This window comes from Perognathus longimembris, chromosome 18 (assembly GCF_023159225.1).
Source record: "Perognathus longimembris pacificus isolate PPM17 chromosome 18, ASM2315922v1, whole genome shotgun sequence".
Taxonomy (NCBI): Eukaryota; Metazoa; Chordata; class Mammalia; order Rodentia; family Heteromyidae; genus Perognathus; species Perognathus longimembris.
The window spans coordinates 5,754,460-5,826,548 of record NC_063178.1 but is presented as its reverse complement, the minus strand read 5'-3'; positions in this window follow the sequence as shown (position 1 = coordinate 5,826,548).

Genomic DNA, 72,089 nt, shown 5'->3' with positions numbered 1-72,089 from the left:
ACTTATGATATAAAGCTGTACTCTGAGATCAGGATGCTACAGCAGGCTATGTTAGCTTAGTAGAATACATACTATTTAAGATAACAAACCTATGCTCTCCATTTGAATAAAAAGTGTCCCCCCCAAAAAGTAGTTGGCAACAGACTTTTAAGTAGCCAGCATTATAACTACGCTAAGTCCACGCGTATTCTGTATTTGTTGGAGACATAAATCCTCAGGAATTTCATAGTCTGGGTGGCTACAGTCTGACAACATTGGCTTGAGGTGTGTTCACATTCTTTTAGTGGTCAATTAGTTTGAGGCTTGGTCTCCATTGATCCAAGCAAGGTTGCGACGCACAAAATTTCCTCATCAACAGAAATGAATCTTGTGACATGACCCAGATGTAAAAAGATGACACCAAGTATATTCTCAGCTCAGTCCAGGGAAAAGTATGTGCTACTTTCACTTCATGATTGCTCTGTTCCTTTTATCTGTCCCATCGACAAATATACATTTCAAAGATGGCTCAATGTTTGCCTTAATAAGCTCTGCCAATTAAGCTCTAAATGGGAAAGAGTTTTGTTATATATCAAGACTGCGAGGATTGCACATGAATTCATACCAGAACAAACAAGAAAGGGGAGAGAGATCAGAAAGAAATCTTCCTGAAGGCTTGCTGTCACTTTCATTTCATATTTTCTTTAGTACTCCAGTAGTGATGTTAGAAATAGAAATGATATATGAATTCCATGAGATGAATTGTTGAAGTAATAACACTTACCACCATAAAGTTCTAGGATTTCTTTTTCCATAAAGGAGCAACTTTGAGTGCAGGGGGGATTTTTGCACCCTCTCAGTCAGGTGATTCATTTGTGTGTCCACCAGCAGGACCTAACGAGAAGTTCAGCTTTCAGGTGTGCTTTAGAATCTCGTGACAGGTTGATTATGGCCTTAACCTTTTCTGCTACTGTTGGAATTCGTGTTGCACGCTGACTTAATGAGCAGAAAGCAAGAAAGAGCTCCAAGTCTGCTTAGAGTGTCTTCACTTCTTTACATTCTATTTTCAGTCGTCTATTTCATTTCTGTATGTTGGCCCAAATTTCATTTGTATAGGTAATTATGTATATGTATCACAATAATAATTGCGACTTACAAAACTGACGGAAATAATATAGACGTAGAAAAAAAATAACAGAGATTTACAAAACACAGGGTTGTCATTTACCCCTGGTAATCCATCCATGGACTTTCAAGGTACATTTTTCAGAAACCGTTTACAATCATATTCCCCTCTTTTTATCTTGTCATTAATTCTCACCATGACTTTTTCTTGTTCCCTACTTATCTTACACCTCTCAATAAATACAAAAAAATGCTTTCTATTTCTTACCACAAGTTAATGCTATTTATATTTTAAAATGCCAGATTCCTTCACAAGTCACTTGAGAGCCTGTGGCAAGAATGAATTACCCTGAACTGTCTGTCTCTTTGCTGACAGGTCTGCCTGAAAAGCAGCTTGCCTGGAGTGGAATTCATTGTTATTTCACTATCAGCAAGCCAACAAGAGACAGTTTTACAAATTTTGAACATAAGGCATAAAATGAAATTCAACAGAAACCGATAGTTTCTTTAAAAAAAATTCTGGCTTTGACCAAATTAGTAGAAACTGACATATTTTGAATTGCTTGGTGCATGTATGGTATATTTCTCTGAAATTTAATCTTATAATCATTGCTCTAGGGAGAAATATATTACAGTTTATTGGCAAACACATTTCCTCTGATTTCCTTTCATCCTAAAATAAAACAATGAATTAAGATTAAGCATATATATTAGCATTTAGTATTTGGTGTAATTTTAACCTTGGTGTCTCAACAGTGATTTATATATTCTAATAACAAATGATAATACATTTGATGACACTGAAGTTTATAAAACTCATCTAACGATTTATTTCTTATGTACACACATGCACACATATTTCATCTGTATTTATTTTTAGATACTATTTGCTGATACTTTATATTTTTCTATATTATATTTTACATCGCAATCCTATTTACTCTTTCACCCCTTAACATCATAGTTATAACTGCTTTAAAAGCCTACTCTTCAGTTCTGTCTATAGGTCATTACTATTGATTTCATCTTTTCTTTGTGTGGGTCACATTTTCGTGTTTCTATGTAAGACTGTATTTCTTTTTTGTTGGATATTTTCAGGAACATATTGTTATGTGCCTCTAAAGATTTCTTTTTTTTCTTTTGGAAGACAGTTAACTTGACTGAAGTTGAATTAAACACTGTATTCCCTGAGATAGACAACAGCTGGAATAGCTCCTTAATCTTTCAGCTTTGCTTGGATGCTTTGAGTTTTATGAACATCTCACAAATCACTGAGAAACTGATGAAGAATCAAAACTAGAACTTGAACCAAATTTCCATTGGTATGGAGTCTTTAATTCCCCTAAACACAGACTAGCTGTTAGAATGGCCCACGTTCTATTCTGACTGGATAGTCCATGTTCACAGAAAGGAAGAAATGATATGGATGAAGTGAAGTCCAGCTAGGCAGTACCTCTATTGTTGCTTATTTGGCTTTCCTTATGTTTACTGCTTTATTCTGGATTTTTAAAATAATTTCAAGTTGTAATTTCAGTTGTACATATTTCTTACTCTAAGTTTTCCAGGTACTTTTAAAGTACATTAATCCTTGAGAAAATAAATAAACGACTTTAATCCTACATTCAATGATTAAGTTAGGAAGATGACCTTCAGGTACAAAGAAAAACGCTGCCATTTTCTTAACATGAATTATAACTTACAATTTTTACCACTGGGGAAAAGTTATCTAGAATATTATTTAAATATTTAGAAATATTTAGAATATTATTTAGAATATTATTTAAATGTTGCTACTTTGGAAGACCAACTTTCTGTAAAGGAAACCCTTTAGTCCTTTCCTCAGAGTAAAATATGAAAAATTCTTGGGATGAACTCTCATCACAAAACCAAGAAGTTTTGTACACTAGATATCCTTTCCAACACAAATGTTTTGATGGACTATTCCATGTTAACCCATCAAGAAGCCCGTGGGCCAAGTTTCCCTCCAAATGCAGGGAGTATATAGAACTCAATAAGATATATTTATTACATTTTGTTGCTTAATACAGTATTTAATATATGTATTAGACTCAGGACTCAAGTTTTATTAAAGTATATTTTTACATGTAATAATAAATATATAATGTACACATTGTTATAAACTAATTATTAATATCTAAGTATCTACCTAAGATACATACATCCAAGCTATGCATATGGTTTATATTGAATGTCTATGTAATGGAGAGCCTATTTAAAAATGTTTTCAAGCACTATTACTATCATGGATTCATTTTATTGTATTTATTATGAAATCTTTGGTTTCCTCTTATTAATTCAGTACGTATGAGTTTATTGCCTAATACTACGTGCTGAAATCAATTCAAAAGAATTGAACAATGAAATGAAACTCAAATATTTTGATTCCTATTATTTCCTTAAATAACCGAGTTAGTCATAAATTAAAAGTGATAGAAAATTATTTTTGACCTGTACATCTTTGTGGAGTTGTGTGACTGTTGTTTTCTAATTAATTTAGGAATTTTACTTTTGATATATCTAGTAATTTTAGCATTGTAATTCAATTTTAGTCTGGAGATTGAAAGTCACCTAAAAGAAAATGTCATTCTTTTGGAATTCTTGTATTTATGGTAATCCTGACAAGTGATAACAAAGTGAGTTTATGTTTCCCTCTGACTACCTAGCATGTCCTTAACATTCTCTTGTTGGTTTAGAAACAAGATAATGTAAGGCTTAAAAGTTTAGGGAAAGAGGGCTGGGAATATGGCCTAGTGGTAAAGTGCTCGCTTCATATACATGAAGCCCTGGGTTCAATTCCTCAGCATCGCATATATAAGAAAAGCCGGAAGTGGTGCTGTGGCTCAAGTGGTAGAGTGCTAGCCTTGAGCAAAAAGAAGCCAGGGGCAGTGCTCAGGCCCTGAGTTCAAGCCCCAACACTGGCAAGAAGAAAAGAAAAAAAAGTTTAGGAAAAGATATAAAGTAAAACATTATCAAAAGGTTCTATAATAATAGACTATATTCCATTAGGCGCAACCTCTGAACATACATGCACAAAACACACAAAAACACGTACAATTATACACATAAGTACACTTTCTAAACAGGTAAGGCTGGGAAATATTTTTATCTTCACACTTGAGAGAGATCTTAAAGTTTCCAAGAAGTATGTACAGTAAAAAAATAAAAAGCCAGTGTGTGGGGAGGAGTAGTAAGTAGGGAGATGATGTTCAACTCCATTTAATTCACAGTTTCCCAGCTAACTACATAGCAGAGACTTTTGTTCTCGTAAACCTGTGCTTTGAATTAGTTTTCTGACCTGGTGTGATATATGGAATCAGGGAATCTTGTGGAGTGGACTAATTAATTAGCTTTATACTTTGCAGTCACCAACATAAAAGGAAGATCTGCTTGATTAAATGATTTTGATGTCAGTAACATAAAAAGGAAACTGTAAGACAGAAGGCTGTTACAAAGGAGTAGCTGCATGTGGCACTATAATTCTTGTAGCTCCTAAAAGAGCTGGGACTCACTGAAACCAAACCCTCTGGAATTATTTAGTACTGAATGAATAGTGTGGATTAAAACACATAGTTAGGTTATTACAGTCAATTAGATAACAGATAACAGTCCATTTAACTTGCAGAAATTAATTGCTCGTGAGCCTATTTTCCTGTTTCTTTGCCTTAATGAAAGGCTAGCACTTGTTCTTTCATGATCTGCAAAGATGTGCTGAAGTAGAAGAAATGAAGTGGAAACAGCTTGGTTGACTTTTCTGCCCTTTGGCTCAGGTCAAGTGACAACCACCCGAAATGTTCCCCAAAGAGATGCACGTTTTGAAGAGCAACCACTGAGAGCAGTGCTGCAGCAGTGCCTACCTGAATACAAATATAGGAGCAGCTCTTTCCATGAAAACACCCAGACATTTTCATGTCCTAGTTACACAGAAAGAGATGCAGATATTCTCCATCTGGGCAATTCCAGCATACCAATACCCACGATGTTACACTGTGGGTTTGTAGTGTTTGTAAAGGCAATTCACCTGGACCCAAAGCACTTTTGCTTTTGCGCCCTTGTCAAATGTTTGCCCTACCTCCAAAATGACCTGTGAGCACCGCTGCATAGTTTACCCAACTATTTCTTAACCCAAACATAACCTTGACATATGTGCTCATGGACAATTTTACCTAAAAGGGGAAAAGAAATAAGCATACCTTCTATGACACTTTATGGCTTTCTATGAAGTCCATCCAATGGATAGCTAGGTGTCTCCATTCCTCTGACTGGAGCAGGTAATGGTGCATCCTGCCACATCTACCCTATCTCATCTCCTACCATCCATTGTGAACTCCATCTCCTTGAATTTTTTCAAGGCGATCCTGCTAATCAACACACCCTAAGGAGAAGTTCTATTTATTATTTGTTTGTTTCAAGTTCTCCTTAGCCTATAGCGTCTTTACTTAGTGTTTTCTACCAACAACCCTACCCAGGATCAAATGCCTTGGAAACGTTGTGAATTCTCTCATTCTATTCCCCCTCTTGCTAGTTGCTTCTTAAAATCATTATCCTTTCTTTTACGAATTCTGTGTGAGAAAAGAAAAAGGGGGAAAAAGACTTTTGTTAACATCCTTTCCCAGTAGTATTCAAAATAGTAGGTCCCAGGTCAAACTGATGTGATGAACATGACATCAGCCCCGGGCATCTGGTTTTCTCGCCACTCAGATACTCCAGGTCTTCTACCAGTCATCCAACAGGATTGAAAACAATCAGGCTGGGGTGTTTTCGTTCACATGGGACCTGATGTCATATTAAACATGATCAGAACGCTATCGAGAGACAGTAGGAACTGCAAAGTAAACCCATTTCTATTTGATTTTTATTTGGTAACACATGCAGCACCTAAATGAATGACAAATAAGTCTAAATAATATGTACCACTTCCAAAATGGTGACTGTTGGATTCTGAAAAGAATTTACTCACTAGATGAGTTAAGTGCCAAGATTGTAACCTCTCAGTACTTTTCTGGAATTGAACAAAATGATGTCAGTTGGATATTTTGGTTTAGATTAAGCTGTGAAAAACGATAAATTGACATTTGAAAATAAAGAGTTAGAACATCCAGTATAGATAAGGTAAGGCAGGCTCTACCCCAAACCCCTTTCCCTGTCCCTCAACAGTGACTAGTGCTAAAATTCCTGAAAATCATGTGAGGGGCAACTGAAAGAAAACATTTTTAATGGTTTAAAGGAAAATAAACAAATGTGGGACCCCAGGATGGAAAGAGCAATACAGGAGGAAGAGATCTGATGTCTCACCCATACCAAACTCAAAGAACCATATGTAAACACCAGAATGTTCCTCACTTCAAAGAGCAGAAGATGGGAACCAAGGTGGACTCATTCTTTCATAAGTCAAATGAAAACCACCTGACATTTTACCACCTAGGTGAATGACCCCATTGACTAGCTCTCTACATCAAAATTCTCGACACTATCCTGTGGGTGGAATTACCTGGGAAGTCCTGCTAATATCTGTGGACATGAGATTCACCTTATTCATCCAGGAATCCTCGGGCAGCCAGAGGATCAACTTAAAGGACACTGTTACAACAAATCACCAGATTTAGAAGCCTCTCCTCATGCCAGAGGCCTGGGCTCACTCACCACAAGTTTCTGGCCATGAAACATCTCATTTCCCTTTCTCATCAGGAACCTCTGGGATAAACAGTATCACCGGAGAGAGGACACAAGTCCCTGCTTCAGGAAGGCTCTTGTGCCCTCATGAACCAAGATTTCTTTCCTCCAATGAGAGTAGAGGTGTGGGCTGTTGGGAAGAATTGGAGTAGAATAAGCAACTGTAGGGGACTCTTAACATGCCTGTATGTAGGAACTTTATCTCCATAAATAGAAACCCCCTCCTTTACTGAAAAGCCTCCAAAACCAAGGACCTGAATAAACTCTAAATTGAATATCGTCAGAGCCCATGTCAACATACATTACAATTAAAGTTCTGAAAACTAAAGGCGAAGAAATTCTTAAAAATCAAATGATGATGAGTTTCTCGTTAACTATCATGAACGAAAGAAATGACATATTTTCTAAGGGCTGAAGTAAATGCTCCAGATCAAAAGGCACGGGAAGAGAAAACCCAGACGGAACTCCTCACACGTAAGTCCAACTGGTTTTTGATAAAGGGGCAAAAAATGCTTCCGTGGAAGAATGATGAGTTTTCAACTTGTGGTATAAAAATTGCTAAACTGCATGGGTCAAGAAGAAATCAAGTTTGACCTAAGCTTCCCTCAAAAGAATTAACCCAAAGTGTCTCACATATTGAAATGTAAAGCTATAAAATATTTAGAAAAATGTATAAAATTTCAGTATCAAAGACCAAGTAAAGAGTTTATAAATTGAATGGCAAAACCTTGATTCAGAGAGGAATGGAAGGTAAACTTGATTTCATCCGAATTAAAAAACAAATAATCTCTTTCTTTAGGAAAGCCCAGGAAAAGATCACTTGTAGCTTGGGAGAGAAAAATTTTAAATTAACCTATCTGGTGATGGACCAACGTGTAGTAACCAGGGTATATAAAGAATTAAAAAATCAGCAGTAAAGAAATAACCCACTTGAAACAAAAAAGCACAAAAGAACATGAAGAGCTTTCTAACTGATGACACAGAAGTGCATAGAAGATTGGCAGTCTCACTAGACATTAGGAAAATGTCATTTAAAATAACCCGAGGAATCAACCTTGTTCCCACATTGGTGAGAAGAGTTAAATGAAGAAAATAACCATGATAATCCCTGCTGGGAGGAAGGACGGAACGCAGATGGCTCACCTTTCTTGTGGCACTGCTGCCAAATGGCCTAGTCACTCCACAACTGGTAACTTCCTGTTAAATAAAACATGCACTGATCATAAAATCCAGTAAGTCCACTTTGGAGAATCTATGCCAGGGAAAGGGACATTCATTCTCATTTTATAGATAAAATAGTATCTAACTGGGGAGACAGCAATTTTATTTGCAATAACCAAAAAACTGGAAATAACTCAAAGGGACTTAGGAGTCTGAAAGTTAAACAGACTCTAACAATGATCTGAGGGGAAATGTGTCTGTAATATAAAGCAATGAATTTGGATTAAATTTTAAGGGAATTCTGCTGTATAAATGGAATAAAAAAAAAAAACACCTCCCCAAATGTTACACTGACTACATATAAAGTTCCTGTAGTATTTCACATGCAAAATACTTCTAGAGTAACAAAACTGAGAAAGAAAGAAATGAATGTTTGCTAAAGTTGAAGAATTCATGCAGAAATAAAAGAGGATATTAGAAATAATGACCACATAGCTAACCTTGTGGTGATTGAACTCGTTTGTACCTGGACGATGTAGTGGATAGAAAATTTCACATAGGTAAAATTCTATGAACACACACATACACACACACACACACACACACACACACACAATTTGGATACTCTGAACAAGACAGATGAGTAGTATCATTGTCCGTACCTCCTTCTAATATGTTTGGTTTATTTTGCAAAATGTTAATGGAAGATATCTCTGCCAACTATAGGTGAATCGACCATTCTCTCATCAAAATATCCCATTGAAAATACAAACAATATGACAGGATGAGCCCAAATTATTATTGTTTCTTCAGAAGGCATGTGTGAAATGGGAAATCGATTGTTTTGAACCCAAGGAACACACAGTTGGTGGAAACAGATGTGGGGTAACTATTGTCTGGTAAACAAAATTTAACCCGAAAGGCTGAGCTTGGTTCCAGCACGGGGCAATCGCTCACTCAGCTTCTCTTGGTATGCTGGACACATTGTTCTCATTAGAGAGCCATTTCCTCTGTAAAGATGTTTTCAGTTTCAGCAGACCACAGTGACGTACCGACTGACTAAACAGCCCTCTCATCTTCACTCCTGCCTCTCTCTCCCATAAACCAAAAGACTTACATCTTTGGAAATGTTTCATGGATGTTTTCCAAAATATAAAAGCACACTGATAAAGACAAAAAGTGAACATAGCCTAGTCAGAAATAATTGGTTTGATTGTGTAGACTAAATAGCAACCCATTTGTTATAAATATGATTTGTCCATAAAATAAAAGGCAGAAACAGTAAGCACAAAGTGAATTTTGAACTGAAGCCATCTTCTTGCATTTTTGGCGCTAGTGCTCAAACCCAGGGCCCCATACACGCTGAGTTGTCTCTCTGGCCCAGTTTGGATCAGTTTTACAAAACATACAAAGATGTATGTCTTATCCTTATTTGTATTACAGCTTCAGGGCTATAGAAGTATTGATTGCTTATACTTTCAGTTTAGACATTTACAAAGTCTACCGAAAAAGAAGATTCAGAGAAAGAAAGAAATCTTATATGAGGCAAGTAACACATATAACACATTTAACCTGTATATCACATTTCAACCAAACACACCAACTGACTGCTGAGATTGTTTATATTGTCGTTTCTTGCTGCATTGATTTTATTCATGTCTATCTGTTAACTGATTACCATGTAGGGCAGGAATCCTAAAGCTGCCTTGATGAAAAATTCACAAGTATTTGCATTCCTGACCTGCATCCAGATCCAAGATACTTTCTTCCCCAACACCTTTCCAATCCAGTATGTAACTCTAGCTCCAAACGACTCCAGTTATGACTTTCAGACCACAAAAATAAACTAAGTCCAAATGGAAATGTCATACAAATGGATGTGATCCTTGGGTTCTGGCTACATCATCCCAATGTTCAAATGCAACTGGGCTGTACAAGAATGACTGTGCTTTTGTGTGCTGTGGTCTATGCTCCGTTATGTTATGGTACAGAGTTGAATATCTTTATACTGATGACCGATAAATGAGTTCTTTTCCACTCGGGGGCTATTCTAAAAAGAGAAGCCTTAACTTCATGTCTTTAGGAAGACACGGGCACTCACATGGTGATGTAGTAAGAGGAATTAAGAAGTGGGTATCCATCTGTGTTCCTGAATAGGGTGTGTCCTTTTCATGTCTGTCAGTTTGGTAAACAATGTATAATTTTAAGCCCAAATAAGAACTTAGTGAGTGGAACATTTTATGCTTTGTTTCAGAGCTCACATTATATGGTGGCCTTCTACCTGGGTTTATTCCTCAACCTCATACAATCCTTAGTTTTTGACCTTATATTTACTGCTAGCTTGATTAGCTACAGGAACAAAAAAAAAAAAACTTCTAGAATGAGCTTCAAAAATTTCCAGCACCGTCAGATATCATAAAATCTTTAAGATAGTATATTTTTTAATTCTGTAGTGTGTTTGTACATTTAAAATAACTTACACATTTGGGAAAATTCGTGGATTTTAACAAGTATGATGATGTGAGGAATCTTAACTTACTAAATAATTTTAACTTACATTTAATAATGATAGTAGTATATTTATTGGCCTTGAAATACTATAATTAATCATTTAAATTGAATAATGTTATGAGTTGTAAGAAAATTATTTAACGTCTCTAGATGAAAAAAAATGTTTTAACTTATTTATTGCTTGGTTTTGATTTGTTTTTATTTGGTTCTTAACTTTACCTCTCTGTGAAGAGTAGAAATTGAGATTAGAATTTGCCTTCTAGTAAGCAGCTCTTAAAGTCTCTTTTCATGCAAAACTTTCCCAAGCTAAATTTTAATCAATATACTCCAACTAGAATTCTATTTATATCTTCTTTTATTATGCATACAATATGATCTTGTTTTTGCCTTACTTCCTTTCTAGACACTTTTTAGCTTAGAAATTTCTTTGTTTCCTCCAAGTAAATTTAATTTTGAACACATATAACACATTTTCTATACCACTCAGTACCTCTAACATATTAAAGAGAATACAAAGAAGGCATACAAGAAGAAACAAACATGGGCTAGAATGTGCAAGGCTGTATTTCTTCAAATCTTTCTCTGGTGGGAAAGGTGTAGGTATAAATACACGTTTTATTAACTTGCAAACTTCAGAACTGTCTGACTCAATTATGTAATCTAGGCAGGAGAGTGACTCTGAGTAATAAATACTGAAGTTTACTAGCTTATGCTGGGGTTCTGCTCATCATAAAAGGTGCTGGTAATTATCTTTAAAGCCTTCAGTGGCCTGGGACCAGGTTGCCTGGAGTTGTATATCATTTCTTACCCTCTCTGTAGTTAGTTATGACTGAATGAAGCCAATCTAGATTTTGCTCCCAGCATGGGCCTTGCAGTATTGGTTACAGATGCCTGTCTCCTTGTGGTTTTCACTCCACTTAAAGGCTAGAACAAATCTTCTTTCTCACTTATCGGGGGTTACTGCAAAAGCCATGGCTATATTTTGTTACACATGAATCCTAATATTCAACGTCTTATAAATCCATTTAGTCAATATACTCACTGTCTATGATTTTTATGAAAACACTCTCGAGTTGTTTTAACTTAACCACTTTTCCACTTTGCTTTTGGATGACTGAAGATAGACTCGGAAAAAAAAAAGAAAGTACAGATTTTAAGATTTATAATACAATCAGTGATTGCACATTCTATAGATATGACATCAGTAAGTTTTTAAATTTGAAAGTTTGATATCCATTAAAGCACTCGATACAACATTTTTTTCCTCAGGATTCAAAGAAAACTTTTATTGTGTCGTCTAGATAGTTTGTCTACAGGATACCCAAAGCGAAACTTACAATAATATTTTAAGGTGAGGGAAGCATATTCTCTTTCTTCTCACAAGTACACCCTCCTAAGAAAGTGACAGAAGAAAAATAAACAGAATGAGATTGAGTTTCTCCCAGGCAGAGGGTGCTGTCCTGTAACGAGATCTCATGGCTCGTAGGCCTTGGCCCAGAGTATATTTTCATAGGTGCTAAGATGAATATTCATAATATATCAGACTCACACTGACTACTACTGAATGAGACATCACCCCTGATGTGGTTTCCCTTGTGTTCTTCTCATTCCTGCCCACTGACCTGCGGTCTCTGGGATCACCACTGCAGAATTCCTGGGACATGACTCCCCCAGCAGCTGAAAGGACGCTGGGGCCCAGGGAAGACCTTGGCCTGTAAGAATGGCTTCCAGTTTAGAGCCCGAGGAAGGATGAGCATAAATTCCGTGACAGATAGTCTGGGGAGACAAATGTTGATCTTGGTGACTGTAGAGCCGGGGTCAACAGAACTGGATTGGAAGTGTCTTTCCACGAGTTCCACTATTGTTGGGTACCAACAACATGTACAATGTGTCTTTCGAAACTGAAGACTGAAATAGTAGATCCAACATGCTTCAGTGTTATTATATCCTCTAGGGAATGCCAAATTTGATGAAGACAAAGGCAGTAGAAGTGGGGAAGAAGGGTGGGATAAAGAAATGTGCATCTAGGGCACAATGGCTGATACCTGTAATCCCTGCTCCTGTGGAGGTAGAAATAGGGAGGACTATAGTCTGAGCCTCATTGTGCAAAACCACGAGACTCCCTGTGACAAAATACTGAAGCAAAAATCACTGGGAAGGTGTAGCCTATCGTAGAATATGATTGCCTAGCAAATGCCAAGTCTTGAGTTCAAACTACAAACCCAGAAAAAAAGTCTATTTAATAAAAGAACAATGGAATTCTATGCTTCCACGAGAAAGCATGGCTTCCCCTAGAAAGGAGTATAACGGCAGTAGTGTGAGAAACTGAGACCTTTTTTTTTTTTTAAAGTAAATTGGTTCTTCATTCATTCATTCATCATAAAATTGAGAACTGACAGATAGCAGACTGTATGGGGGGGGGGTTCACACAGTCTTTGTTGTGTGGAGACAGAAAAGAGCAACCTCACTCTTGCTCATCAGAGTTCACAGATGGGGTTTACAAAAGACCCCTTCTTCCTCCTTCCTTCCCTAAGTCAACCCCGAAGCCTGTTGATTCCTGTTGTGCAGCATTCTTCTAGCTGTGTTTTCCTCTCTACTTCCTTCCCCTCTTGATGCAGCGTGAGTCTTTCCCAGGTGTGACTGAATCAGCTGCTTCCCATTTCACTTTGAGACATCATTGTCAGATTCAACTTCGGAAAATACGACTGCTGATACAGGAGGCCAAATAACCCTTTGCCATTTTCTCCTGGAGAGGTCGATAGTCAGCATCCACTTTTCTCTTGTAATTGTTACCGTTTGTAAGAAGAACTTGTGCGTGGCTGTTACCATTCACCAGCAATGTCACCACTTCAGTTTAATATCCGTGCAGTATTTGTGTCACCCACAAGGTGATTGTTTTGCTTTGCGTTCTAGGCCTGTCTTGTCCGTTCTTGAGGTTTGTTTCCTATGGGCTTGGTGTCTCGTCTCCTTGTCATCAGCTCGTTGTCATTTCAGCTCAGTGTATTCGTAATTTGCCTTGTGTATACAATCCCACTCCCACTAACCTCTGAGTCACTACAGGGCAGGCAGCTGAGGCGAATGCATTTTCCCATCATGCATTTTCTGTGTCCTGTCCCATCATGCATGTTCCTGTGTCTCACCTGTAACTGGCGTTACCTGTCCGTCTCTGGAAGTTTACATTAGTATTACAATTCACTTAACATACATTCATGTCACTATGAAAATAGCCCTTTGCTTTACCACAGTTTGAGTCCTCTCTCTGGTTGCATTGGCAAGGCCTGGACGCAGGACCGCATGGGCCTTACCAAGCTCTCAGGCTGATGTCTCCACTGCTGTGTTACTTGGTTTCTATGAGGAACGTGCAAACAACACTACGTTTCAATGCCCAAATGATCTACAATTCTCTTCATTTTTATTATACCTGAGTTGCTTTGTTGTAAATATTGGTGAGTGTAGAATTGAATTAACTGTTGTTGTTTATTATCCTCCCCTCCATAATCCATTCTTTTACTTTTGGTTCTCTTCCTAAGAAAAGGTAATATTTTGAGAGACTCAAATTTGAAACACGTCCTTCATCCTTGGTGCTTCAGCTGATTTTTTTCCAATAGAGTCCCACGCTTTTGTCAGGGACCCCTTCCAGGTCTGGCCTGCCACCTCTGTCTTCTCCCACCTCCTGTGTGGCTGGAGCTCAGATTGCAGCCTTGAACCACTGTGCCCAGCCCTACTTCTGTTGTTGTTGTGTTCCTTAATTCAATATTTACTTTCCCCCCTAATTTTAAGCTGGATTGTTTTAAAATACCATTTTGCATTCAAACATAATAACCAAGTACAATGTTGGATGTAGGACAGTATACTCTTAAAAATTGAATTTAGTCTTGGTAATTTAATTTAGTCTTAATATAGAAACTGATGTCTTTCTTGAATCGTTGACCTGAGGGGGTTGAATTTAATCACTATTCCACTTGATACTGTGAGGATCAAAAAGTCAAGTGAAGAAGAAGCCATAGCATAAGATGAAGGTCTTTGCAGACCTGTCCCCATAGCACAGGTTAAAATGCAACCCAAACAAATGGTTTCAAAGCTATAAATGATTTTGTGCCTGTAGCCCCTGCACTGGCAGAAGCCCAGGTGTTTTGAAAGTAAACTTGTATCCATGACTTCCGATGGAGTAGTAAAGAATTATTTCTGGCAGACACAGAACAGGATTATTGGCACAAGTAACTGCACCAAAAGTCCAGGTAGGGAATAAGCAGATGAAAGACAATCAACACAATAGCACTAAGAATTATAAGTCAACACAATCATAAGTTGCCACTATATGCCTATTAGAATGGCCAGAATCTAGAACACTCCATAGCAAAAGCTGGTGAGGATGTAGACTCACAGGAAATGCCCTTTGTGTTCATGTCTCTTGTGAATGTAGCTACTACGGAAGGCAGTCTCTTTCTTACAATGCTCAATAGAATCGTGTCATGTCATCTAGCAATTGCACTCCTTGGTATTTCCTCAGATAAGGGAACCCATGTGCCCACACAAAATCCTGCAATGAGATGCTTGTAGCTTATTGCTACAACATCCAAAATTTAGGAGCATCCCGATGTCCTTCAGGGGGTGATGTTAACATACACGAGGCTGTATCCGAATACCGGAATATGAACAGAATGCTGAAATGACTCGTCATAACCTGCAAAGACATATCAGTGGAATAAGACAAATGCAATGGTACCCAGAAAAGGTAAAATCTCTGGAGATAGCAGACATTCATAGTTGCTCTGAGTGGAGGAAGAGGAGGAAGGCATGAAAGGGAAGAGCACAGAGAATTCATATCACGGGGGAACCCTTCAGTGAGCCACTGCCATGGTTGATACATCCCATTACACATTTTCCATAGCCCATTGGGTGCCAGACAGGAGAATGAATTGCAGTGTTAATGATTCATTTTGGATGCATTGACTTTTTAGTAGGGCTCCATTGACTGCGTCAGGCATACAGTTCAGGTCTCAGGTTTGGGTAGTAGAGAAGGCTATGCGTCTGTAGGATCAAATGGTATTTGAAAATGATTTCTACCATCTGCACAGTTTTTACAGTGTACCTAAAACTGCTCTAAAACACAAAGTCTGTGTTTTTAAATAGCACAAATAATAAAAAAAAACTGTGATGTTAAATAATAGCAGTGTGTGGGATTCTATTCTTTTTATTTACAGATAATTTAACATCTTTGAATCAAATACTCATTACATACAAGTAAAAATTGCACTGATGAAATATACTGTGGTATTTGCTAAAATAATGAAGTTTTGCAATTGCTAAAACTACTGTGTAATTTTCACTGCATTCCTAATGCTGCATTCATTTCACTTTAGCTTAGTTTATTTTCAAGTGGCTCTGCTAGCTCTAAAGAGCTCAGAAGTTTGTTCTCCATACCCTCAAAACACTACTTTCACCAGTGAGAATACTTTAGAGTACATACTTAAGTTTAACTACACACAAAGATAATTGTTAAATTTCAAGTTTCTTTTTATGGACATATTTGGTTATTTTTTCTAATGTTACCTATAATCTTGTAAATTAATATGTATGAATCTGGTGTCTTTTGAAAGCTGTGAGGCAGAACACTAAACTTACCAGCTGTGGGTGATAGTGATAAGAATCTTTGATCTTGAATCTTTGATCTTAAATTTCATGCATGGAGCTGAAGATGTTCGTTCATTTGTAGACTTTTATAAGTCTTGCCTGCACAATAATGTGGATACACGTTAAGTTAAAAAGATACTCAGTGAGTGGAGGCTATTTGTAGTATGGCATAAAAATGTGTTTCTTAATTCCTTTGCATATACTACTCTATGCAGTATTTGTACGGGTCACTTTATATCCCTACACTGTTGTGCTGTTACAAATGCTCAGATCAGTTGGCTTCTTTGTCTTTGAAGCTTAAAAGTGACCCATAACTGGGCACTGGTGGCTCACACCCGTAATCCTAGCTCCACTTGAGGCTGAGATCTGAGGATCACAGATCAAAGCCAGCACAGGAAGGAAAGCCAACCGAGATGCTTATCTCCTACTAACTACTAAAAAGTTGGAAATATAACCACGACTCAAGTGGTAGAGGGTGAGCATTGAGCAAAAAAAGCTCAGGGACAGTGCTCTCTCTCTCTCTCTAACACACACACACACACACACACACACACATACACACACACACTGACCTACTTCTTATCCTGAAAATATATTAAAGAGTTGAATTAGCTGCAGACACGGTCTCTCCTATCAACTGGACAGCATTGAGTCTTCATTGCTGCTTACCTTATCTATTAGTTTTGTGTCAGACACAAACCAGGCAGGTAAAGCCCAGCCAATCATCAGCCTTACCAGAGTTTCTACATGACAGCATCATCAGAGAAAGACACTTATCACATACTCCCTCTAACACGATAAGAATGTGGCTACCCTCGTGAACATTCGCAGTCTACTCCTCTCAAAAGTGCAGGCAGTTATTAAACAATACAGTCCCACCTCGATTCCTTAGGAGACCAACAACGTTAGGAGAGATGAAGTATTATTTTTAGTAGTTTCTATTCGTGAAAGACATGTTTACCTGACATGTATCTATATGCTACTGTTCCATACAAGCTTCAATGTTTTTACTTCTTTATTTTACATTGCGCTGTGTCATCAAAATGCTTTATGAAATAAACTCTCCAGGTTTAAATACACTCCTGAACATAGAGTTGTATAGTGTTGTTTTGCAACTTTTTGGAAAAAAATCATATTGCCAGGCTAGTTATGCTTTATTACTCCTATACAATTTCTTATATTGCAAATAAATCATAATAACAATCTGCATAATAGAAATTTGTCTTCAAGAAAAACATTACAAAACCAGGTATCAAAAAAACCCCCAGGTATCTATGGATCCCCTGCTTGGATTTAGACATAGAATCTTATCAATTTCTTTACAAGTTCTGCTGAGGAGCAAGCCATAGGCAACAAATGTGACTTGAACGTGTTGTGCATTCTTATAGTTTGCTTTTCATTAAAGATTTATTAACTCTATTTTATTAGATTCGGTAAATTAAATTAGACTTACAAATGAAATTAGACTTATTAAAAAGATATTATATCCCCTTGTATTATTTCATTTTTTATGTCTTTGAGTATTAAAATGTAAAATCATGAAGGTCTTTCTCTCTTTACTTCTTGTTTTTTTTTGTGTGTGCACCAGTCCTGGGGCTTGAACTTAAGGTCTGACCGCTGTTCCTGAGTTTCTCTTTGCTGAAGGCTAGCACTCTACCACTTGAGCCACAGCACTACTTCCAGCTTTTGGTAGTTTATTGGGGATTAAAGTCTCCTGGACATTCCTGCTAGAGTTGGCTTTGAACCACGACCCTCACATCTCAGCCTGCTGAGTAGCTAAGGTTATAGGGGCGAGCCACCAGCACCCCGCAGACAAAATAATTCTAACAGCATTTTGTTTTTACATCTTCTGGAAAGATTTTCACAAAAATTATAAACCTTGCAAAACTCTGATCTTTTCTTAGAGGAAAGATCACGGGTACAATTTCTTTCACGACACGGGAGTGTCACTGAACGCTTTCGGTTTTTGTTCTCACGGTCCCATTTTGCCTACGGGATGTCATTTCCTTTGTTCGGTTTTCATTTTTTTACTGTACCGGTATTTGAACCGGAGGCCTCATCCCTACGAGATGGACCGTGCGTGCCACGGAGCTCTCTTCCGAGCCCTGTAGGCACTGGTTCCTGCCCGTGTGTGTGTGTCTGTCCCTGGACCATGATTTCCTCGCTTCTCTCTTCACACTGTAGCTGGAATGGCAAGACAGACAGACAGACCCCAGCACAGCCGTCTTCTGGCACCCAATGGAATGCGTGGGCTCTGCTTCTGGGGCTGCTGCCCTTGCACCTGCCACGCTCCGCATCTCAGCCCTTCGGGTTGCCAGGGAGGTGGGCATGGGCCACCCAACCCAGCAGAGGTCTTGAAAACATTTCTATCCAGGCTGGCCTGGAGCTGTGATCCTCCCTCTTTCACCCTCCCAGGTAGCCAAGGGTGAGCCACCACATCCTTGCCTCGGAATGACTTCAAACGTCCAAGCGTCCGTGTCCTTTTCAAATTGTCGCTGTTCACTGACTGCACGTCGTTGTTTCTCGAGGTGCGGGTTTTTCTAATAGAGTTTAGACGCCTTTTGTAAACAGCATATGGCTGAATATTTTAAATCCAGCTGGAGTACCTTTGTTTTTAGCTGGATGACTCACTCTGTTCCTGCTCACTGTGGTGATTACAGCATCTAGATTTATTTCTACTATCTGAATTTGCTTTGTTTCTATTTTACTTTTCTTCTGTGTCAGAAATTAGATGTTTTATTGACTTGCACTTTTGACTGCATTTTTAAACTTTTCGCACATATTCTCGACCCCTTTACTTCTACTTACTCCATGAGCGTTCACGATCATCATTATGCAAGCGTTTGGGTTTTATGCAAGCAAGGGTTTTCTTCTGAAATGTGTTCTCTACATGTTTATAGCGTAGGGCTTGAGACTTAAGACCTCCTATTTCAGTCGTTGCCTGGTGCTCTGCCACTTGAGCCATGCCTCGATTTCTTGTTTTGCTGATTAATTGGAGATAAGAGTTTGGAAGACTTGTCTGTCTGGCCTGGCTCTGAACTTTGACCCTCAGCCTCCTGGGTAGCTAGGATGGCAGGCATAAGCTAGTGGCAACCAGTGCTGTTTTTGTTTGAGACAATATTTTGTTCACGTTCTCAGTTCCCTGAGTGAAACATTCTAGGCTCAAGGTCATCTCTCTCCTACTTTGAAAAGACTATTTTTACTTCTCTGGTTGTAGCTGCTAATGGTAAGGGCAATTCAATTGGTCATACTGCTCTCCCACAAAACATTAAGCCTTCTAGAATGTTCAGCAGTGTGGACTGCCTTCTACAGCTAAGGGTGTTAAATAATCTCACCGTTAGGTTCATGGACAAGGAAATTCACCAGATGCGGGCAGTTGCTTTCAACAATTTTGTTATTTATCCCCAAGGACATTTTAAAATCACTCTTTGATATTTCTCTCAGTTTGCCTTTTTAAAATTATTTCAAATTGTAGAATTGAGACTGGGTGGTTTTTATTTTAGGTGTTGATTTTCATGGACGTATTGATTGGAGTTGTTGTATTGATGGGAGCCTCCCTTTTAGGCTGAGCTGTGAGAATCTCCTACAGTGAGGCCATGTTTGACTTCTGCAAAGAACCTCAGGGAAATAGCTGGTCTGAGGTTAATTCTTTAGCTCATGGCTTCGTTTCCATGTTCCAGGATCATGTAAGTAGTGCAAATGTCAGATAGCAAGATTTGCCAAGTATGCTTATGGTTCCAAATGCTATCAAGTTTTATTTTGTTTTTTTGGGCACAGAGCTCAAGCTAAGACAGGTTTTGGAGCTCTCTTTTATGTATATGTTTCATGTTATTTTAAACAAATTAAATGCGTTCTGGTTTATTAGTGCATAATTTCAAATTACTTTCATTGGTTTCAAACTCATCATTATAGCCATAATGTTAGACCTTGAAGTCTACATATGTATCTCTAATCAAATGAAGAGCTAAAATTATTAGAACAGCTTAAATTTTAATGATTTTTCACATGTTTATGATGTCCCTAATGACTAATAAAATTCTAAAACTTCTATGTCATTTTGCTCTTATTTCATTTATGTCAGCATAATTGGTTAGCAAAATCTGTTTATAGTCACCAAATGCTTGACTATCCCAATTATACAATAATATAAGCAAGCCATAACTGATAAGTGCTGGAAAACTGAGTAGCTTCTCTACAGATACCAATGGGACATTTTATTTTCAGTTCCATACATTATTAGGTGCACAAAACTACATTATCTTACTTACATTACAGTTTTAAACCTGAAATACTTAGCATCTGAAAGTTAGGGTATGCAGTTATACATATTATGTATAAAATATAGAAATTACCCATTTTTCTTATAGCATAAGTTATATTGTGGAAAAAGTTACTGCAATGTAGAAATAGATACAATAGTATACCAGTTTTCATGCCTGAGGGTGCATAGAATACTTTGTGTTTATTTTTTTAATACACAAACCTATATATTGCTAAGTGATAATGTCTTATTATGAAATGGATAACTTTCTAAGTACATATTTCTTTTCATCACCCTGAGATTTTATCTTGTGTCTTTTTCAAAGTTTGGCCCTTCAAATTTTCCCTTCAAATCATTCTAAGCATTAAACAAACAAACAAACACATTAGGCAGGGATGTCTCAGAGTTGGTGAAGGCTTAGTTTATGAAATAGATTAAGTCTTAAATCAGATGATGATGGGAAGAGGAATTAAGCAGCATGTGAGAAATCCTCCCTGTTGGCCTAGGTCGTGGATCTTTCTCTACGTGTGGAAATGCCCAGAGGCATAGTGTCGCTCTGTTACTGATGATATCTGCTGGCTCCTCCCTTCCTTGCTGACTTGTTCTTTAGGATCCAGAAGACTGATGAATCTGTTAAAAGCCGGGGAGCCACTCACTTGCTGTTCATGTTTGTGTCTAGGAGGAAATGGGCAGAGGAAGTGTTCTAGAAATTCGCTGCATCCTCAGCTTTGCTTGTCTTTCTTGTGTTTCCCCGTTCAGTCAATGGCTTACTTCCTTATTAGACCTTATTCTCTAAACACATCCAGAATCTACCATTCTAGGCTTCCTGGGGCTCCAAGAGCCAATATCTATAAATCTCCCTGCCTTAAATTGCATTTCTTCCTCTACCATGAAAATAATAGCAGATTATTTGGTTCTGGTTAAATAATTGGATGAGACTAAATAAAAAGATTCAATGTTTTCCATACATACACAAATGTATCGGAATATTTTCTTCTCATCCACGAAATGTCAGGATCCATGTGAGACTCACCAAGATAAGTAGAAAATCCAAGTGCCAGGATAGGTGCTAAACCCGAACCCTGAAAAAAACAAATGTTATCAAAATAACACCAACATCTAGTGAGTCAGAATATGAGACCTAATATAGTCTATGTAAAGATGAATTTGGAGCCAACAAACAAGACCAAGAAGGGAAGTTACTATCAACTGGAGTGTATGGTTCAGAGTGACAAGTTACTAGAGAAAGTGAATTTTAAACTGAGCAATCTCTCAACTAATATTCAACCAAATCAACAGTACACATGAAGTAATCAACAAGTTCTTGGAACAGAGAGAGTTGGACTAGTTCATGTTTTCAGAGACACTGGAAAGAAAGTAAGTTATAACAGCCAACTAGAGAATAAGTTAAGACAATACAATTTCCAGAAATGGTAATTGAGTACATGGTAAAAAGTAAAGTTTCTCTTTTCTTGTTTAACACACATGTAAATGATTTCCTCATCGTTTGTTCAGGCATACATTTTAAACCATGGTTCATTTTTTTAAATTGGAGAAGTAGAGTTTCTTATGTTTTAAAGCTAAGGCTTTTCCCATATCCCATCTAATTTCCTTTTCTTATTCATGGATTCTAATTTCCCCTCTAGTCCTCAAAGTAAATTTTACTGGAATTGAAAATCTAATCCAGTAAAAGAAAATAAAATTGTATATCCTCAAATATATAGACAAACATTACTTAAAGTTTTAATCAAAGTTAAGATCATTGACTTGTTTTCATTAAGTGGTTAGCTTAATTTGTGAAGCAGAGTAACCCTGTATTTGGTGTCTGACAATTCTTTCATGTTTGCTGAATGCGGTAATCACACACACACACACACACACACACACACACACACACACACACACTCTCCAGTATGCAAGTGTCTATACAAGTACAGTCATGAAAAGAATTTCCTACTTCTTTTAGCATAACATAGAAGTCCAGTTACAAACCACATTGAATTCTCTTATTGAAGCTCATGTTTAATTCTTGAAAACCTTCACAAGATATGAGAATTGAAAAATTTGGAATTGGTGAGATTTCTACAGTGAAGATAGCACAGCTCTGATCTAACATAATTCAATTGGTTTAGAAAATGAAAATAAAATGGAATGTTCCTCATTGGCTATTGGGAGACTCTCCCTTAGCTGATGTACTGAGAGCTGAAACAAGACAGTTGAGAAACAGTGTACAAGCCATTAATTTTATTCTTAGAAGCTACATCACGAGACTGATCATTTAAGGTTCTAAGAACTGTGTCTCACATTAAGAAAATTCTGAGTACTATTAGTTATAATTATTTATTCATTTATGTAGAATGGTTTCGGTTGTTCCTTGAATTCATATTCCTTTAAGTAATATATAATGTGAAAAATTAAATAAAGAAGTGACACGCGTTTATGGTCTTACTCTAGGTTTCCCAAGAAACAGAACCAGAGACAAAGGACTTTGAGAGCAACACGAAAGATGGGCTGGCCTGTACTTAGTTCCCTTCTTGCTTAATAAGTAAAGGTGATAGGGCACTAGGTCTTCAACTGCCTTCTGCTCTACATCATGTTCCACTTGGCATGGGCGTGTAATAGTAAAGGCACTGTTGTCGTATATGTCACTTCATTATGAAGAGAAAGTATGCGTGTTCATATGGTTTTCATATTCAATTTGTGTGGCTAGAGTACAACACACAAATCAGAAATGCATAAACTATAAAGTTTACAGTATTAGTATATGGATTAATCTTTCCACATGAATCATGACTTAACCACACGAATTCTACCTCGTGCCTGGCACACGGTGTGAGCAGGTTAGCCCATACTTACTTCCTCCTCCTCCACTATCAGGAAAGGAGTGGTTCTCCGATCTTGGATACGGAGACCCTGAGGTGGAGCGATGTTTCACCCTGCTCACAGCCATTCCTTGTGACTGCAGAAATGAGCGCTTAGAAGTGAGCAGTCTGAGGGCACAGTCTACAGATTTATCACAATTTCACACCATCTATTTCTTTTTTAAGAAGCACTTACTGGTGAGTGGTGTCAAGCATATCTTGTCATCTAAACTACAGACTCAAGGAAGGCAGAGATCTTGTCAATTGCTTTCATTCCTGCCATTACCTACATCTCACACAGGGCTGCAAACCAATGAGATGGAGGATGGAAACACGTTGTATGTTGTAGCACTGTGCTACCTCTCCTCTGCATTTCTGGTGAAACCAACAATCGTTGATTCACCCAAGGCTGGGCATAGAGCTCAGTGGTTTATAACTTGCCTCACACACAGTTTCCTGAGTTTGATTCTCAGCATCACAAAAGGTGAGGAATAAATAAAATTGAAATCACTTTTCCTGGCCATTGAAAAATGTTAAGATCTCCTTGGCAAATCTAGCTTGGTTATCTGGATTGGGCGAAGAATGCAGTCAAAATCTAAAGTATATCCTACAACATTAAGAAGAGTGAACAAAGAGTGGGCAGGGTGACATTGATCAAGATATATTATATTCATAAACTGCTTTGTTAAGTGGCAGCTCCTTTGTACAACTACTTAAAATAATACCAAGTGAAAAATAAAGAACTCTGTTGTCAGTTCTAAAGATCTAGTTTTCTGATTGAGAATTACATCCCCATATCAAACAGAAGTCCTGTTTCCTTTGTTCATACCCTATGACTGAGTAATGTTGGAAAGCTTATTGGGCTTTCTTTGTAAGTTGGAGGTTGTTTTCATTGAAAGGTGCAAATAGTACAGATTCACAATGTCCACAAAAACCTGAGAGCCATTCCATGCCAGTGATAGTGTTTGCGTTGCTTGTGGTCCTGATTTATCAGTGAGAGTCGCCGAAAGAAATGAATCAGAAGTGAAACTGTTAGGTTGTCCAGGTACCACAGTATTTTTCTGACTAGTGGTGGTGAAAACTTGAGACTGAATCTGAAATACAGATTTGAAAGTAAATCTTCTTTAAATGACTTGTGTAACGTTGACATTTCATGAATAAAACAAGAATTCCTATAATAAAAGAGGGAGGAGGAGAAAAGGAAGAGGATGAGGAGGTAGAAAAGGAGATGGAGGAGAATAAGAAGTAGAAAAATGAGAAGGAAGAAGGAGGAGGAAGAGGAGAAGGAGGAGGAGGAGGAGGAGGAAGAGGCAGAGGCAAAAAGGGATCAGGAATATGGAGGATAAGAAAAGTTACTGGCATTTGATTTGATTTATGATAAGTAGCTAGAGATCTATCAGTGATCTGAGATCTGAGATCTATGTTGTTCATTTCACCCTTATTTTCTCAGCAATCACTGATTAGTTTTGATTAAAGGACATACTCCACAGATAGTAAAGAAAATGAGAACTTAAAATGAGCACTAACGTTGAAGAAACATTAAGAAAGACTTTGTGAAGAGTTTGCTTTTAGCATTGTATCAAAGGAAACAGGGTTTGTGCGTAATAGAGAGTAAAAGCAGCGTGCTCCCACTGAGATCTAACCAAGAATTTTGTGACCATTGCTTAACAGACTAGCTTTTACATTTGCCGCAGTGGCTCTTAAATTTGCCTATGGATTAAATATTTTTTTCTGGGAGAGTGTAATGTAAGTCCATACACATCCTAGTGGTTGATAGAATGCTCAAGAAATACAACTTGACACTGGTGACACTGTAACTCACCAGAAGCTAGTAAATACGCTCACATTTCTCCATTGGCTAGTTTTCATTTGGAAAGAAGCCATATCTATTCCAGATTCCTCCACCTCTGTCTGTAAAGTTCAGTCATCGCCATAAGAAGCACTTGAAGCTTTTAGTTTCTCTCTGGCAGTGTTGGAAAGGGTGACAGCAGAGAATGCTGTGATGGATAAAAAGCGCGAGGATGGGAGACCTTTGATCTGGGGTCACACTGAGAGAGTCCAGTAGATTTGAACATCCCTGCTGGGCTATAGTGAACTGAGATAAGAGACTAGGTAGCAGCCACAAAGGCCCCCCCAATCACACAGAAATTTGATCTTTTTTTTTTTTTTTAGTAAAAGGACTTTTATCTTTCTCTTCCAGATATTTTTTTTTTCTCCCTCCAAATAGCTGACAGGAAAAAAAAAGAGGAGAAGAGAAAGAGAAAGGGCAGCAGGGAGCTGAACATTTTTTTGTGCAAGGTGAGCAGCGAGTCACATACCAGGAGCACAGAGAGGAGAGGGGGATTAAAAAGGAAAGTGATTCTCCATGGGACTCAATCCTTCTCTTTGCTTTTTCTCCTTCTTCTGAGGTGTGTGTGTGTGTGTGTGTGTCCCTATACTGGGACTTAAACCATACCTCCATGTCTGGCTTTTTTTTGCTGATCAATTTGACATAAAAGTCTCAGGAAATTTTCTGCCTGGGTTGTCTTTGAACCTCGATCTTCAGATCTCAGTCTCTTGGCACCATGGGTGCCCTTTTGTCTTTTTTTCTTTTCGACCATCAATTACTGACTGGCATGTAGTGGTATTTCCTCTTTCGAATGGCACCTAGAAGACATTGGTCCCAAGGTGCTGTTGGGCATGCGCGCCGGTGCCAAGTTCTATGGCCCTTGGATGGGATCTGGAGTCTCGCCGGTGCGACCGAATGCAGTAGGTCGGCTGTCACGTCATTGAACCTTTGGCCAACTCTGAGACATTTATTAGGAGCAGAGAAAAGCCGTCGCTCCTTTCAGCACAAGGGATTCTAATACTGGCTAAGACGTGGCTGCAAATGACTCACCTATGTTTTAATTTGCTTTCTAGAGAAATTTCTTGATGTTTAGTCAAGCAGCTCCCTGGGCTCTGTGAGACAGAAAATGGAGCATGTTTCCTGTCAGCTTTCAGATCTGGCAGGAAACAGAGTCTGCTGTGATCTCTGTTCTAACTCGTGTACTAAGCCCCGTTCGGATAGCAACTAGCAACGGGCAGCAAAATTCACATCAAACAAGTGCAGGTCCTCTCTAGAGAGCTTCAGGGATGCTGATATCCTTTCGGCTGCACTGCTGCAGCTCTTCTTTGGCCCTTCTCTATTTATGGTAGGAGCACACTGGGGGCAGGTCTCTGTATTTGTCTTGTTCAGCTTTCCAGAAATCTCAGGATTCTTCAACGCCTGGAACAGAGCGTTTGCTTAATGAATGCTTGCTGAGTCAATAGACCCTTGACTACAGCAGTAAGAAACAGCCCACTCAATCTTAAATGGAAGGTCCCTGCAGAACAATGAGCACCTGCACACATGTTTTGAGGGAAGAAAGCATTGACTTTTTCTCTACCAGCCTAATGCCCATTGGCCTGGAGCTCTGTAAATGTGGCTAGACAAAAAAAAAAAAAGACAGATTTACAAGGGAAAAGTAAATCAAAGTTGGCCGTTAATCTATGCGTTGTGAAGGCACCTAAGGGAACACCTTGGTAACCCCGCAAGGTGCTTAGGACGGGCTGGTAGAGCATCTTAACCAAAGAAGAGTCAAGTGGTGATGGAGTGACAAAATAAAAGAATGGCATTCTGAACTTCCAGGGGAGAACGGATGAGGGGCAGCTAGGAAGATGTTTGCATGAATACTTATACTTCTGGTAGTTGTGTCAGATGATTGACTTCTTTCATTCCTGGTATTCTGTTCTCCCTGGAGTGCATGCCTCTCTCTCTCTCTCTCTCTCTCTCTCTCTCTCTCTCTCTCTCTCTCTCTCTCTGTGTGTGTGTGTGTGTGTGTGTGTGTGTGTGTGTTAGGTGGAGATACCTTACAAATTTATGACATTCCCTAAGCAGTCGCGGCAGGCAGAGAGCTAGTTCTGCATCAGCTACCTCACGGTCTTCAGTCAGGCATACTCCTTATGCCCTAGCAGCAGTATTGGTGCTGCATTTTCTGATGCCCTGGCATGGGCTCATACTAATCTCACCAGGACCTATGAATAGCTGGGTTACACGGGGAACTAAAACGCGTAGGTGGAATTGATGCTCCTCAAGATGATTAAAAGTATCTGTGATTAGCCAGGTGGATCTAATGAACCCAGAGAAGTCCTAAGGAGTTCAGAGAGGCAGAAGATCCAAAGCCAGGGAGACATTTGAGCGTGTTGAATTGGGACACTAGAGGAAGGAGATTGAGCCAAGTAAGTATAGTGGAAAATTCTAGAATCTGGAAACCTGAGCCTTTATCAAAGACAATGATCTGAGCACTGGTTGAAGATGGAAAAGCAGACTTTGGGTGGGGAGGGACTATGACAGTGGGCATAGAGACGTCGTCAAGGGAGGTCTGACTGGACCCACCTCTGACTCTGCTGAGAACAAGTGAAAGTATACAGCAGTGGAGTGGAGCTGAGTGGAGCGGCGGGAACTACCATGAAGAGCCATCAAGAAGAAGGGTATTCTAGCTGGCTATTCACCGAGACAAGTGCTTAAGTGAACACATCTTCAAGTATTCTTTTCCTTTTTTGGCCAGCTTTTTGGAGAAAATTGAACCAGCCCACTATCCCCCATCCATTATGCTATAAGCTGAACTTGTTCAAAAGGTTTCCTTTCTAACCTTTCACATGAACTCCATGATCTTGAGTAAGCACTCCTCAAAACCTGTCACCATATTTCCTTCTGTAACTTGACCTTAAACTGGGCCCGCTCTTTACGGCGCTTTAAATGCATGCTCAGCGATTTGCCGGCACCGAAAAGTGCGGTTCTGTATGGATACATATAATTTCTCTGAATAAAATCTCTCGCATCCTGGGTTGGAGAAGAGGAGAGCCTTGCTGTGGAAATAACTCTCCTGCTATTCTTACCTACTGCAAAATATAAATCTTTTTTTTTTCTGCTCTCATATCCTGGCTGTGCTTGTTTTGACTTTGTACTCACCAAGATATGAACCCATATTGTGACACTGTCTAGATATCCGAGTCAATTTCTCCACCAGATAAATCACTAAGAAGCATACGAGCCATGAATGAAGTGTAGTGAGACAGCAAACGTGATAGTACCGGAAGCGGTAGTAGCGACTCTCTATAGAGAGGCCGCAGGATTGGGAGTTCATGCTTGTATTCATAGGGAAGTTATCTTTCTTCCCCCAGCTGCCATTCCTTGAGAGGGCTCTGTACCGGTTGCCAGATGGCTGTGCAAATGCCGCCTAGCCCTTTACATGGGTTCCCTGGCTTAGGGCATGTATACAGAAATACACATACCCATCCCTTCCCTACTGTGAATGAGTATGAAAGTGGAGTTGATTGGCTGTGCCTGATCATGGACAAGGCATTATCTCACTACAGACACCAGATTTTGAATGAGAACCAAGAGCATTATGGGAAGAAGAAGCATTTGAGCAGGAGTCCATGTCACTATGGGAACAAGAAGAGCCACAATACGCCTCATTGTTTTTTCCTGTCATCTGTTGTCTGTCATTTTCCATCCCTATCTACCTAATCATTTCCTTTTCTTTCCTTTAACGTTTTTAGGTTACAGGAGAGCTCCCCACACCTCCTTTCCTAACAAACGTTGTACGAAGTTTATTGACATAAAGTAGAAACTAGTGAGTTAGCAGGGTAAGAGAGGGAGAGCTAGAAAAAGAGTAATTCAGAGCAGATTCCATTGAGCAAAGCAGAAGGGAAACGCTTTTTACTTCTGTAATCTTTTCTCCTTGTCATGATTTCTGATAATGCCATGTAGTGGAGAATCTGAAAACACACTTCATTGTCAGAGTACAAATATTAAAATGTCCATCTTCCCAGGCCCTTTGTCCTTTGAGATTCTATCCACATATTCTGCGAGCAAGAAAAATGAGCAGGTTCAGAGAATTAAACAGCTACCTTGGCATGGCATCATTTGAGTGATTCTCAGGCTCAGTCTTCATGCAGAGGAAGTAGCCCCCATTCCTGAGTTGATTTTCTTCTGTCTGACTTCACATAAGTATTGAAATAGGAGGTATAAATCAAAATGCCTGCCTGTCTTTAAGACATAGGTCAAAAGACAGCTTTCTGAAAAATGAACTGCGAGAATATGTGAATTTAAATTCAGCAGAACAAATTGACACACAAATATATGTTCAGAGATAATTTATATGGTCTCTCTGTATGACAGCCTTACAACACAGCACAAGATTAAAGCAGAAAAATAAAAGACAGAGAGAGAGAGAGAGAGAGAGAGATAGTAAGAAAAGTAAATCCTACCAGATTCAACACTTAACTCCAACTGGGCTAAAAATTTCGCACAGGTTAGGGCATCGTCTTAGTCTCTGACATAGAATTCTATTCTTATATGTACTGACTGATTTGAAGTTATATTTAGTTATTTAATAGTCATTTGTTTAACCGTGTTGGGGATTTAACCATACAAACACTAAGCAAGCACTTACCACTGAGGCATACCTCCAGCTTCTGGAGTCATTTTAAATGTGCCAAGTTACATTCGTGCAGTTCTCTGGGAAAAGCATGGATTAGTAAAGGTAATGCTGGCTGCTATAACAGACAGCTATACAATCCATAGCGTTCTTCTCCGACTCTAAGAATCCTGTAAAATCAGAAATCTATTTCCTGCCCCAAAGCCAGGGAGGTCTACTTCTCCTGAGGATTGTGCAGAAATGGGCGTTTCTCATCAGTAGATGATTCTCCCCAAGAAAGCAACTCAGAGGCTCATATTCCTAAGTTGTGTGGGTCTAATGGCTTCAGCACCGCCAAGGATTCCATACCCTTTCTTATACCTGAAAATGAACTGTTCTGCCTGAGCTAATTTTGAATAGTGATCTTTCTATTCTCAGCCTCCCAAATAGCAAGGATTATAGGTAAGAGTGATCCTACCATTGCCTAGGTATTGTTGAGACGTGTAAACGAATAAGAGGCATTTCCTTGAGAATGTAGTCATCCTGTTCAGTCACTGAAGGACCTGCAACCCAGTAGATAAAAAATAGAAGCACTTCTCCATGGGAGAAATACTCAAATCAGAGAGTGCTCCGACTTACAAGAAAATGCAGGGCTGGGGATATGGCCTAGTGGCAAGAGTGCTTGCCTCGTATACGTGAGGCCCTTGGGTTCAATTCCCCAGCACCACATATACAGAAAATGGCCAGAAGTAGCGCTGTGGCTCAAGTGGCAGAGTGCTAGCCTTGAGCAGAAAGAAGCCAGGGACAGTGCTCAGGCCCTGAGTCCAAGCCCCAGGACTGGCCAAAAATAAAAAATAAAAAAATAAAAAATAAAATGCAAATGCTGCCAAGATTTTGCAAAAATCATCTAATACTTCCTTAGTTGGAGCCGGAGCTGCAGTACTCTCAAGACTGATCACTATTTTTTTGCCCTTTACACTGCCCAAAACATGGAAACTTTGGTCAAAATTTCAATGAAAGAATCCTGTTTAGTTTTTTTTTTCCCCTTCTGTCTATGTTAGCAAAGGACTATTTTATAGTGGTTTTGATTTTGAACGAAATTGGAGAACTGGTTTTCTTTCTTGGCTGAGCTTGATCCCTTATCCTTTGTTTATTTAAAAAGAAACATCAACTTTCCAATGTACTTGCTAGAGCTGTTTGTGGTAGCTCCCTTTTGGACAGAGAAGGCAACATCTGTTTTCATAATGGTGCTGGATGAAAGGGGAGGGCTTGGGAAAGGCACTCGGAGAGCCCTGAAACAGCACATCAAGGCTGCGCTTGGAGAAGAATCACCTCTAAGTTCACAAACCAGAGTTCACCTCTGGCCAAACCCAAGTAGTGCAACGCTTCACACAGACGTGCATGCATGGAAAGGGAAATTAGTCCAGAGGCTCTGTATAATCAGCCAAGTGAACACTGAAAAAGAATCGAACTCTTGGCCATGGGGAAAAGCATAAATATGTAGGAGAAAAATAGCAAAAGTTTAAGAGATGATAAACTCAGGGGGACTGGACAATCAGATTGACTGCAATGCTAACACACACACACACACACACACACACACACACACACACTTTCGTTTTTAGTATTAGCTTGTTTGTTTGGTTTGGCTTTCGGTCACTACTAGGAAAATGAGAAATTCCTGTCACCAAACCCAGACCACACAAAACCATTATTCTCAGGGTATTTGGTAGCTATTTATTTCCCACCACTGAAAGGAAGATTGCATTTCTCTGCTTTGAAAACTCCACACCCCATTCACTTACTCATTGACTGGTGGGTAGACTGAATCATGTGGAGCTAAAATGGATCCTTAGCAACCAAGTTACACAAAAGTAAAGGCACACCTGTGTGCATGAAAATACTCTAAGAATGCATGTCCATGCACATGCACACATGCAAACACATATACCTACATATTAATCAGCAAATATGTGCAAATACAAAATATATATGAACATATGGAGAACACGAACACACATGCTGAATCACACACACACACATACACGTGCACACACACACCGTCTGAGGCTCTTCACACATGGAGTGCAGACCTTTGCTCTAACAGCTCATAGGCATGAGCACAAACACTGGAGCACAGTAGAATATCTGCCTTAAAGGCTATTGCTCTGCCCAAAACACGCAGGACTGACTTTATAAATGCAAAGGAAGTACTAGAAATTGAGTCAGAATCAGCAGGTGTCCCTCTGTAAAGACCCCCATGACTCTGTCCCTCGCTTTTATTTTCCTTCCCATCTTATCACAGGTCTTGTTGTCACAACAGCCTGGTTCTGTTTTCTTCTGCTGCTCAGTGAGTAGATGACTCAATCCCCAGGCCCATATTCCATGGTACAGTCACAACATTCAAAGCGGCTTATGGATGAGGCTTGGAACTCCTCTCCAATCAGATCTTGCTTCTCTGCACTACATGTGAGTTAACGGATTCCTAAAAATACCTCTTGGCCTGACTCATCCTCTTACAAAGAGCGGTCGGGGATGTTCCCCCCCAGAAGTGGAAAGACACAGTCCTGCAGGGCACTGGCTTCTGACTTGCCTACAGCTTACATCAGCTGCATGCGATGATATATTCTTTGGAGTGGCCAACTCTGAACTTGGAGAGCTCCGAAGACTGGCTGAAATACAAAACCTCAGCAGTGGTTGGTTTCAGCAACACCTCCCACACCAGCTCTTGACAACAAGATGAAGCCGAGCCAAAGGAGAGGGGCTCTGGGGTGCACAGAGCATAGATTACTCAAGATGTGCTGGCTCCCAAATGGGAAAGAGGAAGGAAACCTGAAGCCAGGAATAAACACTAGCCCTGGGCTTTCAATTAGAAAGTTGTTATTCTTCATGTTGGAACTTTGTCCAACTCTAGAAGAAAGTAAAGTTTTCCAGGCAAGTTTGCCGAGGGAAAGCGGGATAGCGAGACAAAGGAAAGAGGAGTCTAGTCAACGACTCTTAAATTGGCTTTGGGGGGGAAATGAATTGAGAGATCACCAAAGGCATCCCCTCCTCATTTATCCTGGTAGCGATTCAGATCCTCTGCTGGGCAGCATCAATCAAAGCCATTTTTTTTTTTGCTGCTATTTCTCACACCACCTAGAATTTTCAGTTGATGCTGATAAGACTGAAAGCTGTAGGGGCTCTAGGAAGGGTTACACTTCATTAGTAGTTCCTGCAAGATATGAGAAATCAGACCCATTTCCTTGCAGTGAGATTTCAGGCATGTGGGTGTATGACTTGGGTGAGGAGACCCTTTCGAATACACACAAAATTACACAGCATGAGATAGCACTACTCACTGAATTCCAAGATCTGCAGAGCCGATCTTTCTGCACCATACACAAGATATGAATTATACACAAGGGAAACAAATGAAGGCAGAGCTTACTTAGCAACGTGGAGAACACATCACAGGCTTGTAATCTGACTTTGTAATAGCAAGTTCATCTACAATGTTGTCCCAAAGAGGGCAGCAGTTTGGGCACATCGAGAGAAACGGCAAGTTTTTGCAGCACCTAAGGAAATTTCCATCCTTAAGACCCGTGAGCCCGCTTAGATCTACCACCCATCAAGGACCTTGTTTCAGTTTCTGCTAGAGCTCCATCCACTCACCAGAAAGGCTCTCTGTGGTATGGGGCTGACACTGACAGATGGGTCTGCCACGTGGATAGTTGCCACACACATTATCAGTGCAAATGAAGACCCTGTCACGGTATGGGTGCTCCCACATGCTAACGACGGACCACCCCCAGGAGTGGAAAACACCTGGATCTCACTCTCTTAAATGCCACCTGCTTAGGAGGGTGGCCACAAACATGTGACAGTTTTAATTTTTACCATAAACAGAACTGAAACAACTAGAAGGGTTTAAAGACACAGTTGGGAATGTAGGGTGCTTCTGGAGCTGACCTGGTAACCTTCGGATAGCACAGTGCTTGGTAATAAGATATTCTTGATGACCTCAGGGGTCTCAGAAGGGGTAGGAAGGGAAACACTCTCTTTCCAGTGGCCCAGCTATACAAACACTGCAAGGGGGTAAGTTACATATACAAAACCCAGACACCCGGGATGCTCGACACACACCATCACCACCATTGGCCCATCCTCAAAATCAAATCGCAAGCAAATCTGAAAAACACAAATTAATTTAGTGCATTAGAATGAAGATGAATTAAAAAGGAACATTTCCACTTCATTCCAAAAGAACATGTCAGAAAATGTATTGCTGCGCTTATAGGTAATGCCACATTTAGGGTTTGTTGGAGAATGAGTCATGTATTCCTCTTCTAGGAATTTTCGAGAGAAGTGAAATTCGCCCCCCCCCCCCCGCAAAAGCTATCATTTAATTACTTAGTAGCCCTTTAAAATATATTTAAACTCCCTGTCTTCTCTCTTAATCATGTCCTACTCTCTTCCCTTTGTTACCATTGATATTGAAAAATCAATAGACAAAGAAATCATAAAAGATTCAAACTCAAGCTTACCTAAGTTTGTTTGTTTGCTGGTGGTACTGGAGTTTGAAACCACGTCTTTGGCTTTGCTTGGTGATTGCCTACTTTACCACGAGGGACACAAGGTCACCAAGATTGTCCATTCGGTATAGATTTTATAACAAATTTTATAACAGATTTTATAACAAACGATAAAAATCATGGGCGATGTGAGTGAAATTTAATATGCAGAAAATGATTGTGTGTTTGTACCCTCATCCTTTCTCTTCCTTCATTTCGTACTCAGCCTGAGATTTGTGGGAAAATTTATACTTGTCCTGTTTCTGTATCCCACACTCAAGAGCATTCAACCCACAAAATCAGTCCTCAGAAATTGTGTGTTAACCCAGATTGCTGTCTTCTTTGCTGTAGGAGCAAAGCCTCTAAAAACTCACCCTGTGAAACCCAGTCAGCCAAAACATCTCAGGATGATGAGAATTGTCATGCAAAACTTCAATTTCTTTTTCCTTTTTCCAAGTAAAGGGAATGTGAACAATACCTAAATTTGCAAAAACTGGAGGAGTGGTTGTATTGAGTGCCAGAGACCCATACTTATTGATTTTATGTTTAATTCATAATCAAGTTTATTGTCATGTACATCAGCGAGGTGTTGCTTTGCCGAAGCTGCTTTGGGAGTTACTGGGCTATGCAGAGCGATATTTTACTTTATCATGAATGGCAAAGAGTCTCAATTTGACTTGGATGAGACCATGTATAGAGCGCGCGTGTGTGTGTGTGTGTGTGTGTGTGTGTGTGTGTGAATAAGTATGCTAAATTTTATTGTGATCATCTCTATTTGAAACCATGAAAGTGAAGATATAATTATGAATAACCCCCATGGTTAAAATTAAAATTGATAGAAGAGCTATATTAGTGAGACTTGTTGGAAGTTATCCCGTATTTCTAAGTGGAAGAATGGCATATCCTCATTAAGTTTAGGAGCACTATTTGTCTGTGACTTTGTTCACACTTAAAATTGGCATTTCCCATTGCTGCATTGGTGATGGGAATCCAGTTATTATTAGTGACTCTTATAAAAGGTTGCAGTGTTTGCATTAGGGTAGCAATGATTACTAATATCATATAACTTGTTTTTTAATGCCACATAAACTCATGCATGACTAAGTAACTGAAAATTTTAAATCAATTTGTCATAAGCTGATAGAGCTTGATAAAATTACACCTAAGGGGTAATAGAATAATTGAATATAATATTTATTCTATTAGTAGAATTAATAGAATAGCAACTCACATTATTCTACAGCCCTTAAGTTTTAATATTGTTATTGTGAGGATTACAAAGCAAGAATAAAGAACTTCTACATGTACCACTAAATGCAAGATATATTTGGGAACTTTTACCCTATCCTAGTAAACATACTACCCAAAATTAATTGGCAGATCTAAATAGCTTTATTGCACATGAACTAAGGATTAAGAAGTTAAATGATTCTGTAAAATTTTGAGTATAAGTTTGTGCTACAAGAAATGGTTGGTGTCCAGTATGTAGACTAGAAAATGTAGGCCCACAATGAGACTTTCTGTTTGGTTACCTAATTGAAAGAATATTCCTGGAATTAGTACTGCTTTAAATCAATCACGGAATAAGGAAGTTCTACTGCTGTAAACAGTTCAACTGGGATCCTTTAGTATTGCCTTGCTAAAGTACTGTGTCAATACAGATTCATATTTGGGTCATATTTGGTCTTCCTGAAGACCATAGTCTTGTAAAAAATACTCATATATCCATTGCATGACCTGACTCTTGCTAGTGTGTGTGTGTGTGTGTGTGTGTGTGTGTGTGTGTGTGCTGGAGATTAATCCAGGTTCATGGGCTCTTAGGAAAGCCATGTACCACTGAGCCACATTTACAGCCCATGTATTCATACTTTATACACAATAGCATTAACTTGTATGATGCTAAGGTCTCTTCCCTTTATGCCTGTCAGTTCTGTGGGTGTCAACCTGTAGAATTCCTAAGTTTGTCAGTGTTCTCTCTATTGGTACTCTTTCCTTGTCCAAAGGCATTGCTTCCAAACTCCTGTGGTTGAATAACCAGATAATTCAACCTAGGAAAACTACACTAGTAAATGGACTGAGTTATGGATAGAGGAATGAATAGGTGGATAAGGAACAAAACAGAGGTATGAACTACTAATTAAAAAATCCAAGTGTTGGGTATAGGAGTGTTCACTGTGCAATTCTTATTGCACTTTATGTTGGCAATTTTTGTAATGAACTGTTTGGTACTAATTAATAGTCAACACTTAAATGTATGAGGGGATTGCCTAGAAATAGATTGCTTATACTTCCATGGGTAAAATTTAATAGTCTTTTACTTCCGCAGGACTCATTTTTGTTCATGTTCACTGTTTTGTTTCCTTAATACAAAGATAATCAAATATGAAGCAAAATTAAATGCATCCTTATTACCCATATCATCAACCTTGGAAAAATAGTATAGGGCTACTCTGATAGGGATCTACACTGCTTTGAAAAAGCCCAGTACTCAAAAGTCTCTAGTTTGGTGCTTTGGGAAATGGGGGGGGGGGGGGGGAATGGAGATGTAAGGATGAAAGGGGACTAGCCCCTCCCTTTTTAGTATCTTCTGTATATGAAATGAGCAATTTCACTTTTCACTTCCTTACATTCTCTCATCATGTTGAGACATCACAGCTCACGGGGTAAAGAATCATGACCTAGAACCAATTAAGAAATAAAAAGAACCAAGACAGTTTCTAAGGTACATTGATTATCTGAGGTCCCTATCATGATTAAAAAAAAGTTGAATGATACAGTTTTTAATCGTTAATTATTAACTTACTTGCCTTGCTTTATTTAAATATTTGATTATGTTTAGTATGGCAAAAAACAAATGATTTCTTTACCCCCCAAATGTAAAATGAACATAGCCACCAATTTCTTTTTCATGGACTCTGAAAGATAGCAGCAATCAGCACAACACTGTATCACTCTTAAAAGAAAAATTGAATTCAATTAATTTTGTATAAACCTGAAAGAAACTGAAAAATCAATGGAAGGTTGCTGGCAGATATTTGAAGTCCTTAGCCTCTCTCTAATGGTTGAATCATATTTTAAAAGTGAGTGTACAGCAATAATGATCCAAGAGGTATGGAAAAGTTGACGTGGGATATAGCAAGTACAACAACAGAGAAAGGAAGAATGTACATCATGTTTCCCCTCATTGAAGAATTCTATGAGTCTACAGAACTTGTATTCAGAAATAAGGAAATAACACTGATAGTTAAGTGATTCATAGAATATAAAATATTATAAAGTTACTCATAACTTAATCAGAAACAACTGATGTAGGTCATTTGTGGTCATGTGTTGTTTTTGGAGGGGGGTAAGGGGAGGCTGGGACCTTTTCACTGATGTCTGGAAGGAAAAGAAAGAGAAGGTTGACATCAGCAAAAGCAAGTGGATTAAAATTAGCCAGTAATGGAAAAGGCAAGTAAAATTTGGCATGAACAATCACAGCAGCTTATACACAACAATGCTCAGAATCCTGGCAACATTCACTGTGTGAAAAAAAAATGCCAGGAGAATTATGGGCCTTGACTTCCTAAAATAACAGAATTGTATTTTAGAGATTGTTCTGCACAGCTCGGCAAACAATGGCCACAGGCTGTCTTCCGTGGTTAGTGTTCTGACCACAAAATAAATTGAGGATGTGACTACCGTGAGTCAGAACCTAGATGAGAGAGTCACTGAAAAGAAAACAAACACTCGTGGACAGAGATGATTTTGAAGAGGTCTCTAAGCCCGCGCTCCTGAGTTTAGTGCACTATTACCACAGCACTGAAAGCACACCCTCCATTTGACCCTGGGATTTTAAATGCTGAAAATCATGAAGGTTTAGTTTCCTCAGATTCAAAAATAAATCACTGCACAGTGGTCCTGTTTTCCGTGTGGGGAGGCATGATAAAACAACAACAACAACAATGAAAGCAGTAGACCCATCAAATCAATGAAGGTCAACAGTCAGCCAGCCAGAGGATCTCAAAGAGCACGTGTTTGCCTTCTTGTTTGGAATCCATCACACTAAATTTCTGTTCTGGTCATGGAAAAGTGAACAGAATCTGTGTGGCTTTCCACATGACCTCCAAAAGCCTTCTAAGGAGCGAATACAAGGAAGGGGCCCCAAATGCAAATGAAGCATTTTTATCTGAAGGAAATCACTGGAACAAGCAATTGTTTCAATTGAGCCGGACAAAGAAATTAAAGAAAAGATGGAGCGAGAGTCCTTTGGGTCAGGAGAGAGATAATTAGTGGGCCTAGGCACTAATTTTTGGGGATATTTTCTCCTGTTGTGGCTTCGTGGTCTGGAGAAAAGGCTATATAACCTCTAAGGCTCTGGAAATTTCCTATCTCAGAAGACAGGAGGTTGAGTTATCATTTGAACCCAATTGTGGCCAACAGCTGGCTGGAATAAGCAACTGCTGATATTATTAGCACAAAGTTCATAATTCAGAAATTTCTTCAGTCTCTAGAGAACTGGAGAGTTCATCATTGGGATTCTGGTTCCAAACTTTCTTGTATATCATGGCGAACATCATTTCCTGGCCTTGGGTTATATCTAATATTTTCTTTCTACTTCTATTCTGAGCTGTGTATACTGACCTCTACAAAGCATCATGGGAAACGTTTTAAGACCCAGTTACATGAAAATGTATAAAACTTACTCTAATACACAGACTCATCAATGATAGCTATAGATAGGAATTACAGCCCGCACCATGTTTTTTTTTTTTTGGTCTTTCTGAAAGCTAAGGATCAAGTATTTAAATGATGAATACTTTAGGTTAACTATTCTAAATAACATATATGTACATATTTATGCTGCTGAGCCCGACATCACTGGCTCACACCTGTGACCCTAGCTCCAAAGAAGGCTGAGATCTGAGGATTAGAGTTTGAAGTCAACTTGGACGAACAAATCCGAGAGATTCTTATGTCCAATTAACCAGGGGGAAGCTGAAACTGAAGGTGTGATGACTCCAATGGCAGGGAGCAAACCTGGTGTATAAAGTCTAAAGGAGAGCGAGAGGCCTTGAGTTATCTTCCCAGCGATTCAAAAGCTGTGCAATTAAGGGCATGAGGAAAAGAGAAAAAGGTTAGTGATACATCCAAGGACTATTCAAAGAAACTATGGCCTGTCTCCATCGCATAGCACAGGTAGAGGAAACAGTGTGTTCTCTTTGTCCTAAAGGCTCCATGATGAGGTGAGTAGGGCTGACAGATTGATACAAACATATTCCAAATATTTGCTTTCCTGGTGGGCAGAATTACTTAAAATAGAGATGGAAGCAGCTGAAAATTTCGGGAGCCAGAATATTCCCTTTTGATTTCTAGTTGCCAGCGGCACCTACATGTATCTACAAAATATGTTTGGATCGTTCACATCCAGGCCAAAAGAGACTACCATCTGTGAAAACACAAAAGCTCGATGACATCGTGTTTTCATTCCATGGAAAAAAAATGTGGCATTGATTCATTCTCAAGCTGGAATATATTTCCACATTAAAATAAAATTTGCCCTGAGTTTTACAGGAAGGTTTTATTATGAGAAAAACACATCCAAAAGGGGGAAAAAGATTACTAGGCATGTGAAAAGTCATCAGATTGTGTTAAGAGATATTGGGCAAAACGCCACCAATCTAGTGAAAAATAGCTCTCTTGGAAATAAAGGGCCTGATTTGAACAAGACCAGTGAAATCTCACGATGACCCCTGCCTGTCACTGAATTAGTATGTTATGAGACGTGGATGGAATTTAGCTAGCACATGGAAAATATAATGTATTTCCTGTGTACTATTGTGGGAACCAAAAAAACAAAAACCCCGCAGTGAGAAAAAAAAACACGTGGTATTATTTTTTGTTATCTTTCCTTCAGAGTGAATCAGCTTCATTCATTTTCTTCTTCATCAGAAAGGAAGAATTTTAGTGTGGATTTAATGTCTCCTAGTTTTCATACTTGGTGTTTTGAGTTTCACATAGATGCATTACTTCCCAAAATGAAAGTTGAGTTTTGAGCAATGCTGTTTGTATCTGCAAGTGAAGAGTTAAGGCGGACTAGGTTCCAAAACCTCACATAAGTCCCACAGGTGAAGTTTCTAGTCAATCTGAATGCAGAAATCCTGCTTGATACCCTGTGGGAGAAAAACAGAAAGAGTGGAAATGAAGACGTTAAAAAGTAATCTTAGATCACCTCATTATAAAATACATGAACAACTTAAATGGCTTTCTATTTAACTTTATCTAAGTCATTGGCTTGCTATTACTTTGTTTGCAAGGATGAAGTCCAGTTCTCAACTGAGAAGTGAGACCCTTTAGATCTTTTGTAAAGAAGAGTTCTGGGACACAGATGAATCTTTTGATATGTAAGTATTTAAAAATATTGCTTTACACTTTGAAGGTATCTATTTTAATATAATATGATTTATCTACAATGCATAGTGACAGAATAAATTTTAATTACTTTATAGCTTATAACTTGATTTCTAATCATAAAGAAAAAAAGACTCAAATGCTGATAACTTGTTTCTAGGCCTTGGATAATATTGGGAAGATGGTTAATTATCAATGAGACATAATATAGGCATATGAACACTAGACATAGACCAATCATCAAATTTTGTTTGTTATTATGAACTGTTTATCTATAGAAGTGCAACATTACCAATCTCTCGCCCTCTCGCTCTCTTCCCTTGTACTTCTATCATATTAATAGTGAACAAACCACCAGGTCAAAGCCGTACTGTGACATCTTTTGTTTCTAGGAAGCGTGATAAGGAAGTACCAGAACATTTGTGGTGACTTATCACACTGAATACCAGAGCTGAGAATCTCTGCTTTTTTTTCTCTGCTAGACAATACATAAGGACAGTGTGATATTACAAGATATTAACAAAAAGCATGTGCAGTTTTTCCTTTTCTGCTGTGAATGGACTTAAACTATGTTCTAAAGAAATGGGGGGCAGATTTCTTTGGGAGTACTTTAATGTATTGGTGGGTTTTTTTTGTTTTGTTTTGTTTTGTTTTTGCCAGTCCTGGGCCTTGAACTCAGGGCCTGAGCACTGTCCTTGGCTTCTTTTTGCTCAAGGCTAGCACTCTACCACTTGACCCACAGCGCCACTTCTGGCCATTTTCTATGTATGTAGTGCTGGGGAATTGAATGCAGGGCTTCATGTATATGAGGCAAGCACTTTTGCCACTAGGCCATATTCCCAGCCCCTGTATTATATTTTTAAGTCATCAAACCCTTAAGCATTTTCACATTACTTCAGAGAAACTCTTAATGCCAGGTGAGTAAATTGCCAAAAAAAAAAAAAATCAACAGCCCTTGTTATTCTTTAATACAGGCACCCAGTATTTATTTGTCACGATAGAAATAATTTAATAGCGTTAAGAGCACAGATGAAGGGGGCGGGGGTTGATGTGTATATTTCCCCCCTCTAGGGTCCCTGGGAAAATAGACATAGACGGAACGCTATTCTGTTTGGCAGATCCCAACCTTGATTCTCCTAATGGACCATTTCTTCTTAGCCATAGGAATGCACAGGGAACTTCAAAGCCCTCCAGGGTCTTCAGAGCCTGGGAGGCCTCTGGCAGTCTCAGCCCCAGGAGATCCAGGGGCCTTTGATGCTGCAGTGTAGTTACAAGTGCTTTGAAGTAAAGAGAGGAAGTGAATTAGAGTGGCTCCCTTTGTCTTCCTGGCTAAGGGATCTTCTGCCCATCACCCCCTAGATATTCCTCAGCGCCTCTCACCCCGGCTGCAACTCATAATTGCATGGGCAGGTTTGCAAGCACACTAGCTCTTGTGAATGCTGATTCAATTGGTTTAAGGCAAGGCAAGTTTAAAAAAATATATATCCCTCTGAAGACCATGATACACAGCTAAGGTTTAAAATCGGATGGCGTGAGCTTTCCGTTAGGATAAGAGAATGATAAATAAACCCTCTTGTCCTAAGGGAAAATGTAGGGAGAAATTTATGGGAGGCTCTGATGGAAATGAGGGGCAGCTAGCTGACCCTGTTGGGTAGTCAGAGGCAGAAAATGGCAACTGGGACAAAGGTAAACGTGGCAGGAAACAAAGGCCCAGCTCCAATCACCTTTCTTTTCTGGACACAGCACTTTGGGACAGGCAAGAAGGAAGGCACAGCCCCCGACTTCTGCCCTGCTCCTGGTCAGAAGCAAATGGGAATCCAATCCAAAGGGAACTCCCACATTCAGGCTAGGGCGGGAGATCCAATCAGAAGGGTCTTCAGCTGCTCGTGGCCAACGATTAACCAATCAAACTAAAGATAGACCCCGCCAAGGGGGAGGGGACAGGGGGCCCAACTAAATGGCAGGTCGAGACAAAGGTATTGCAGATCACCAACTCTGGGTTCTTCTTGAGTCCTCTGCTTTGGAAGAGTCTGTTTCACTATTTTGCTTACATTTTAAGTAAACTCACGCTGTTTACTTCAAACACCATGTGCCCTAAATTCACTCCTTAACCACTTACAGAGAAAACCAGGCCGGGCTTCCACCCGAACCACTTTTTGCTTGTTACATCTGCGGGTTGGTACACTGCAGAGATAACTTCCTTTAATTGGTCCAATCCAAATGCTTCCATCCAACAAGCCAACCTATTTTTGGAAACTTGTGCCAATGGGCAAAGCTCATGTAGCATTTGTCTTAATCACAGTGATAAAGCATGTTGGGAGAAGTTATCTAAAGGTGCACTGAGGCCTTTCTCCATCCCTCCTCTCTGGAGGAAGCAAAGCTAATAGAAGACACCATTAGGAGAAAGCAGTAAATTATAATTAAGGGAACCCTAAACTTATGGAAGCAGAACAGCTAGAATAACAATTGCTTTCTGCCTCATTCTCTCTGCCAGAACTTCTCACGCTCCGGACTCTTTCATAATCTTTCCACCACACATCTGCCTACCTCAGAACCTCTTATCAGAGACTCCCCCCTTCAGGATGCTAAACTAAGCTCTACCAGAAAAACCTGATCTTCACTCTTTTTTTTTTCCTTCAGATTTCCCATTTCCCTTCTTACCCTTCTGTATTCAAAACATTTAACTTCTTAGTCACTTTTGAGGTACTGATGAAGGTCAATATCACACATCAAAGCTTTCCAATGTTTAATTATTATCTTAATTCGTTCAATAAATTAATTTGAGATGGGATCTACGTAAACAGCATTTGAGTAAGTTCTCATCAAGTGCCAAATAGCTAACTAATGCTACATGTGTAGCCAGGAAAATGTAAATAAGCACCAATCTACTATTACTAGATTCAGAAACTGTGTACCTTCATCCTTGCCAGAAATACCTTCCGTGTCTACTGAATTTTTAGACCTTGTTTGAGATGACTATTCCTGGCTCAGCAATGTTTCATTTCTTCACCAATTAAGTCAAATATACCAAACAAGTCAAATTGTACCATTCTTTCAAGGCTGACCCTGAATTCAAAGTCTTCTGGAATCATCACTAGTTGCTCCAAACAAGTCAATAGCAACCTTCTCAATGCTTTGCATTCCTTTCTAGTTTTTTTCTTCTGTAATCATGTATTATTTGCATTACAAAAAACACACCAATTACTTCAACAAGTCTCTGGGGTATGTTTTGTAAATTACTGGGAGACAACATTGTATCATACTTCCTCTTAGGCAGCCTGTGACACATACAAATCGCTTAGTAAACATAGGTTAAATAAATCCACATGCGCAATTAACATTGGTGTGTGTGTGTGTGTGTGTGTGTGTGTGACATTGAAAAATGAAAACAAGTCTAACTTAAAGAAGGAATGATTTATTTGAAAAAGTTAATGCAACAGGGAAAACTCCTCTATCCCAGTATCACATGGAAAGGATTTTTCTGTTGCAAAGGGAGACAGGCAAGCATTGTTATGATTTTTCTGGGGGCAGTTTTAGAAGATGCCATGGAAATAAACACTCCATTTAAAAATAAAATAGCAAAGTAAATTGATGACTACATAGAGACTATGCTTATTTATCAACTTGGTACTAAGCTAAAGCCAGCCTCAATCTTATTTCAAAATCCTTACTAACAGTATGTGGACAATTTCAATATGTTAATTAGGCTCCTACATTATTATAAATATTAGTGATGAACTAGTTTGTATGTATAAAACATCATCTATTTTGGTATTTCTGTTTTACACTGAATATTTTCCAAGCCCTAGCCAATTTTTCAGTAGTAAATCATGGAGAACTCCTCTAATGACATATGTCTACTTATGAAATCATTTGAATCTGTTTAGTATTTTGCACCATAATAAAAACAGTCACCATAAAAATACATGTGATGAAAAGAGCTGGTATTTCTAGCAACCTCCCTGTGCCCCTGTGAGAGGCAAATGCCCTTCAGAAAAACTGATTTTTTTTCTCTTAAAATTACTCATTGCTTTTTAAAACCATCGATTTAGTCTTAGGCATTGGATCCAAAACTATGATCAAATACTTACATGCATTTGCCTGAAGAGGAAGGACATCAGGAAGCCTTCGATGACAACTCTTGAAAGAAGCTCTGTTGTGCTCAGCAAGCTTTTTTTTTTTAATATGTGTATTTGCACATATAAAAAATACAAACGATACAAATACAAATGATCTCTACTAACCAGAATGTAGTAGGTGGAAATGTTTCTTTCCTACTAGTTTTTCTTGGGGGGGGGGTTACTTGGGATTTGAATTTGGGGTCTTATTCTTGTCTACCGGGCGCTCTACTGCTTGTTTTGCTGGCATCAGAAAGGCCCACATGTCTGACCTCACCTATATGTGAAAACTGTAAAAGTGAAATGCGTAGAAACAGAGCAGAAGGTGGTTACCAGAGGGGAGAGAGATGGACAAAAGGAAGATGTTTGTCAAAAAGTAAGAAATTTCACTTGAACTAGTAGGTTTTAGTCAATTACCCCACATGGTGAGCCCAGTAAACCAAAATGTATTATGCATGTCAAAATTGCTAATAAATTCTCACGTATTCTCCCAGGATACAATCATTTAATAACACAAATAATAGCTAATAGGTTAGTTACTGTAATTTATTAATCTGCTTCAAACACATACATGGTTAAAACCTTGCTTTCGCTAGGTAAAATGTTGCACGCCTGATATGCCAGGATTTGGGGACTGAGGCATTGCAAATTGTGAGTTCAATATCAGCCTGGGTTACAAAGAAACCGGCCAACCCAAAACTCTCACACACAAAACTCTCAACACACACAATTGCGATTTCTCAATTAAATCAATTATTTTTGAATTTGTCTTTCAGGGGCTGTCTCACATAATGAGTACACCTTTCAATCATCTGTTTTTGTATTCTTTTTTAATTCCCCCCCACCCTCACTCTTCTATATATAGTTAACAGCTTTTGTTTATTCCATGATCAGTTCTTGAGACTTAATTGATTTGTGGCCAATATGGTCAAGGGTTCAGAAGTTCATAGGCAGAGGAAGTTTTGTGTTTTCTATCCTAACATGTATTGCTATACTCATCTAAGTAAACAATGGTAACTGGTAGAGACATTAAGCGTTATTGCCCATCATGCAAGTCCGCAGATCCTGTTTCTTCACCTACTGGTTTTCAGGAATCGCCTTATGAGTCCATTTGTATGCATTCAGAGGAGAATTCCGCCTGAGTCCCTTTTTATTTGTATTCATAGAATTTCTGCCAAATTTAGCTTGTTAGGGAGTGTTATGTACTAGTTAGAGCATAAATATCAGCACATTGTGGACCGAAAGTACACATTCATGGTATTTGCCAAGAACATGTTTATAACATGAATTGTCTGTCTTCATCTCCACTCAGAAAGACCTCTAGGGAAAAGGCAAATTTTGTATCTGGAACTGATTTAGAATTAAATGTGGGACTGGAACTCATATCTTGTAGTTTAGCCAATTAGTTGTTCTCTCTGGTAACACAAATCCATTATTCTCCTAATTTAAGAGCAAACTGAATTCTCAAGTGGTTTCTTGCAACTCATAATCTCCTAAAAAGATATATTTTAGTCAAATTTTGGACCAAATAAATTCAATTAGCTGGGCTAGCATTTGGAGAATCAGAACAAGAGAGGTATGTAATTGGATTAGGTTCAAGGGTTGTTTTTTTTTTTAAACTAGTTCATACTCACGGACAAAAATTACAGTGTACTGGGAAATGTAGAAACCACTGGGAAATTGTTGAATTTACTGATAATTGAGACTAAAAATGCCTTTTTGTGAGAAAAGTTGTTTTAAGAGAATATGATATTCTAAGCCTTTTATTGGTATGCCTAATGCAAAAGAAATCTAGGATCAAAGAGTTAAGAAATAAATATCTTGTGCCACGTTTTTCTGTTATGATGAACTTCCTAGGATATACATGTAGAAATGCACTTATTCTTAGACTATACCTTATTCATATTTTATTTTATTGTTTGTAAGGGCAATGTGCAGAGAGCGCTTACAGTTATATAAGGAAGGTAATGAGTACATTTCCTGTAGAGTTTTATTACCCCCCTCCCTCCCTCATTTTCTCCCACTTTCCCTTCCCCAGGCCTCAACTCCTCTCTGCTCAAGTTGTAAAGTTCATTTCCAACAAAGTCTCTTGTGAGTCTCACTGTTACCTTGGTCCACTCTTGGTCCTTATATTTTATTTGACTTTTATTTTTCACACTACCCGTTTATTATGTCTCACAGAATAAATTCCTATACTGAACTATGGCCTTCCTAGTATTAGTTTGGAAATTAATTTATGCTCTTTTATAAAAATGAGTTGTAGAATCTTCAAAATGTTAATTTGGAAGGAAAACTACATTGATAATAAGCACATGTTTCAGCATTCAATTCTATTATCTATGATCAACATGAAACAGTACATACATATCTGACAACTTGCTTCTCAGAAACCAACTGCTCTTACTATTCAGTTATCCATTGTTACTAGAATTTGTGAGCAATTATAAATTGCAAACCAGTCCAACACACTGTGAATCATTCCCAGATTGTACTGTAATGGATGTTCGAAGCTGATAGAGTTGATGGAGGTCACCCAAAGGCTGCACATTTGGGGCTGCTCTGAGGAAGCAAGATACCTCGATGATGCTTAGGTCATAATGGTTGACTTCTAGAGAGTTCCCAGCCAAAATTCAGTAAATTGTTTGCTGTGATATTATATTTATGACCTTAAATAATTGCATTTATGTCTTCTCCATCACTTTGTTTTATTGCATTTCTTAAAGTAATCCCACTAAATCATTTCTGTGTGCAAAATCTTCAGGAAAGTCCTAGTTTATGATTAAATGTTGATTTATTCTAGAAAAGCCATTAGAAGCTGAGTTACTGTTGAATAACTAACAACATTTGAAAAGATAGGCAATATCTACTGTTAGAAATAGGTTGATCTACTTGAATTCTATAACATGGAGATAGGATTGTACAAAACTATTTAAGTTAATCATAATATTCCTATCTTCAATCGATACCCAGATATAATGTGCATAGTTTCTCATCATAAAATGCATAGAAACGTTCTCAATATCACAATACTTGAAATTGGACAACAATCCAATGTGCTATATTCACAGCACTATGGAAATCTATAATGAAACTGAGTACTGTTGGACCACAACAGAAACAGATTCTACAAACATCATATGGAGAAGGCAAGGAAAGGCTACAGAAGATAGGAGTCCATTTGCAAGAAGCTCAAAAGCCAGCAGAATTCCTCCTTGGTGGTAAGTCAGGAGAGAGCCTGGGAGAGAATGACTTGAAGCTGGGAACAAAGAAGCTTTTAGACTGGCGCTTGTTTATTTCATGTGATCTCATGTGAATGCATGCCCAGTGACTGATACAAGAAGACTTTCTGAAGTCCATGTTGTGTGGAACCCACGCCCACGGACTCATGACTATTGGATGACAATGGCAAGGTATCTTGAAGTTGGACCACTACTCCCTGGAGAGGAGTCTGGCAGAAACATCGCCCTTGATACTGATTTTCATAGGTTTCATGCATAACCCTTAGCCACTTATTTTGGCTTAAGTTTCTTTCCATATATATTACACATACTAATATTACAACAAATATCTTGTGGGGTTTTTCTCCTCCTTTGCCAATCCACCCTTGTGAACTAGCCATAGATGGACGGCCCTGGTTGAATGTTTTAATCCTGAGAGAACAAAGCAAGTCTGCTAGGGCACATAGTGGAGATCTTAGGACTACAAGCTTTCATCAGCTGCTCTGTATTCCTGCCTTCTTTTGGATCTGTCTCAACTATTTATATTTGGAAGACATGGTGCTCTCTTTCAAAATTCTCCTTTGGTGAAGAAAGATAGTCTTCTCAGGCTTGCTTTTTGCTAGGGATAACATCAAGAGTAAAGTATAGATTTCAAGTGAAAGATACAGTTTTGAAATTTTCAATGACCATTTGAAATAATGATACAGTTGAGAGTTAGAAGATATTTCTTCATGAGATACAAAGAAAGGACTATAAGTGGTCCTCAGGGATTCATTTTCTCCTGCTACCAATTGCTTAAATCACATCACTGAAAAGATAATGTTTTAGGAAATAAAACCCAGACACAATCAGGGATTTTCATGGATCCTAATTATTATTATTTTTGTAATCATTTTTTTCTGCTGGAAAATTATCCTCATGAAAATGTTCAACCCTGCATATAAAAGGATGTTCAGCAAGGACTACTCAGAATTGGGAAGCTGTGAAAATCTATTTATGCTCTCAAACATCTGTAACCCCCAGTGGAGTATTGGCTCTCTTTTCTATATTTGCCTTCCAGTAAAAACACAGGAGAGTGGCAATTTCCCATCCACGCTACAGTGCAAAGCTATAATCTTGGGACAAAATGAGTAAACACATTACTGAACGACAGCATGGAAGAGGAAACACAATTGTCTGCTTGTTTCAGTAAAAACACAGGGCATTAGCTGCTTGTGCTATGGTGGATTTTGAGCTTATGTGTTTCTTTTTCCTTTCTCTTTTCTCTTCCTGTTCTTTTCTTCTTCCTTTTTTCTCTCCCTCCTCCTCTTTTTCTTTCTCTCTTTCTCTCTCCTTTCTGTCCATCTCCCTCCCCCTGCCTCTCTTACACCCATCTGATCAATAGACACAAACCAAAACATCCTTAGAACTTCATGAAAACCATAATCAGTGCATACGTCGTAAACATCCCTTGGTTTGTTAGTGTTTACATAGCCAAGGGGAAGGTAGTATTTTTTCCATTTAAAAATATTTTATTATCTTTAAGTAGTTGCCACTCAGCAAAGCAATTTATGAATGCAGTGGATCTTAATCAATGTGACCCTATTCAACATTCTCACTCATCCCTCCCAACCCACTCTGTCTACCATTTTTTTTAGCATATGCATTGAATTTTTTACTGCATTCTCACATTCTGTTCTTCTTTTATTCATCAATGCCCCTCTCTGGACCCTGAACCCCATCCCACCCATTTCATACACACATTCCCTGGTATTTATTTTGTTAAACTGTGATTTTGTCTCTCTAACAAATTACACTGAGTTGTCCCCTGGATCTACCATATTTTAGTTCATACATTTGTGTACACTTGCATACCACCCAAGGTAATAGTAATTGAACCTATGATATATGAGACACAACATTTATCTCTTCTCATCTCTCTATACATCCATACCCACAAAGTGTCTTCAGGAATAGTACTAGTATTTCATCTTCTATAGAGGAAAATGTTGAAATTATGTGTGTATGAATGGCACGTGGTATAGACCAAAATAATACATACTGACAAGAGGAACAGATAGGTAGTAGTAGGGAATATGTTGTTCAGGTAGAAATGCATTGACAGTGACCATCAGCCATTGGAAGACACATGTTGAAGCAACAGCGGACTTCATTTGATATTTGATGTGGAATGATTATGGAAGAATAAGGTAAAGATACTCACGTGGTAGTCTGGGTGCCAGGTTAGCAGAACTGGAAAAGAAGTTATTGATGGAAGCCTGCTCCATCCGTGAGAAGGTGAAGGCTTGAATTAAATGGGGAAAAAGGAAGATAATTTAACTTAGTAAAACAGTACTTGTGAGCTATCAGCAGAAGAGGAAATGCTATTGCACTCCTTTCTTAATGACTTAAGGACCAGTTCTTTTAGGGGATGGCACTCATGGGGGCTGCTCAAGGCTTGCTGGGAAAAAAAAAAATCCTAGGGTGGTTTTTCTTTTGGTAGCAAGGCATGAGACAGAGAAAGGAAGTCAATACTCACAGAGGACAGATTTTTTTTCCACAGAAGGCAAATGATCTGGATATCCTGAGTCCTGTGTTTTCTTCACCAGTGAGTGAGAAGTGTATTGGGCCCTAAACTCCCCTATCAGCAATAATTTCAAGATGTGAGAGGCTTCATCCTGTGGGGTCGTAATTCCTGCTTGTTGCTAGACTAATGGGAGACCTCATTGGATTGCAGGTTCTCCTGATTAGCATAGCTCTTCACAGCTTGTCTTCAGAGCAATGTCAGTGCCAGAATAATTGTAGCAGCTATTTTTAAAGTGCTGTAATTAAAAATAGTCCTGCAACAGGATGTCGATGGTCCTACTGCCTTTTTTTTTCTTCTTTTTGGGCATTCATCAGTATTGTGGTTTGGGTTGCACATATGGGATATTCATGATGGTGATAGTTAAAGTTTCTAATATTTATTGCTTTGTCGTTATCAAGTACAAATCATTGTCTTATAAGAGCTTGATTTTTATATGAACCCTTAAAGGTGGTGAAGAGAAAAATAGATATGCACAGTTTAGGTAATTTACCTAGCATTTTATATATTTTGTTTTACACATGTATTTGTTCAGTGGGTTAAATCAATATTATTGTTAATAATGAAGTTGTTATTTAGAGCAGTTATAAGGACACACCATGGTCTGGAAAATGAGTGTTGTCTGATCCACAATACATCTGCTGTAGAAAATGTTTTCAAGATATTGCATTAATTAATTACCCTTAATGAATTAACCTATTTATCCCTTGTTAGTCAACCTGATGGTCCATGCCTGCAACTTGAGGTATAACCCACGTGGCAGGAAGAATTAGGTGTGTGTATGAGGGGCTGCCGGTGTGAACAATTAGTGTTCTGTACTCCTGATCCTTACTCCGTCTTCTTGACTCTTTGTCATGTTCAGTGTCTGGGTACAGAGTCTTCCTACTGAATCTGGGGCTTCCTTACATCCTTGTAACAAACTATGTTTGTAGATATTAATTGGTACTGCAGGCAAAATTCTACAACGCCCCACCCCCACCTATGTCCAAAGCTTCTCTCCACTGGTTGTCAAATGAAATAGAAATAGGGGATCTGCAGAGAATGGGTAGAGAAGATGGAGGAAAGAAACAATTCGGGTGCCCCTAAGGCACGAGAACAAGAGGAGGTGGCCAGCTGGGACACTGGAACCTTCTGAGAACAGTTTTCTCTGCTCCCAGATGAGGAGATAAGTAGTGTAACACACAAGGTGATTTCTTTCTTGAAGAGGGCAGTTTGCCAAACCTTGGAAAGTGTCCGGGCATCAGGAGCCGGGCAGAGCCTCTGGCTGACAACCAGCAAGGAAACATGAACTTCTTCCAACAAGCAAAGGGAACTGATTTCTGCCAACAACGGAGTAAGTTTGGAAGTGGAGTCTTTCCTAGAGCAGCTAGGAATCCGTCTGTCTGGACAACAACCGAGGTTGACTTTAGAAAACCCTGTGCTGAAAATTCACACGTGTTCACCTAGATTTCAGACCTACATCACCAAGTGCCACCAAAAAGCTCATTTTCAGTTCAATGTGTGTAGTTATTTTTATAGAGCAAAAAGAAAAAAATATCCAAATCAGACTTAGTGTTATAATAGCTTTCACTCCTGCCACAACTGATTTTTAATACAGTTAATACCATAATTTTAGATGAAATTTTTAAAGTTATTGTATGACAACTCTTTAATAGGCTAAAGTTTCAGTCCAATGAGATTTATGTGATCACTATACAACAGTGTATTGTGCTGTCTTCCCAAAGACTTAAAACCAAAACATAAATAAACAAAATCAACATTTGTCTTTCCCTAGAGTTGGGATCCTTTTATGTTCTCTACTGTTAGTAGGGCTGGGAATCACCATAAGGAAAAGAAAGAAAGAAAGAAAGAAAGAAAGAAAGAAAGAAAGAAAGAAAGAAAGAAAGAAAGAAAGAAAGAAAGAAAGAAAGAAAGAAAGAAAGAAAGAGAGAGAGAGAGAGAGAAAGAAAGAAGGAAGGAAGGAAGGAAGAAAAGAAAGAAAGAAAGGAAAGAATGAGAGAGAGAAAGAGAGAGAGAAAGAGGGAGAGAGGGAGGGAGGGAGGGAAGAAGGAAGGAGAGGGAGGGAGGGAAGGAAAAAGAAAAAAAGGAGGGAGGGAGGGAAGAAGGAAGTTGTTATCTGATGGAGTAGAACCCCAATGTGGTTTAAATTATGTCCCACAAACACATGGGGCAAATACTTTCCTGTGTCAATTGGAAGATGATCTTATTTGGAAATAGTTGGTAGAAATGCAATCCAGGTAAAACAAGGTTTTTAGGGCAAGTATTCACAACCTCCTTCTCCAACTTGGTCCCACCTCCTGAAGTGTCAATCATTGGTCCAGGAGTGCCAACAGAAGGACACCTGGCCTTCAACTCATGAGCTTTTGGGGGACATTTAAGGTGCAAACCACAACAAGTGCAGAGTTCACTGTGCAGAATGTTGTAGCCACATCAGGCTAACAAAATGGCCAGCCACCTGTCAACTTTCTAACATTCCATGGAGGAAAATTTAAAATACTATGTATCACCCCTGAAGTCAGAGAAACACTCAAAAATTTTTTAAAATGAGATATGTTTTAAACCCTGAAAGTCTTAATTGGCATCCTTTAATCCTTTTGAAGTAGCATCTGAAAGTTTCAGTGAAGAGATTGATTGAAAACAGACCTATTTAATTCAAATGACTGCCCTTCCATAGAAAGACAGCTCACTGGTGAAGGAAATCTGTCAGTTCAGCGATATATCCAAATATCTTTGCAGGAGCATATGTTAAAATCACACAGTGCTGTTTTTAATAGGATTACTTTCTGCTTTCATTTAAACCCATATTTTTATTTTAAAGAACATCTAGAGTAAAGCTGATATTTGGGAGAATGATCCATTTTTTTCTCCTTAAAGTATCCACACTTGCAGATATTACTGAAATATTATGATATGTTTAGATAGCCCACTAATTCTTTTGAATTCAAACTAGATGTCAATGAAAAAAAAAATCATGAGAGTGTTGTATTCTGTCTCTGTCTTCAAAGACACTCAACATCATGTGTAACATTAGGTGTGAAATCAGTATTTAAAACACACTAAATATAGCTATTTCTAAAATATAAAATGGCACTGGGTGTATTTTTTATGTAAAAAACTTGTTAAACCAAATCATACTGGCTGTTACTGTGTTTTAGATTTACGGCCACCTGTGTAAATTTAAGCCCAATTCTTCCTGCAAGCTCTTTCCCACATTGCAAGACTGTCTCCTTAATATTTCTCCATTCTAATTTCTTCATTTATTATTTACCAAGTGTAAAATGCAGCACGGCAACCTGAGCTAACATGTGCAATTCATTTGCATGACAGTAGGCTGTTTTATAACTTGATTCCTTCTGAGAAAATTATAGGAAGCAAGAAAAAAAAAAAGAACCAGAAATAAAACAGCTGACACATCACATCTATTGAATCTGTAAAACCTTCAAAGTGGATAACTTATGAATTCTCATCGTTAACAATGGTATTGTCTGCACGTTGCTAGACTTGGCAGGGATGAATAACAGAGCAGATACTCTTGTTTAATGACAGTATGGTACTAATTCATTCCAAAAGAAATCCACATCCCACCATCACTGGCAAATAGAAAGAGTAAAAAGAGACATTTTAATCAGCACATCTTTTTCCCTTTCAAAGCACCACTTTCAATAGCAGTCTAAAGACTTTCACAATTACTAATTGCCAAATGATATCTAAGTATCGGAGTTGACATATTGTGATAAATGTAAATATTTTCCCCATGAGCCTTTAAATCTTTTAAATACAGGGTTGAACATCTACATCTCGTCTACATTGATACTGTGGGTAATTCAAAGCAAAGAAGAGAGAAAGTTCAATATGTGTAATTAGTTCTCACTTTAGGATGTTTTCAAGTTGCAGTTTTAAAGAAGAAACAGGACAATAATTAAAACTGCACCACCAAATGCTGTGCTGATATGAAGCCATTGAAATGTTATCAGTGCCGAAAAGCTGATATCCTTCTCTAGAACACAGAGCTCAATGAGTAGGAGGAGTTGCTAATGATAATGCTGAAATGGTCTCTATTGACTTCAAGGAAAAAATTAATGACAATGTTTGGAAGTGAAGAAGAGATCGATTCTAGAATAAGTGAAAGAATCAGCAACAAAGTTGCTAGAAATGTCCTTACCTGGGGATGCAGGAGATGAGCCACTTGTTCTTTTATATCAGATGTATGACAGGCACACATACATGCTGTAACAACCTCATAGTTGGTGGTGGTAGTATCAAAATGGTAGATGCATAAAAGAAATCCAGACTTCTAGAGTAAATTTAGTATTAATTAGCTGAATGATTCCACTTGGGGCAAAGATGGAGTAACAGAGGCCAGACCTAATTTGGCTACCTGCAACAACTTATCAGTGGAGCTGCATGTACGACCATTGGATATGAACAAAGTAGGTGACAGAAGAAGACAAATCAGGTGAGTCGGAAGGAATTTCAAAAATGGAGAATGGGCTTTAATCAACATGTCTCCAAAGGCATGTGGATGGCCAATAAACCCCTGGAAAACTAATCCATATTACTGATAACAAAAATGCAAGCCAGAACCACAGGAAGACACTATTCTACATCTCTTAAGATGTCAAAATAAACATTAAAATAAAATAACTCATGCTGGAAATGGATAATTTCCACTGCAATCAAAATGGCAGTTCTTCAAAATTTTTTTTAAAGGTATGTGATATACTGCGTAATTCCACTTCTTGGTATATACCTAAAAGAATAAAAAGCAGAATCTTACAGATGCTTCTGTTTGTAGACCATGCCTAGAACAATATTATTCCCAGCAGGTTAAATGTGGAGTCAACTTGAGTCCCTGATGGTACATAAATGATGGAGTTATACATGGGTTATTCACAGAGTGAGGTATTATTCATCCTTCTTTTAATTTAGATTTTATTGTAAAGGTGATGTTCAGAGGGTTATAGTTACATAAATCAGGTAATAAGCACATTGCTTGGTGAACAGTGGTAAGGCCTCCCTCATTTTCTCCCACTTTTTCCCTTGATAGCCTCCCTCCTCCCCAAGTTGCAAATTTCATCTCCAACACAGTGTCTAGTGAGTATCCCAGCTGCATTGGTTCACCCTTTGTCCCACCATTTCAGTGATTTCCCTTCCCCTCCCCAAATCAGATAAATTTATATACAATAAAACGAGTACAAAAACTAAAAAAAAAACCAGTTATAAAAGCGAATAAACCAAAGAAAGAAAAATGAAATAACTGCACAGTACAATATAAACCTCTTGTTTCCATTTCTTGGAGTTCATTTCGGTAAGTATTGAGCCATTGTGACCCTCTTCTAGAAATATCCTCCTTTGTTCTCACTGTGTGAATGCTTAGAGTTCTCTTTAGTTAATCATGTCCATGGGTAATCATTTCTATTTCACTATCCATTTGATTAACTTGTAGATTTATAGACATATTCTAGTTATTACAAATGGGAAAAAGTGGTTCAACATGGATGAACGGGAAGGCTTTCTTTGTGCTAAATGAAATGTCAGCCATGAAACAAAAACAAACAGGTAATAAATACTGCATGATTCTGCCATTTATATGAGATGCCTCAAATAGTCAAAACCAAAGACACCAAATATTATGGTCGTGGGCAAGAGCTGGGAAGAGGACAAATGAAGTACTGCCTTTCTGATTTTTAATTCATTTTGGAAGCAACACAGTTTGAACTCAGGACTTAGTGCTTGCTCAGCTTGCTTGCTTGGCTGGCACTCTGTTTGAGCTGTGACTAGTCAGGCTTTGTACTGGTTATTTTGGAGATAAAGAATATAGTGCCATAGAGTAGAAAAGGAGGTGATTAGATACTTGTGTTGGGAGCAGGAAGTTAAAAATGATATTTTTGGGGGGGCGGGGAGAATGGGATACTACCGATGGGATTCAACAACTATAAACTGGTGGTCAGGCAATGTTTAACAAAGCCATGGCTTATGGTCATGAATTTCAGGGGATACTGTTCAACACAGATCATCCCCAGCCAAATTTTGATGTCTGGGTATAAATATGAAGTAAGTGCCTAGGAGGGCTTACCCTTAGGTGATTTTACTTAGCAAATACGTTAAAGAAGAGAGCAAGGGCTGGGAATCTGGCTTCGTGGTAGAGTGCTTGCCTTTTGCATGCATGAAGCTCTGGCTTCGATTCCTCAGTATCACATACACAGATAAAAACAGAAGTGGCACTGTGGTTCAAGTGGTGAAGCGCTAGCCTTGAGTGAAAGAAACTCAGGGACAGTGCACAGACCCTGAATTCAAGCTCCAGGACTGGCCAAAGAGAGAAAGGAAAGAACAAAAGGAGAGGAGGCATTACATACAGAGGAGAGATTTATTCTAAGGACTAGGTGTGGAATTCCAGCAGAATAAGGGAGGGGATAAGGCCTGGAATAGAGTGTGGAGAAAGATCTACAAAGTGGTAATATAAAGAAAAAGAGGTGGGTGGAACACAAAGGATTAATGTTGTCATTGAGAGGCTAGAGGGGTAATGAGCTGCGAAGGAAGTAGCAAGAATCAGGAAGTTTACACTGAAGGTTGTGTTGGACCATTCTACTACTACAGGATGAAGTTCATGGTAGGAACAGGATGTCTTACATGAACTTGGAGGAAAGTGGTTCAAGAAGGCTGAAGATGAGATCCTTGAAGAAGGTCTGAAAATCAGAAGGGCAGAATTTGTCAAGATCATGTTTTTTCAGTTTTACAAATCCACACTAATTAGCATGGATATAGTCTTCAACCCAGTGTTATTGTGCTACAACCTGAAAACATGGAAATTTGAAAGATATAGATCAATACAGCATTCAGAGATTGCCTATGTGCTTGTCTGTGTGTTTGTGTGTGTATGTGGGGTTTGGGAAAAATGAGAGATTCTGGGGCTAAGGTAGAGAATATTGTGGATTAAAATTGCTATTGGGAAATTATCCTCTAAACCAGTAGAATGTTCAACACACAAAAAATTCCAGTGTTGAAAAATAACCATTTTAATTTATAGTTTACTTTCTTCTTCCGGGCTTAGAACATGAGGTCAATGTGTAATGTACTCTATAATCTGGGGAAATCATTGATAGAAACTGAAACGGCTATGTATGCATACTGAGCTTTGAGATGGTTCTTCATTGAGGGGAAGATGGTTTATGCACTTTATTAATTCTACTGAAAGAAGGAGCACTCCAATCTAGTTTTAGTGCACTAAAACTGGCTTCCAAATTACTACACTTGGAAAAGAAAATCACTTGTAGTAAATAGCTATACTGTCTTCTACAACCCAAAATAGGTAGAGGTAAGTATATGCTCAGCTAAGATGACTACAGAGGAAAGTCTTAAAAGTGATATTCTTACTGGGCATGAAAAACAAACATCCTCAAGTAGAGCTGCATGTATTTGAACTCCTGTTTGGGAGTTCTTCCTATACTAAGAAAATCTACCAGTAAGACAGAGGTAGAGTGCCATGCTTGCTAAAATGGCTTAGTCTCATGATCCTTCCCTAAGCTGTTCTAAAACCTGCTCCCTAGATAAATGCCAGCACCATTTATAATCACTTTCTTAAAAGGTTTTTGGAATTTCATTCTACCATGGCTCATTACATACAGAAATCACTAGCTAATAATAATACTAATCAGACATTTAATGACTTGCCAAACCTTGTAGCAAACACTTCATGTTATTTTACTTAATTATTTGCTTTTCATATTACTGTTTCCATTCTTATATTGTATAACTTAGAGACTTTAAAAAAAAGTCAACTTAATCAAAATGACTCCCAACATGTAAAATTCATTTTTATAGTTGATAAGGTGAAGAGTTTGCACAAGTACAGAATGCTGGAAACCATACACACACACACACACACACACACACACACACACAATGAAAGAAATACCAATTGGCAAATCAATACACAAAACAGTAGGGTATTGTGTCAGCCTGTAAAAGATTCATACACTTTATTGACAAAGCTACTCTATCCTTGGTATTTATCCAAGAGAGACAATTGACCTTGGGCAGCTGAATACACATAGAAGATTGTTTATACAGGCAAGGTTAATACTAATCAAAAAGAAGAGACAACTCAATGGCATAAAAACACATTTTGGAACAGTGAAGCAATGGAATTCTGTACAGGAATGATGACTGAATAGGCCGGCACATTGTCAAATGGACAATCACAATGGTGAGTGAAAACAAAGGCAAGATATAAAATGGTGTATGCAGTAGATAAAGGTTAACAACAGGTAAAGAATGCTTTTGTGCTTGGAAAATGAAGATGATGCCAACAACGATTGCTATTATTGTAATGAGAGGAACTTATATCCAGGAAGAAATCCCAAAGTAGGAGTCTGAAGAGAGTCAAGAACCCATGCTGTCTTGAGATTGGAGTTTGCTTTGCAACATTGTTAATTGTTCACTCCTCTACACATCTTGTAATTTACAAACATATTTTATAGCTAGAACACAATCCCAGCTAGCATGTGAGAGAGGGCTGAGACCATCATTTACCTGAACCATCATGATTGACTCAATTGAAGAAAATTTGGTAACAGTGCTCTCTTTACTGCAAGGACAAAGCTGGCTAAAAAATAAACTTAGAAAAATAAAAGCTATATTTTTGGTTGGAGTTTCCTATCATTATAGAGAATGAATCGCTGGTACCCCAAAAACAATTTGGAATGGCATCACTCCCACCTATGACTACCAAAATTTCATTACAATTTTTCTAGCCTAAGTTGTAAAGTCAAATACTTGAGTTCCTAAGTGATCATTCCCCAGTTCTGCCAGCCGCAGATTTTCGCCTGCTGAAATGCTTTTCATATTTGCAACACTAAACAGAGGCTCAATTGCAGCTGGCGCACTGATGGATATTATGAGCCTTTGGTGCACAGCTGAATATAATCTGGAAAAAAGATTTTCAGGATCATTCTCTTCTAGAAGGAATTATGTGCTGAGGATTTATTGCTTGCACAATTTTTTAAAAGTACTTTGTAAAGTATTTTTTAAAGTACTTTGCCGAAAATGATTTGACCTTCAAGAGCAATAATTTAGGCTTTATTTTGCACTAAAATTATGAAAGAATTCTGGTGCTGATGCTAAATACTTGTCTTTAAAAGATGGGAGGAATAAAATAAGTTTCTTTCCCCCTACCATTGTCTTCTCTATACTTCATAATTTTAAAATATTCTTGCTCTATGTTTGTAGGGGCAGTTAGGTTATGAATGTTGTCGATGATTTTGGAATTTCTCTTTATTGGCAAAATGTGATATGATTTTGAAATTTCTGTTTATTGGCACAATACAATATGTCACAATATTTCTTACATTCATCCTCATGAAGTTGACACAGTTTCTGAAGGGGGCTTTTGTTTGTGAAAGTTTCATACCTTGGTCAAATTCAGTACAATTAGTTATAAGTGGTTTTGTCTTCTGAAATAAATTCTAATATGCCAAATATTTCTGAAATTACAATTGACCAAAACATACTTCTCAACTCTGCATTATTTTAATTTAAAAATACTTGTGTATATAAAATATTTATGTGTACATTGTTACTCAGCAAGTTAAAATTATCTCATTAAAAGAATCTATTAAGTAGACCATCCCTTAATATTGGGATAAATTTAATCAGTTAACATGTCTTTAAGTTGCACATATTTATATTGAACAATGTTGATGTGCAGCATTATTTGTGTTTATTTTGAGAGAATAAAGCTAGATTTGTATTTCAAGTGTTTAAGGCAGTTTTTGTCTATGAATCTTAGAAATACTTCTGGGAGAGATTTGTTCTACATCTAATCAAATTTTCAGGTAGTAATAATAAGTGATGGTCTAGGATGGAACTCAATGAGGCAATGCTTGCCTAGCATGTGAGAGGCACAGGTTCAATCATGAGAACCACAAACAACTATAAATCAGAATAGTGTATATTAAACAGCAACTTGGTTGAAACCACACAGCAACCTAGAAGCACAGATAGCTTGCTAGCGTCATGTTCACAGGTACCATGTAGAGTATTGGCCACTTAAAAGAGTGAAGAAAGACCAGTAGAAGCCAGAAAACCACCAAGAGCAGGGAGCCACTGATACCTACATAAGTTTTAATATTGTAAAATCTATGTTATCCATTGAGAAACATGCTGTTGAAAACTTCCACACCACAAAGACTTCATATACCAAAAAAGAAACTCTTACACTGAAAATATTGCTAATACTAAACATGGCCTCTGCCTGTCTTTTAATTTACATCAAAAGTGAACTACCATCTGACTTAAATAGAAAGATTAATTTCATATTGTATATATACTGACGATTTCTATGATTTTTTGTAGATTCCATGGTTATTACTCTATTACATGTGTAGATGAAGTGTTAAGTCTAGGCAACACATATTCAGATCTTGTCTGATGCTTTAAAAATATAAAAGTAGATATACTTTTAGATATGTGTTATTAGTTTGATAAAAGGTTTGTTTATAGTTGAATCTGAAATATATCTCTTTTATTTGCATTCATGCAGTGTCGGGTGTACTCCTGTACTGAGATTTCAGGCTCAGTGTTTAGACCGATATCTATGAACCCAGCTGTCGAACATTCTAATGAAGTTTCTGCATTCATACAAAAATATTACTTGGGTTCTTTATTGTTTTGAAAAAAATGCAAATAAATCTTCCAGTGTCTGCAGGGGACTCATGAATGTGAAGTGAAAGAGCCAGATGACAGCGGCTCAAGACTGTAACTCTAGCTACTCGGGAGGCTGTGATCTCAGGATCACAGTTTGAAGGTAGCCACGGTAGGAAAGATGATGAGACTCTTATCTCCAATTAACCACCAAAATGCCAGAACCGAAGCTGTGGCTCAAGTGGCAGAGTATCAGCTGAGAGCAAAATACTTAAGGCTAGTGCCCAGGCCATGAGTTCAAGCCCCAGGACCATACATACACACACACACACACACACACGCACACACACCCTGCACAGTTTTATACTTTGTTTATATTTCAATGAATGAAAGGTGTCAAAGGACTCAAAACTGGAACATCTCTTTCCATAGTACTTTTAAAGAGAAAAGACACAACAAAAAAGAAAGAGAAAAAATTAAAAAGATATACAATATGAATATTTATTTTACCTTTACATGTTTTTCTGTTTCCTCTTTCATTCTTTATGTTTTGCTTGGTTTAGGTAGCATATAAAATTATCTTTGGAGCTTAATACTGAAGATCAACTCTAAACTCATTAGAAGAATGAGTTTGTATAAGAACAAAATAATGAGTAAATTACCCAATGTCCTTGCCTGTATCTCCAGAATATTTTTCTCTCTTAAAACTTCCACGTGCATGCCTCATGTAAAAAGAAATACACTCATTCTTTCATGTATTTTCTTCCTAAAGTTGCCACTAACAAATTACCACAAACCAGATGCTCAACAAACAATGGCAAGGTGTTTTTCACAGGCTACGTATCAGAAATCTGAGGTCAAAGTTTTAACAGATTTCTGTTGGATTAGTGCACACATTATTCCACAATGACTTCCTCTTTGCTTCCTTAGACTTGAAATCACACATTTCCAAATAAAGTCACATTCACTAGAAGTAGGAGTGACAAATTCAACGTATCTTTCGTAGGTGCACAATTCAACCCACTGTACCATACAACACAATCAGGTCATTTAGGCTTTTTATAGGTTGTGTTATCATGAGCAAGTATCATAGAAACAGATCAGGATTATCTCAGGAAATGAAATCACAGTCAGGACACCACTGCTCAGACATAAAGTTGGCTACTGAAAATGTCTGATATATAAGCAAAGAGGAATGACTTTTATCATGTCAAAGACAAAGCCATATTCTGTGTGGCCAACTTGTTTTGTTTTTACTCTATTGCTATCTCAGAACTTACAAGGTCATTTGTTTGTTTGGATATTGCTGATAAGAACATGATTAATAGCCTGAAACATTTCAATAACTAGCCATAATCTAGAGCCTTATTCTTAAAGAATTATGAATGAATCATTTGTGATGCCACTTAAAATGTGAAAATAACAATGCTGAAGAATTGATTTTCCTTTGGGCGAGGAGGACATAATGAAGCTGGTAGCACTGTTTTGTAAGATAACTTACTGTTGAACTCATTCAGAATCCAACTTCAGAGCAGCTTGGAAATCCTTTGTCCAAGATAGGCTTTAGATGTCAAAGAAAATTTGATTTAATTAGCCCGTTATTCTTTAGATACATCTCCAAGACAGTCTTCCACCTCCCTTTTATGTCATATGATTCCCTATGAAATTTCACCAAGATAGCAGTTTATCCCCAAACATTTCAAAGGCAAACTCATATTTTAGAACAGGTTTTAATATTTTAGTTTAGTAATTTCCTTTCTGAAAAAAAAATCATGCAGGAAATTACTATCTCAAGATAAGAATGTTCAATGGTACTGTCAAAAATTTAGCTGTATTATTTCTGTTAGTATTTCAGCTTCCATTGATAACAACTTCTTTTTTTTTTCTATAGACTAAGATCAAATTCCTGAAACAAAAACGTCCTCTGGTAAAGCATATCTTTGAATCTTCAGATTGACAGGTCACAGGGTAGCCTAGAGGCTGCTGGCTCTGGGTTGAGGGTTCATGCCAATTGCCCATCTCTTTCCAGGAAGCAAAAATGAGCTCTCAGCAGAATCATCCAACAGTGGAAGAGTCCATGTGTCTCGTTGTTTACAAAGGCCACTTTTAAAAAGATGAATTCAATACTTTAATTTCTGAGGGAGAATGCACATTCCTGTGTATTGTGTTCATGCAAACCACCTAAAAATTGGCAGTGGGGCTGTGCCTCAAAGTGCTGGAGTGCTAGCTTTGAGTGAAAGAACTCAGGAACGGCACTCAGGCCCTGAGTTCAAGCCCCATGATTGACAAAAAAAAAAAGTTAGATGAAATACTAGGCGTTGCTGTTCATGTAAAATAGTGAAGGCAGGAGCTCATTCAGTGAAGGGTTTCAGACATACATTTCACAGCCTTTGTATGGAAAGCTCAACGTGGCTTTTATTTGCTTTCTATTCTTTGTCAATAATAAGAAAAGACAGTTTTTCTCAATAAATTTAAGAAAAATAGTAAAGGTAGCAAGCATTTGTATACATGAAAATGCAGTAATTGCATTTGAGTAACAGAAGAGTAGTCTAATTATAATGAAAGAGTAGCTGTAGCATATTGGGGGGAAAGTTATACAGTGTTGTAATACTGTATGTGGAGACACTAATACATTTGTGGGAAGATTGATCATTTCTGTTCTTTGGCCAAAGCTGATGTTTCTCCCAGCAGAGAGAAAGAGCCAAAGCAAAGTTTCCCTACATAAGTGATAGGAAATGAGAAGTGGATGAATGGATCAAGAAAATGTAGTATGTATACATGATGGAATTTTACCCATCCATTAGGCAGAATGATACTGTGTAATTTGTGAAGAAATGGAAAGAACTGGAAGGAAAATTATGTTAGGTGAAGTCAGTCAGGTCCAGAGAGACAAATGATGCCTGTTTTCCCTTATATATGGAAGCTAGATTTCGCTTATAGATTTGCAAGTAAATACGTTGGGTGGTTTGCAAGTGTATACAAATGAATTAACTGAAATATGGTAGATTCGTGACAGAACTCATATTTGAGTTCTGAAATTCCTTTGAAGGGCAAAATCAAAGTTCAACCAAATAAACACCAGGGAAGAAGTGGGCGAGGTCCAGAGGAAATTAGTAGGTGAAGGGAAGAGGGAGAGAACGCAGTCAAGAATTGACAGTGTGTCCTACAAAATGAAGAAGAGCACCAGAGGGGTGGGTAGGGACGGATTGGGAGAGAATGTGGAAAGGGGTGACATTGACCTGGACAAACGGATAAATAGCAACACCTTTGTGCAATCACGTAAAGATAAAAACAAAAAGGACAGGGAGAGGAGGATTCAGCTAGGAGTGAATGGGGTACAAAGGCAGCAGAATGTACTGGAAAAACAGTGACTGGAACCTCCCAGGGGAGCTACACAAATGGATTGCGAGTGAGAACCCTGGACCGTCATTTTCTTGAGAAATGCAAAAGGGAAACCACCTGAAAAGAACTCAACTCACAGAAGTGATTTTTTTAAAAAAAAAAAAAAAACCCAATTCCTGGTTTCCTGAACATTTTCTAGCCATGAATCGTACCCACTGCCCTTGAGGTCGAATCTCATTGAAAACTAAGGAAAGAGGCCAGCAGACCAGCTCCTCAAGGGTGTCTGCAATGACTGCGGGGCCGAGCACAAGTAGGGGACCCAGAGGTTATTTTCAAGCTGAGGCAGAGGGAAAGCATAAGAAGACCCCCCACTTTAGCCCATGCTAGATTCCTCTTTCTTCCTTATATATGTGAACCCGCAGCCTTGCGCATGCTTGGCACGGGTTTGCAGTTTGTTTGTAAGACAGACCCTTGCTAACTTCTTTTCCAGTCTGGGCTGAACTTGAGCTTGTGATATCTCTTGAGTAGCTGGGAATGCAGGTGTGAACCACTGCATTTTTCTGGAATTATCTTTTTTTTTTTTTTTGCTTTCAAAAATTCTTTTTTTAGCCCTGCATCCATGATTAGTGTTTATTCTGAGTGTCCAACAGTGAAATTGAACATTGAGGAGAGCTGGAGAAAGATTTAACTTGTGCTATGATGAAAAGAATTGATGTCTAGTCATGGCATAAATGTAACTGGCATCTTATTAAATTATATGGAGTCTTCAACTCTGTCCAATAATAACAAATATTTATCATTGTTATTATTAATTATTATTGTGGTGGTACCCTGCTTGAGTTTAGGGTCTCAAGTGTACTAGGTAGATACTCTCCCACTTAAACCAGTGCCCCCCCCCCCCTTTTTTTTGGTTTGCATACAGCCTTATGGTCTTATTTCTACCAACCACATCCTGGCCTTCCCCTAAGCCTTGATTCCCCTAAGAACACCTAGTAGGTAGCTGAGTGGCTTTAATTACAGACTCATACCATCATACCCGGCCCAGTAGTTGAAATGGAGATCTCATGAACTTTATTTTGCCTCGGTTTGCCAATAACTGTTATCATCCTGATCTCAGCTGCTTGTGTAGCTAAAATTACAGATGTTGTCTGTGATGCCTAACTTCAATTTTATTACATTCTGAAAGTAGTTGAACTATGTAACTTCAAGGGTATGGCCAGGATTGGGAACGATGGGGGTGAATGACTGAAGGCGTGACATTGATCAAGATGCCTTGTACTGGGCTGGGGATATAGCCTAGTGGCAAGCGTGCCTGCCTCAGATACACGAGGCCCTAGGTTCGATTCCCCAGCACCACATATACAGAAAACGGCCAGAAGCAGCGCTGTGGCTCAAGTGGCGGAGTGCTAGCCTTGAGCGGGAAGAAGCCAGGGACAGTGCTCAGGCCCTGAGTCCAAGGCCCAGGACTGGCCAAAAAAAAAAAAAAGATGCCTTGTACTGTTAATCTGGCTCATGGAATTGAAACCCCCTTGTACAACTACTTAGAATAAAACTTTTTTTTAAAAATGAAAGCTAGGCACTATGAGAAATTATTTTAAGCTATGCAACGCAAAATAGTTAAACGTCTGATTTGGATGGCTTAGAACACAAGCGAGCTCTTTGCCCTCCCTCCATCAACTTTGCTACAAACAGAATGCAAATGTACCAACAGCAAAGTGGCACACTTGTGACTACCTTCTGATAGGAAGAACAAAATCCAACTGGGAAGATAATGTTAGACCTTACGAATTTGAAAATGGTAGCAGAGGGATCTGCACTAAGAGGCTATGTAATTCGCTTTCTCCCAAGGATTGTCCCTAGAGGGCTCTTTGTCCTCTGTCTTCTCACTTCTTTAAAAACTTACCAGTTCTTGAACAGCCCATGTAAGCTGAAAATCAAAGCTGTGGAGAAGTGTTTATTCTCTAGTTATCTATCAATGAACAGGAAAGGTACATGCTAACAAACATGCTTGTTCTTCTCCTACTAATCTGTCTTTTGCTGTAGGATTCATTTCCCAAACAAGAATCCATAAGTTTTCTTCTCTTGAAAGATGGTTAGAAATCACAATTATACCTTCAATTTGGTCCCAAGATTTTTTGTCAATGAAGAAGGAGGAGAAAGGGGGAGATGGAAAAGGTTGTGAAAGAGGAGGAAATGGACAAAGAGGTGGAACAGAATGAAGAAGAGAAGAAAAAGGAGAAGGGAGAAGAGAAGGAAGGAAAGGGGGTAAGTAGAAGAATGGGAAAAAGAAAGGAAGAGGGAAAAAGAAGAGGAGAAGAGAGAAGGGGAGGAGGATGAGGAGAAAGAGGAGGAGGAGGAGGAGGAGGGGGAGGAGGAGGAGGGGGAGGGGGGGAGGAGGAGGGGGAGGAGGAGGAGGGGGAGGAGGAGGAGGGGGAGGAGGAGGAGGAGGAGGAGGAGGAGGAGGAGGAGGAGGAAGAAAGCAAGGAAGACAAATAGAAATGGTACATTCTATTAGTTTTCTTTCCTGACAAGAGAAAAAAAAATCACAGTAATTTTCAAAAAGCCCTTGCCCTATCCTGAATTAAATGAAAAGGGTTCTAGAAAATCGTCACAGTAGTGCAGTGGCCAGGGGTGTCACAGATAGAGGCAACTGGGCCTTAGTTGTATTCAACACTGAACCTGGGCCTTTCATATATACACACAACACTTGCTCTAATTCCTTGTTTATGCAAGAAGCTGTATAATTAATGCATAAAATTAGCATCTCAAAGTCCTTCTTTCTTCTGTAGTCTTAAACAAAGAACCTATGAGGCAATAATGTTTATTCAAAGTAAAGGTGTCACAATAAATTAGTGATAAGATGAGGTAATATAGAAGTAAGTTTACATGAGCATATATTTAAACTAGGAGACATTTGAAAAGAGTTAGTTGATTATGCTCAACATAGAAGTAAGTTTACATGAGCATATATTTAAACTAGGAGACATTTGAAAAGAGTTAGTTGATTATGCTCAAATAATAAGTTCATCATTAAAAAGAAACAACCAATATTCCCTAGCAAAGGATCTCAAATAACCTTATTTTTTTTTTTATGTTAGTAGAAAGAAAACTGTTTGATGTTTAGTTGCTTCCATCAAAGCCTTGGGTATTGGTTAGATGTAAAATGGCCTCTAAGATGTTGATATATACTGTAAGAAGGGGATTTTCAGAGTGTACAAATACAGTCATAGGAGGCATTGTCCATATGTGAAAATGTAACTGGAGGGATGGGAGAGAATGATTAAAGAAATGGCATTGATCACCAGGCATTGCATTTACAAATTATTATGTTGAGTTGAAACTTCTTTGCACAACTAGCTAAAGATCATTACTTTTTAAGAAGTGAATCTGGGGGGAAAGGTAGAAAGCAGAATGAAGTTACATCTTGCAATGGGTATAATCCTGATTAGAAAGGGAAAAAAATGTCGACAGAATGTTTTTCTGTATCTTCAGGAAATGTATGTTTATTTTGAGACTGAAATGTGAGAAACCACCCAGACTTTAGTTAGCTTGGGGGAACATTTCAATCTCTTTGCTCAATCACAAGGAATGAAGAAATCTACATTCCTCTGCAAACACCAGTGCATTGTCTCAACGGTGTTTTGGAAAGGTGACCTCAGGGAGGTACTTCTTGCCTTCTGTGTCTTGTCTTCATGTGGGAATGAGTGTTGTTTTCACCACAGGTGTTTTAGTTTTCCTTCTGTGTGATACAAGGCACTCTACTGTTCCCTGCCATGCATTGTCACGTGACGGCTACATTCTGGCAGCGATTTGGGTTGAAACTGCAGACCAGCTGAATGAAGCATAAATGGCCATGTTAGGGAGGGTTGATCATGGGTCCCTAGGGGAATACAGTAATTAGAAACACTTACTCCCTTGGTACCTCAGGGTCAAGGGCAAAGCTCTTGCAAGCTATTTATGTTACTTCTGGAATTCTCTGTTCTCGACATTACCAAGGTTTATATAAATGGTCATTAGGAAAAATTGACTGCGTGAGGGAAAGTACATTCTGTACTTAGAAGTGTTTTTGCACGTACTCCCAAAGGGTTGAGCGTAATGGGGGACAAGGGAGGCAGAGTAGCACATTTTTGGAAAATTTCAATGCATAAGGCTTCCATTAAAGTAAAAAAAAAATAATCGTGACTATAATTAATATTTCAAAGCTGTGTATATTCATCCATTTCCCCACACTATCTCTCAATATGAAAAAGCAGAAACAAGTCTCTCAGGAGGAGATATGGCCTAATAAGGAGTTTCATTATTTTGTCTACTTTGGACTTTTATTTTACATGTACTGCAGTGTTTGGGATCACATTGAAAGTCCAGTAAGTGTTAGGTAAGCACTCTACCACTGAGGCAGAGGAACAGCCTTCATTCAGAGTTTTAAAGAGAGAATTCTTTCTATCTACATTCTTTTCATGATGACATAGATGTTTGGTTCTTTATCCCTCTTTTCTTTTATTTTGTTAGTTGGTTTTTGTTAGTTGTGGGGCTTGAAATTGCTCTTTTGCTCAAAGCTAGAGCTCTACCACCTTAAGCCACGGTGCTGCTTCTGGGTTTTGTGTGGTTTTTTTGGAGAAAAGAATCTCATGGACTTTCCTACACAGGCTGGCCTTGAACCATGATCCTCAGAACTCAGTCTCCTAAGTAGCTAGGATTACAGGCATGAGTCAATGGTGCCCAGCCTTGCCTGAAGTTTTAAAATATAATGAATTTGACCTGGGAATATGGCCTAGTGATAGAGTGCTTGCCTCGCAAGCCCTGGGTTCGATTCCTCAGCACCACATATAGAGAAAAAGCCGGAAGTGGTGCTGTAGCTCCAGTGGCAGAGTGCTAGCTTTGAGCAAAAAGAAGCCAGGGACAGTGCTCAGGCCCCAGGACTGGTAATATTGAAGCCCCAGGACTGGAGATTATATGTGTGTGTGTGTGTGTGTGTGTGTGTGTGTGTGTGTGTGTGTGCATGTGTGTGTATATATTGAATTTTGTATTGTCCACAGCCAAAATATACCCCTAACATACTGATGTCTGGTTCAATTTAAGTTAACATTTTATATAATCTACTGCTGAATAACTTGTATATCTCAGTTTACAAGTTACACTAAGACAACTAGAATCTCATTGGAATCTCTGGTGATATTTTCTCTTTTGTTTCACTGGGTATCAGATCTAGGAATGTGTGTACTGCTGAGTTACATCTCAGGCCTTTATTCAATTTATTTATTTAGTAAATTAAGCTTCTCAGATTGCTCTGTAAAGAAGTCTTATGTCTTATACTAAATTCTATATCTAACTTGCAATCCTTGGTGCATCTGTGAGTTTTAATGAGTTTAATAATATTCAAATACCACACAATCATTACTTGCTTCCCTAGAAACTAATAAAATAAACAAATTGTAGATTTGCAGTAGAAAACTAAAAGGCATTCTACTCTGGTGAACAGAACTGTTTTATGTTGAGAGCAATTTCATTTTTTAAATTTATTTTTATTGTCAAGGTGATGTACAGAGGGGTATAGTTACATACGTAAGGCAGTGAATACATTTCTTGTCATACTTGTTACCCTGTCCTTCATTTTTCTCCCACCTTCCCTCCTCCTCCAGTCCCCCCACTTGTACAGTTAGCATCATTTATTCTTGCATAAAATAATGTATCATATATCAAGAGTTTATAATCTCATGGTCAGAGGGTCCTGCCTTTGTGGTGAAGCAACTTTCTTGAAAAAGAAATTTTACCTGGATCTCCGGAATTTGTACCTGACCCTCTTTCCCAGTGCCCTCTTACCCTGAGCCTATGAAATACAGAAAGAAGGCTGGAAAGAAAACAGGTCATGTCAAAAGGACCAAATGGTTCCAGTTCTCTACAGGCTAATGATCTCGTCTCCTCTTGTCTTCGCTAGTGAGTCCCAGGTCAGCACTTCTGGACCAGCTAACCTTGCTGGACCTAGAAGGGTGGGGTTAGTAAAGAAGAGACACCCATTTTATGGTTAGATCTTAAGCTGAAAAAAGTGATGGAGATGATATAACATTCATCATCCTAGCCTGAGTACCGATTTCCTGAAAGAGAGCTGAGGACTTTGAGCACAGAGAGGATCAGCTTTAACACTTGACATTCCAGAACAAGGACATAGAGCATCACCAGTTGCACTTTGGAGACATGAGTCTAGTTCAATGTAAGGGAATGGTAATACAAAATTTACATCCTAAAGCAAACATAAATAATAATTACATCCCAAGAGGTAATACTGGTTTTTTTTAAAGGTAATGTTTTTTTTTCTCAAATTTTTATTATCAAACTGACGTACAGAGAGGTTACAGTATCATACGTAGGGCATTGGATACATTTCTTGTACTGTTTGTTGCCTTGTCCCTCATGCCCCCCTCCCTCCCCCCCTTTCCCTCCCCCCCCAGTTGTTCAGTTCACTTACACCAAAGAGTTTTGCAAGTATTGCTTTTGTAGTTATTTCTCTTTTTTTACCCTGTGTCTCTCGAATTTGGTATTCCCTTTGAATTTCCTACTTCCCATACCAGTAAACACGGTTTCCAATATACTCAGATAAGATTACAGAGATAGTGTAGGTACAAACATAGGAAGGTGATACAAAACATTATCAATAATAGAAACTACACATACACATAGGACGTTGAAAGTAGTTACAACTGTGATATATCACTTATTTCCATAACATGGAGTTCATTTCAATTAGCATCATCTTATGTGTTTCTAAGGGTATAGCTATTGGGCCTTGTGATGCTCTGCTATGGCTTGCCTACACCTGTACTAATTATTCCCAATAAGGGAGGCCATAGAGTCCATGTTTCTTTGGGTCTGGCTCACTTCACTTAGTATAACTTTTTCCAAGTCCTTCCATTTCCTTACAAATGGAACAATGTCATTCTTTCTGATAGAGGCATAAAATTCCATTGTGTAAATGTACCACATTTTCCTGATCCATTCATCTATGGAGGGGCATCTGGGTTGGTTCCAGCTTCTCGCTATGACAAATTGTGCTGCGATGCCCACAGACTGGGAGAAGATCTTTACCGGACATTCAACAGACAAAGGCCTCATCTCTAAAATATATGCAGAACTAAAAAAATTACCTTCTTCCAAAACAAAACTGCAAAGAACCAATAGCCCCCTCATCAAGTGGGCTAAAGACTTACAAAGAAACTTCTCTGATGAGGAAATGAGAATGGCCAATAGTCATATGAAAAAATGCTCTACATCACTGGCCATAAAGGAAATGCAAATCAAAACAACATTGAGATTCCATCTCACCCCAGCAAGAATGTCATATATCAAGAAAACTAATAATAACAATTGTTGGAGGGGATGTGGCCAAAAGGGAACCCTACTTCATTGTTGGTGGGAATGTAAACTGGTTCAGCCACTCTGGCAAGCAGTATGGAGATTCCTCAGAAGGCTCAATATAGAACTCCCCTATGACCCAGCAGCCCCACTGTTGGGTATCTATCCAAAAGCCCACAAACAAAATCACAGTAATGCCACCAGCACAACAATGTTCATCGCAGCACAATTTGTCATAAAGGTAATGTTTTTGACAGTAAGACCCAACC